The sequence below is a fragment of the Euleptes europaea genome, chromosome 3 (genome assembly GCF_029931775.1).
Source record: "Euleptes europaea isolate rEulEur1 chromosome 3, rEulEur1.hap1, whole genome shotgun sequence".
NCBI lineage: Eukaryota > Metazoa > Chordata > Lepidosauria > Squamata > Sphaerodactylidae > Euleptes > Euleptes europaea.
This window is the reverse complement of record NC_079314.1, coordinates 57,103,010-57,175,098: the sequence shown is the minus strand read 5'-3', so window position 1 is coordinate 57,175,098 and position 72,089 is coordinate 57,103,010. Positions and strand designations below refer to the sequence as shown.

Sequence of the window (72,089 nt, the reverse complement as noted above, 5' to 3'; positions counted from 1 at the left end):
ACTGTTCCTGGTTGGGAAAAGACTCAGAGGGGAAGGCAACAGCACCCCTCCCCACATCTCACAGTTCCCAGATCAATTGGGCTCTTCTTTATTTTTGAACAGTCCCTGCAGCTGCTGTGTGGCTGTGGGGAGACAAAGTTAGGTCTAGGGAATGTAAAAAAAAATATGTAATGTCAAGTATGGCCCTAAGATAAGGGTCCCTTGTCGAACCTGTGGCCTCTCTTGAAATTTTGACCACAGTTAGTGGGCACCACAACAAAGACGTTTGCCAAAGACTGATGGTGGGACCAATCACAAAATTGCTGCCATGTGGGCGGGGTCCAGTCAGAATACGTTGGGAGGTTCAACAAAATGTTAACGTCTTCCAAGCAAAGTATATTTCTGCGAGGAAGGCTGCTGTTTCCAATTGGGTGCTCCATACAGACACAAAGATGATGCCTCCCGAGCTCTTCTGAAGCACCTTCTGAAATGGAGGATAGCTAGGATTGTTTCCTTTCATTGGGGGAAGAGACACTGTGGGGAAGAAGCATGTTAGCGTCAGGAAACACATCAGTGAGTCCCATGACACCCATGGGTACCACATTGGGGACTACTGTTTTAAATGTATATAATCAATGCATTTGGGCACATAGTTCTGTAATCAAATGATGCAATTTTGGGGGGATGTCTACATGAAGCTTACCTGTCTGCATAGAGTGTGCAGAGAAATGTGCACGTAGAAGGCTGTCTTTGTGTAGTCAGGTTTCCTCAAGGGAAGGAGTGGAGAAAGATGCCTGGCAGGTTGATGGGGTGAGAGAAAGCTGAGGTGGAATCTGTGAAGGTGCTATCTTAAGGAGAAGATGACTGTTAATTTTTAAAAATAAATTTACAAAATTACAATCAATAATTCTAATACACAATACACAAATTCATTCAACTACACTCGAATAAAATTTCTTCTCATTTACATTGTCCTTTCTTTCTTGTAATCCTTCCTATCAACTGTCCCAGTTTGCCAAGCAAGTTCAGTGGTTCATTTTATACTGATTCAATGAGGAAATTCTTATTCCAAACATCAATTTAAAGACTCTAAAAGTCTCTGCATAATTCTTCCAATAAGTGATCTGGCTGCTACCAGAATATGCAAAACCAAATTCCATAGATTCTTAGGTAACTGTTCTGTGTTGTAGCCCAGAAGACACATCAATGGCATAAAAGAAATATTTTTCTTATAAAATCTCTTATCCTTTTTTGTACCATATTCTGGTAATTATTTATGACCCTGCAATCCTACCACATATGGAGATAAAAGCCAATATGTTTTCCACATCTCCAACACTAGCTTGTGGTATTTGGGAATATTTTTACTAACATATAAGGTGTATAGTACCATCTATAAATCACCTTTTACAGATACCATGGACTGCCAAAAAAACAAATCAGTGGGTTATAGATCAAATCAAGCCTGAACTGACCCTAGAAGCTAAAATGACCAAACTCAGGCTATCGTATTTTGGTCACATTAGGAGAAGGCAAGAGTCACCAGAAAAGAGAGCCATGCTAGGAAAAGTTCAGGGCAGCTGGAAAAGAGGAAGACCCAACAAGAGATGGATTGACTCAATAAAGGAAGCCACAGCCCTCAATTTGCAAGACCTGAGCAAGGCTGTTAAAGATAGGACATTTCGGAGGACATTGATTCATAGGGTCGCCATGAGTTGGAAGCGACTTGACGGCACTTCACACACACACACACACACACACACACACACATCACCTTTAGGCAATTTCCTTTGATTTCCACATTTTTAAAATAACCAATTGCTTCAAGATAATAAAAATCTTAGTTACAGTTTTCCAGAATTTTGGAAAGCAGATTTAGAACACGTATTGTCAGCTAAGGCATAAACAAGTATCGTTATGGAGAAGATGACTTATATGAGCTTTTTAGAAACTTGTCAGTGGAAGAGCTGCAATGTTCTGCCATGCGATTTTACTGAGGCTCACACTGTGGGAAAAACAGGTAGGTCCCCACTATCCCTGACTATCCCCACGTTGACAATGAATCAGCTGGTACATTTTCTATGTATCTTTATGCACTGTCTCTGGACATTTTCTGGAGTCATAGGAGCCAAAGCCAAAAAAGACCTATTTATCAAGAGACCTATGAGCAAGGACCTTTCCTTGAATATTAAATGGCTAGTCAGCCCCAACTAGGGAAGATTGCTATAGGTATCAGATGACTCTTCCGTAGAGATCATTGGGTGTTGTTTTAGTAACTGCTGAGAGTAGAGTTGCTAGGTCCCTCTTTGCCACCGGCTGGAGGTTTTTGGGGTGGGGCCTGAGGAGGGTGGGGTTTGGGAGGAGACTTCAATGCCATAAAGTCCAATTGCCAAAGTTTCTCCAGGTGAACTGATCTCTATTGGCTGGAGATCAGTTATAATAGCAGGAGATATCCAGCCACCATCTGGAAGTTGGCAACCCTAGCTGAGAGCCACAATGCACAATACATATTACAACCCATCTTGACTGAAGAAAGATAGGTTTAAAATGCTCTAAATAATTTTTTTTTAATTATGATGGCCAAAACTAGCCTCTTTTTGTCATGGCATACAACTATTCACAATATGAATTGGCAGAATCACGTGGCAAGTCTCAACATTCTCCCCTGCAGCTGCTCTAAATGTAGCATAAAAACTCAACAAGATGTTTGCCTTCCATGAATAGATACTATGGCACAGATAGTGATAACCTGCCAAAAAAGGAGGTCATTCGATAATAGCTACATGGTGAATGTGATAAGTGGACAACAGACAGAGTTCCATAGCAAAGGCTTTGTACAACATGCTTAGGTGACAGAATGGAGACCTGTAAGGAAATAGCAAAGGATGAGACGAGGTGAATTAATAGCATGAAGAACATGAAGGCTGTCTATGCCATTCTAGATCAATAATTGTAGAAAAGGTGGAGTTTACAATAGGGTTGCCAGGTCCCCGCTGACCACTGACAGGGGGTGGGAGAGGAGGACTGCTAGCTTCAGGTTGGGAAACTCCTAGAGTGGAACGGGTGACAGGAATGCTCCCGCTGCCGAAGAAGAGTGGTTTGACTCCTGAATTCTTCGAGAGTGCTTTTTTAAGACTCCAGGATATTCAGATGCTTGTCCCGCCGGCTTGAAGGGATTTACATCGCCGCAGACGTCTCTTTGGATTAAGGCTTCGCTCTCCCCTATCCAATACCATCTATGCAACTACTTTAAGGAATGAAAGCCTCACCCTCCGAAATCTGAGTGAGTGCCAAGAACCCCTTTGTTTTTCTTTGAAAATAAATAAATGAAACTTAAGCAACACATAGTGATGGAATCCTAGCCTCCCACCCTAAAAAATAATTCTATCGGACTTTGTTAAAACAATGGAATAAAACGGCAGGAAGCTTATCAACGCCATCTGGAGATAGACTAAACAAACAAGACTTTGAAATGACATACTAACCTACAATAACAACGTTGGGATATCTGGGAGAGAAGGAGGAAGTTTAATAAGTCCCTCCTCCAGTTAATGGCCTCCACGGTAGAGATCCTCGGCCACGTTGCAAGATAGAGGCACCCTGTATTTGGTGCGGGCAGAGAAAACTGGCTGCAAAGCAACATCGTAGGACTGGAAGTGTGTTTCTTGTGTGCAACAGGTAAACTCATCCTACCTCTCTGATCATAGAAAGGAAACAACAGAAGGTCCGCGGTACTTCCTATTTCCTGTCCAAGAAGCCGACCTAGAGCTTCCTCATACTCTATGGTCCCTTGATATCTTAAATTTGATTTTTACTTTGATTTGGAGTCCAAATTACAAGAAATTATGGCGAATTAGCTGGGAGACTATACTAGAATCAGTATACCTCAGGACTAAAAGACTGGAGACCTGCCTTTATATTGAGATTACTGCTAGATTATTTGTCTGTACAATTATGTTAAATTGAATGATGGAACTGAATGTGATTTAAGTAGAAAATAAAAAAATATATTAAAAAAAAAAGATTGTCAGCTCCGGCCTGGGAAATCCCTGGAGATTTGGGGGGGGGGTGCTTGGGGGGAGGGAATTTGGGTAGATTCTTCACCTAGAATCTATTGGGTACTACACAATCTATCCTCTAAAGTTGCCATTTTCTCCAAAGGAACTGCTCTGTGTTGTCTGGAGATCAGTTGTAATTCCAGGAGAACTCCAGGCTCCACCTGGAGGTTGGTAATCCTAATTCATCAAGGTTTTGGCATGTTTCCAATAATTTGAGTTTGGACATCAAGAAAATCTACTTTTTTGCTTCCCCAAAATACAGCCATTTATGCCCAACAGAAATGACAAGTTTACCAGCATTCACAATTTAGACATATTCCCTGATGCTTTACAGTGCTAAGGAACTGGTACTTGGTAGATTTGCTATAAGATTACGTTATAAGGAGCCACACTAGAATCATGCTTTATAAGGGGCAAGGAAAACCCTTGACACATTGTGTAATTGAGCTTTGAAGATATGATAGTTGAGGTTCCATATTCTGGCCGCCCACAGTGGTGATGTTGAACCACAAGAGAAAATGAGCTATGTCTTCCACTAAGCCACTACAGTAGCTTGTGTTTGGTTACTTCAGTGTTTCATTTGAGAGCCCTGGTGTTATACAGTGCAACCCTAAGCAGAATTACAACCTTTTAAGTCCACTGATGTCAATGAGTTCTTAGGACTGCAATGAAATCAACATGGTTAAATCCATTTCAAAAAACTAATCAGACAAACAAGGTGGCCACCACAATTTGCCAGCCTCTATATTTTTATGCAACCAATGAGTTTTTTTAGGGGGAGGGGGAGGTCACATTTACCATAGCAAGAGAGTATCCAGGATGTATTTCCCTGTAGGAAGGAGAAAAATATGAGCTTGGATCCTGTGGAATTTTTCCATGGGTGAGAGGATTTCCACCCACAGAGGGCAGCTTTCTTGCTTCTCTCCTCCTGCAGCAGTCTGAAATGTTCCCTGAAAGAATGCTCCTGGGCAATAGGGGACCCCCAGAAACAGGATTGGGGGGGATTTCAGGCTGCTATGAGAAGAGGGGGTGAGAAAATCACAATTTGTGAGCAGAAATTCTTGCACTCATGGGGAAACTCTGGTGGATTCAAGCCACAGTTTTGATTTTCAGTATTTAATCCACCTGCTGAATGTGCACAGAAAATATATTCTGGTTTTCTATACTTCATTACATGCGGTAAAATTAAAAAATGACAGCAAGGACCACACCAACTGGGACGGAACATTTTCTTTTGTGCAGTTATACAAGGAAGGCCTGGTCAGTGAAATCCCTCATCCTCTCCAGATCGTGTCAGTATCTCATTAGTTAGTACACCCAATAGGAGGGGCGGACTCTAATACAAATACTGGAGCTACTGTACTTTGTTCTGCCAAGTTTTTGTCTCCTGATTGGTTCCGTTCAGGTAAGTACCATTATTATCTTTATCAATAGAAAAGTAAAAAACAAAATCAAATTGGGGGTCTGCTTAGGGTTACAGTTTTTTTTTTAATTGTTTGTTAACAGAAATTCACACCCTGATTACTGTCTCTCTGCAATCACAGCTTTTTCGGTTCATCAGTCTACTAATCTACCTTTTAATATGGTTTGTAAAGTGCTACATCAGAGAAACCTGACCAGGCATAAACTTCACAGTTTCAGAATCTCCAGTAGATGACAATTAACTATTCAGATGAATAAGTGCATACTGAATTTTAAACACTGTAGAAGAGGAACAGGATTTATTATTATTATTATTATTTTGCTAATGTTTTAAACAATGGAATAGTAGATTTCTCCCCCACACCCTGTTTTTAAAAGCAGTTGCAGCATTAATGGGAAGAAGAGCTTTAAACACTATATGTGCCACATGCTACAAAGAGTCTTCAACGATTTTTTTCTATCAGAGATGTTGGAAAAGGGAATTCAAATGTAGGGAGAAGCTGGTAAGGAAAATGCCTAGTTCTACTTTTCTACTTAACATATGAATTAAAGCATTATTTAAAACAATATGCAAAATTCACAAGGAACTTTTTCCAGTGGAAGTGAATGGAAAAAAATTCCTTCCTCTGAGGCTTCATTTCTAAGGATTTATACTAAATATCGAACCTACTGATTTAGCTCTGAGCAAACACAATTATGATAGGCATACAGTTTTAAAACCTAGGATAATGGTTACAGCCAGTGTTGTGTATAGGGTTGTCAACCTCCAGGTACTAGCTGGAGATCTCCTGCTATTACAACTGATTTCCAGCCCACAGAGATCAGTTCACCTGGAGAAAATGGCCGCTTTGGCAATTGGACTTTATGGACTCCCCACACTCTGCCCTCCTCAGGCTCCACCCCCAAAACCTCCCGCCGGTGGCAAAGAGGGACCTGACAACACTAGTTGTGTAGTGGTCGAAGGGTTGGACTAGGATTTTGCTTGCTGATCTTGGGCTAGTCACATACTCTCAGTCTAACGGCTGTTGTGAAATTAAAATGGAGGAGAGGAGAATGATGTACGCCACTTTGGGTCCCCATTGGGGAGAAAGGCAGGGTATAAATAAAACAAATAAATAAAAGAAATATACTTCTTGTAGAAGCTAGTAGTAAAGTACTAATGGATTTTTTTTCTAAGGAACTGATTAGTCCCAGGAGAGGCTGAAGTCTACACTCAAGTAACAATTCAGATTTCCTATTACATGAAATTGTCCCATCTCCTTCTACCATTACCATTCATGATATCCTTACTGGATAGTGCCTGTGATAATACCCATAATGAGATGGTGCACAATTCCCCACATCCATAGCCATGCACAGCAAAGGTTCAGTGTTTTGGAAAGTTACAAAATGTTAAGAAGTTATTTCTAATAGAGATAATTATATTAATCTAGGTTTTATTATACTATACTGTATCATCTGATTGCATTACATCAATGCAAAATATTATTACAGTACTTTACACAAAGCCACAAGCTTTCAGGTTGCAAAGATGGAAATCCCTGACTCAGATTTCCCTCCCCCCAACCATTTAAACTCTAACTATAAAGGAATTCTAAATCTTTTTAGACCTTTCATGTTCCTTCAATATAAATATACACATGTGTACTAACTGATTGCTTATTTTGGTTTGCATAGGCTTCTTTTGAGACGGTGTACTTTTTGTTTTGAGTGTTCATATAGCCCCTTTAAAAAGCTGCTCTCATGAGTGGGGCTCTCCCCCCCCTTTCTCAGTTCCCTGATGGCTAGAGTTGCCAACCTCCAGGTGGAGCCTGGAGATCTCCTGGAATTACAACTGATCTCTATATGATGGAGATCAATTCCCTTGGAGAAAACAGCTGCTTTGGAGGGTGGACTTTATGGCACAATACCCTGCTGAGCTCCCTCCCATTTTCAAACTCCACCCTACCCAGACTCCACCCCAAAATCTCCAGGGATTTCCCAACCTGGAGGTGGCAACCCTACCTGATGACAGCTCCATGACCTTCAAGTTGCTCAAGCAGGGACACCCCAGTGGCTTCCCTGTCCCCTTCAACAAGAAGAGATGGGGCAAACAAACTGAGTTTTTTCTCATGCTGCTTCTTGCCATCTTTGGTGCTTTGAGTGAAAGGTGATAATACCAGGATGTTGACTCCTTTGCCGATTTGAGGGTCCTAGTGTCACCATCCTTTACAGCTAGTCCTATTTCTCCTTTTCCCAAAGCAATGGTCTCTCTCTCTCCTCTTTTTTTTTGGGGGGGGGCTGGGAAGTTCTCCTTCTCCAGCACTTGAACATATAGCTGTGAAGAGGACCAAAGAGGATCACCCCTCTTGCTGCAAGGCTATCAACTGGTTAGGGTTTGAGCTGGAAGAGAATAGTGATACAAGCAAATGGCTGAATTCTGACCTTCTTGTTTGATGATTTACATCAATTCCCTCCTCCTTCCTACAAAGCACCCCTCCGCATTCAAGCTACTCCCAAGAGTATGATTTCAGGAGATACAGCAGGCTGTGATAGGAGGGAGGAGAGGCAGGAATTTTTCTTCTGCAAGCACCACACCACAAGCACTAGAACAGGATCCAAAGATTTGCTTTCTTTTCAACAAAAATCCCCCTCTGTGGTAGTTAGAATGAGTTATAATACAAACCCATATCACATCTTTTGTATACATAAATTATGTGTTGCCTTTACAGAATGTTTATCCTGTTCTCACCAGGAAAGAAATAATTTAAAACATTATTTTCAAATGTCTTTAAAGATGCATGTTGAGTGTTTGCTTACCAGAGTAAAACAAAATAGTTCTTTTTCTTTATTCACAGAATAATTGATGGAGAAAAATTAGAGATGTTTTATAGTTCTGTTAGACCACATTAATTTCAAGCGGTAGTTCATTTTTTGAATGAAGGATCCCTCCAAAAATGCTCCAGTTGGGACCCAACCTTTTAACTCTTTCATTTGTAAGAGTCCTTTTTTGTATTTAGAATATGGAGCAGAAACATTTGGGCATGATTTTCGTTTGGGACACTCCTAGGAAAAAAGATGCCCATCCTTTGGATGTTTAACTAACCGTGACAATGTGGTATTGATGGAGAAATGCTGGAAAATTTGTACCAAGTTGATAATGAGGTGCCAAACTGAATCATTAGCACATATGCTCATTACAGACTTTGGGATTTACGCAAGGCAATTCACAAGATTCATCATGTCCAACTAAAAGGAAAAGAAACCAGCAATGATAGTAACAAAAGATACTTTGTTGTTCTTTTGGAGTGATTCATGATAATAAGCAATTTATTTTTCATATGATTTCAATGCCACTGGTTATGTTTACTGGTTACCCTAAAAAATGGGCTCTACTCTCTCTGTAACGTGGTTTGGAATGGTAAAATTGTACGTGTTGAAAAATCAGTGTTCATTCTTACATTCAAAACATCTTAGGGTTTAAAAACTGCAACGAATGCTTGGGGCATGATTTGCAGCACAACTGTGCCTGTTTTAAGTTGTATTTCTGAGCAACTGAAACCAACCGGGGGTGGGGGAGAGAGAGAGAAAGATAATAACAAAAAAAATAAATGTTATAGTGAAGGGTGAGAGTTTCAAAACAGATAAAAGGAAGTATGGCTACTAGTCAAAATGAATACTAGTCATGATGCATATCTATTCTCTCCAGTATCAGAGGAGCATGCCTATTATCTTAGGTGGTGTGGAACACAGGCAGGATGCTGCTGCTGCAGTCGTCTTGTTTGTGGGCTTCCTAGAGGCACCTGGTTGGCCACTGTGTGAACAGACTGCTGGACTTGATGGACCTTCCTCTGATCCAGCATGGCTTTTCTTATGTTCTTAAGGAGGCAAAGAAAATAAATGAGGTTTTTAAGAAGAAATATATTGCATATCTCTAGACTGGCTGGGACTTGGAAACAAATACTGTTTGTTTATTTTATTTTATCCCATGTTTCTCCCCAATGGGAATCCAAAGTAGCTTATCACAATGTTGCACCCTCCCACTCTGTATCCTCATACAACAATCCTGTGAGGCAGGTTAGACTGTGCTGGGCCCAAGTTCACCCAGTGAGCTTCCATGACAGAGTTGGCATTTGAACTTGATTTCCAGATCATAGTCTGACATACTAGTCACTACACCATGCCAGCTCTCTCTCTTCTGGTGAGGAAGACTTGCCAGTTGCCACCAAAGCAGGTGTGAGGGCAAAGACAATGAACAACATCAAGGGTTGTCTGGACAGGCCACCTGACCCCAGAAGAAGAAGAGTTGGTTTTTATATGCTGACTTTATCACTTGAGGAAGAATCAAACCGGCTTACAATCACCTTCCTTTTGCCTCCCCACAACAGACACCCTGTGAGGTACGTGGGGCTGAGAGAGTGAGACTAGCCCAAGGTCACCCAAACTAGCTTCATGTGTAGGAGTGGGGAAACAAATCCAGTTCAACAGATTAGCCTCCGCCTCTCATGTGGAGGAGTGGGGAATCAAACCAGGTTCTCCCAATCAGTGTCCACCGCTCCAAACCACAGCACTTAACCACTACACCACGCTGGCTCTCTCCCAACCACTCCCAGTGATACCATCTCCTTAGCATTTGACAACCACAACATCTACTGGGTATGGCCCAGATGCCGAGGTCTCATACCTGCTCCTGTGGGATTAGGTGGCCAGTGTTTTGCACACACAGCTTTGCCTTAGCACAGCTTTGGCAGATGTCATTCCTTGGCTAGTAGAAATCAGAGCTGTATATCTTATTCCTAATGCTCACTTGCTTAGGTGGCCTTGTGGCTTAGGGTTCAGTCATCTTGACTGACCGTTGGCTCTGGGTAACCACACCTTTGCCACAGCAATCATCTGCCTAGCTGTTTTGTTTCTACCACCAGCTGCCATTGTGGGTGGAAGCTCTATCCCTTTATGACCCCAAATGTGACAGGATTTCATGGAGTTTGGGGTGGCAGGATCTGCATGTAGTACTGAGCAACAGGGAATAGGTCTTAAGGGTGGTTACAGAGTGGCACGAGGAAGATACTTTCCTGTACCCACCAGTGAACCTGTGGCTTTATTGTTCTGGTCTGGTGCAGGGATGCTTCAAATTTCACCTCAAACATGAGCTGATTACCAGATTGGTTTAAGTCAGCACCCAATAACTTGAACATCCACTGAACAGGTTTGCACTGGATTTTTCTATAAACTGCACATGTGCAAGAATGCTGGCAAGGTAAACAGATTGGCAACCATTAATACGCTGATGATTGATTTATATGATTGGTGACAGGTTTAACTCTTTTAACAATTTCCTGCTAAGTCGAGCAGCAGTGCAGAAAGGATGGGGGTGGGAGAGCAGAGTTCCATTGAGATGGAAGGACGGGGTGAAGCAATCTGTCCAACATCCATGAAAAGGTCATAGAATAAACACTCCATCAAAAAACGGTTCCCTGTTTACAGTTGGCACACAGGGCATGAGCTGGACTTGCAGGTATTTGAACATCCCAAGTCTGGTATTTGAATGAGCACCATGTGTGACTCTAACAATTTTGTTTGTACTCTTGTGGGGTGAGTTTCTTGATGCACTGGGTCATATGACATGTTGCCCTGTTGTCATTTGTTGATTATGGGGGGGGGTCATGCTGTCATTGGCTGTTTACTGTGAGATACATGTGCAATTTCCCACTTGCTGGCTGTGCCTCCTGGGTGGCAAGGCACCTGTTCCATCAATGGAAAAGGAGTGGAATGGACCCTTTCATCAATGCTGTTCCACAGGACACAGCACTTTTAAAGCCTTATGAAGATACCCTTCTGTCTTTCTTCCTCTCTCTCTTAGTCCAAACTGATGCCAACAGGGAACTTCTGGTCAGGTAAGGCAAAGCAGGGATAACAGGAAAATCAAAATGCAACTGAGTAAGCAAGGTCAACCAAGTCAAGGTTTGGCACAACAAAGCAATTAGCCATTAGCACGGAGCCAAAGGAGAATTTAGGTTGTCCTCAGGTCACCGTGCCTTGGGCTTCACCTATTGGGGAAAAACTGTTGAGGACATCCTAATCATTCTGTTGTGCTCCACTAGAGATTACCTAAGGACTCCTGTTTATTGTTCTAGGAATTCTGTTCAAAATTTGAGGGGCTCAAATGTCATGGATCTCAAATTATAAAGCAGGCCTTTTATAGGGCTCAGACAATTTCTAGGCAAGGGATGTCTTTTTGAATCATAGAGTTGGAAGGGACCACCAGGGTCATCTAGTCCAATCCCCTGCACAATGCAGGAAATTCACATCTACCTCCTCCACACACCCCAGCGACCCCTACTCCATACCCCTCTCCTGAATTGCCTAAGGTCCATGCTCCCTCTCGTGAACTGCATAATCTCTCTAATCTAAATTTTCACATGTGTCTTGTTTACTGGGAAGAAGAGTTGGTTTTTATACCCCAGTTTTCTCTATCTTTAAGAAGTCCCAAATTAGCTTACCATCACCTTCCCTTTCGCTCCCCACAACAGGCACCTTGTGAGGTAGGTGGGGCTGAGAGAGTTCAGAGAGAACTGTGACTAGTCCTTAAAAGCCCTTCAAAGCCGCCCCCCTTCCCTGGACTCCCCGCCGCCGGCTTTGAAGGGCTCCGTGCTCCTTCAAAGCCACCCCGCCTTCCCTGGACTCCCCGCCACCCAGCTTTGAAGGGCTCCGCGCTCCTTCAAAGCCGCCCCCCCTTCCCTGGACTCCCCACCACTGGCTTTGAAGGGCTCCGCGCTCCTTCAAAGCCACCCCCTTCTTCCCTGGACTCCCTGTTGCCCAACTTTGAAGGGCTCCGCACTGCCTGCAGGCAGCATGGAGCCCTTCAAAGCCGCCGCCCCTTCCCTGGACTCCCTGTGGCCCCCCCTTGCCGAGCTGGGAGGAAACCTCAGTATTCAGGTTAAATTGCTGTGTTGGCACTTTGTGATAAATAAGTGGGTTTTGGGTTGCAGTTTGGGCACTCGGTCTCTAAAAGGTTCGCCATCACTGCTCTATAGCATTACATTTTAATTCCCAATATCAAGACATATGCCATTCTAGACATTATTAATGGGAACACAGATAGACAAACTTTGTTCACTATACTTCTTCAAGGCCTGATCAACTGTGATGTTGGTGGGGCAGAAGGACTTGCCCAAGGTACATAATACATGCCCATCATTTTGTTTAGACTGGCCCTCAACCATACACATGCATTCTTAGCATACCAAAGACCCATAGCCCAGGTGGGTGTTTGTGTTGACTTGCTAATATTGCTGTGTTGCAGGATTGCACAAATGGGGGAGCAGTTTTAATGAGATGCTGGCTGTTTGCAATATTGTGTTAGTAATGTGTTCTGTCCTGCCACTTGAATTTTTAAATCAGGCCAAAATAATGCTCCTGAGCTTTTATTAATATTATTTCTATCTATAATTATTGGTCTAAAATTGCTGTTATATTTTGATAGAACTGAGAGATACTTTTTTTGTGAAAAAATTTAGGACAGTGATGAAACTAAATGGATGTTGCATACATTTATCAGTGTTTGCATATAGTATTTTGAAATAGTTTCACATGCAGTTTTATTTATTTATGTAAAACATTTATACCCAACATAAGAACATGTGAAAAGCCATGCTGGATCAGACCAAGGCCCATCAAGTCCAGCAGTCTGTTCACACAGTGGCTAACCAGGTGCCTCTAGGAAGCCCACAAACAAGACGACTGCAGCAGCATTATCCTACCTGTGTTCCACAGCACCTAATATATTAGACATGCTCCTCTGATCCCGGAGAGAATAGGTATGCAGCATGACTAGTATCCATTTTGATTAGTAGCCATGAATACTCCTTTCCTCCATGAACATGTCCACTCCCCTCTTACAGCCTTACAAGTTGGCAGCCATCACTACATCCTGGGGCAGGGAGTTCCACAATTTAACTATGCGTTGTGTGAAGAAATACTTCCTTTTATCAGTTTTGAATGTCTCACTCTCCAGCTTCAGCAGATGACCCCATGTTTAGTATTATGAGAGATGGAGAAAAGCTTCTCCCTGTCCACTCTCTCCAAACCATGCATAATTTTATAGACCTCTATCATGTCTCCCCTTAACTGCCTTCTTTCCAAGCTAAGAGTTTTAACTGCTCCTCATAGGGCAGTTGCTCTAATCCCCTGATCCTTTTGGTTGCTCTTTTCTGCACTTTCTCAAGCTCTGCAATATCATTTTTTAAGGTGTGGTGACCAGGACTGTACACAGTATTCCAAGTGGTCTCACCTGAGATTTGTACAAGGGCAGTATGATATCAGCCGTTTTATTCTGTAATCCTTGTCTAATTATGGGCAGCATGGAATTTGCCTTTTTCACAGCAGCTGCACACTGGGTTGACATCTTCATTGAGCTATCCACTACCACCCCAAGTTTGCTTAGCAGGCTTTGGTGGGGGACCTTGTCAACCTTTCCTTGTGGTTAAAAACATTTCCAACTAAAACCCAAAATAAAATAACAAACCCCATATCTTCCCCTCCCTTCCCCCCTTAAAAGATGCCTGCCATTCAAACTTCCTCAAACAAGCAAGCACGCACTGTAACATAGGATTTGTGATCTTTAAGTTCTAAACATTGTATATTTATGGCAGTTAGCTGATCTTTACAATGCAGAATGGAATTGCTTATTATAAACTGAAATGTTGCTTTAACATGAAGGAGTTTAAGAAAGTTTCATGAGAATCCAAATGAAAAGGCTTAACCATGAGAGAGTTCTAAAGAAAATCACAATTAATGTAGTGTCTGGAGGGAAAAAAGCACACTGAAACTTCAGTACTGCACTTAGCGGGTTCACCAAAAGCAATGCAGATTTTGAAAAGGTTTTTGATATGAATCACTTATGTTTCCAGAATTTTATGAGTGTTGTTGGTCATAAATATTCATTGTTGTCAGAAACTCTGTACTAAGATCTGAAGTCCACTTTTTGTAGCAACACATATTAAGGGCTCTGGGTGATATATGTACCCATAAAATAACCCAGCACAAGTGAAACAAACAAAAAGTTCTGCCAGTTATAGTTATCATTTTCTTTGGCTAAGATTTTGTTCTCTCTCTCTCCCTCTCTGCATTGAGGAAGGTATCCCAAAATTATCAGGGAAACCAACATACTATGCGCCATCTGTGGATCAAATGGATAGCAATCAAGGTGTGGCTCATTATGGCTGATGGAGACCGTGCGTTGCCAACAAAAGCACCATTATTTCCCAACAAACCTTTTATAGTTCTCTGGAATGCACCAACTGAACGATGCCGTCTGCGCTACAAGGTGGATTTACATCTTGATGTTTTTGACATCATGTCAAATGCCAATGAGACTTTGAGTGGGTCTAGCGTGACAATATTTTACCACAACCGCTTGGGATACTATCCCTATTTTTCAGACGATGGGGACCCCATCAATGGAGGGTTACCACAAAATGAGAATCTTACCAAGCACCTCACCAAAGCCAGGGCTGATATTAGCCAAGTAATACCTCTGCGGAAGTTCCATGGACTTGCAGTCATTGACTGGGAAAACTGGAGGCCCCAGTGGGACAGAAATTGGGGTAATAAAACCATTTACCGAAATAAGACTCTTGAACTTGTCAGACAGCGCCATCCACGGTGGTCAGAGGACAAAATCATAAGAGTTGCTAGGAATGAATTTGAAAGAGCGGGGGAAAATTTTATGAGAAGAACCCTCCTTCTGGCTGAACATATAAGACCAAATGGGCTCTGGGGTTACTATCTGTACCCAGACTGTTATAATTATAAATACAAGGAGGATCCAGCTACATATACGGGTGAATGTCCAGCTATTGAAAAATCACGTAATGATGACCTGCTCTGGCTGTGGAAGGACAGTACAGCCCTGTATCCTTCCATATACTTGGAAGCCCTACTGAAGTCAAGCCCAAATGCTTTGAAATTTGTGCGGTATCGGGTTAAAGAAGCATTACGTATTGCATCTGAGGCTAGAACGGACTACAGCTTACCTGTTTTTGTTTACTCCAGGCCATTTTATGCCTATACACTTGATGTTTTGACAGAGGTAAGGGCACATCAATATACTGGAATCATACTGCGTCCTAGGACCTCCTCCTATGCTACGTTTCCTAGCTCTCTTGCCGGCCTATAGCCATACAGGGCATAGAGGACAGTGCCCTCTTTGAAATTTGCCATGCTCCCTCTCTGAATTCTCAGGTATTGTTTTTAAGAAATAAAGTCTCTAGCCTTTTCCCTTAAAGGCATATAAGGGGAAACGTGCAAGCAATTTCCCATCAGAATGCCTGGGAAGGAACAGGGAAGGGGAAGTAGCATGAGGGCTCTGAAGCCGAGCAAGTTAATCCCTTCCTGTCTGAATTCCTTCTCAACTGCTCTGTTCAATTATGTTTTCTCCTTGGGCCCTTTGCTTCTTTCTTGTTTGTTTCTCTCTGCTTTAATACTACCAATGACAAGTGAGAACACTGGGCAGAAAATCTGAATGAGATTTATATTATTTTTATTTTTGGTTTCAGAGGCCAGCCATGCTGGTCAGCAGCAGAAGAGCCAGATTTGAGTCCAGTAGCACCTTAGAGACTCACAAGATTTTCGGGGTATACATTTTTGAGAGTCAAAGCGTCCTATCTGATAAAGGGAGTTTTAACTACTGAAAGCTTATGCCTTGAAAACCTTGTTGGTTTCTAAGGTGCTACTGGACTTGAATCTAGCTCCTATGATTTTGGGGATGCTTCCTCTATCTGCAGTGAGAAAATTGCCTCGACAGTAGCTGTGGTGATGAGGAAGGGAGAAGGAACAGATTCGAATGCCCAGTTTTACTTAGCCTGGTACCTGTTTTAGTCAATAATTGCAAAAATTATCTCTAAGCATGTGCGGAATGTCTTTTACTCACCAATGAACAAACCATTGTCATGATTTTATCCTCACCTCCCCCCAAATTTAGTATAAGGGCTATAAGATTGAAGATACATAATGCTCAGGGAGGTTTAAACTCTGGAACTCTCTCAATGCAGAAAATAAACATGTTCCTGTAGAAGGCCAAAGAGACAAGAGGTCATAATATGCAGGCTATCTTAAGTCACTATACTTCTTGCTGCAGAAAATCAGCTCTGGGAGGGATCTAAATAAAAATGAGCCAAGAATGATACCAGCTTCAAATGCCCACAGTGCAAATGCTTTGTAGAGTGCTTTCCTATCACTACACAGTAACCAAAAATCCAAATAACTGGTATTAGGGGATGAATTTCTCAGTTGGAAGAGAGTGATTTGCTGGCAAGTATAAATCTGGAATCTCCCATTTTAGTCATTAAAGACCTGAATTATAGTTATCTTCCCTACCTCCAGCCTTTCCCAGCACAGTTGTTATGGTTGCACTGGGAAGTTAAAACAGCTTAGTGCTTGAAAAGGTCACTGGCCAGCCTTACCAATACTGGGGATTGGCTCACATGTTGCCTCGTTCTGTTGGTAGTGTTTAGGGCAGCCAGGTTTGCTGCTATAGCATCACCAGGCTCTCTTGCTGCTCTGAGGTGGCTAAACAGGGCCAAAATAATGCACTCTACATTGGGCTACCTTGAATACTGCAACTAGTTAGGGTTGCCATAGGCCCATTGGCGAAGAATTAAAAAAAACCCACAGTAAATGACGGCATGATGTCACATCTTGGTTTCCCTGGAAGTGACATCACACCTCCATAGGAATTGCCAAAAACTCTATGGTTTTACCACAGAACTTCCAGCAATACCTAAAGAAGTGTGATATCACTTCTGGGGGGGAAGTGATGTCACACCATCACTGACAGCTGCCTCTCCATGTAGTTGTCCCCTGGTCAACTGCTGGTTCAGAATGTGGCAGTCTTATTATTGTCAAGGGCTAGCTGACTGGACCATAGTTGCCAGTTTTTCTGAGTTCAGTTCAAAGGGCTGGTTGCAACATTTGAAGTCCTAGGACCTAAATATTTAACAATTTCTTCCCATTTGTACCCATGTGCCAATTAAAGTGTCCAGGTTGCCACCTACTGGCTGTCCCCTCCCCCTTAAAGTAACATGCCTAGCATCGACAACATCCCACCATAGCTATCTATCATAGCTCCCACTCTATGGAACAGGTTCCCTGAGGAGGTGGGGGTATATAGGAGGTACTGCATTTTATTTGCTAAGGTTTTTAGGAGGTGGTCAACTGCAGACATTTTTTTAGGGGGAGAGGGTTATTTGGGGTTTTATTGCATTTTGCATGTTTTAAATTTGAATACGTAAGCCACGTTGAGCCATGAAGTCCTATTTAATATCCAGGCCAAAATGTGGTGGCCACACAAATTAGTTGTTCAGCACACATTCTCAGAAAAGTGTCAGGGAATGAAGATGTTGGATGTACCATCAAAAGGCCTGGGGAAGAATCTTTGTGGAGTCTTCTGAATTCAATGAAGACTCACTCTTCTCATTGGATGTGAAGGAATAAGAACAGGAGTTCCTCAACAGTTGCTTTTGTTGACATATCATTGGATCTGACAGATGCTGAACTGGTGATGGTAAGCTGGTGTGAAGAATCTTTAGCTGGGACTGTGGAACAATGGAAATGAAGGTGCTGAGGTTACAGGTGGATTAGCTGAGGTCAGCAGCACCAAGCCAGTTGCAGTCTGGAGAATGGTACTCTGCTGCAGTGTCTCAAGGGTGAGTTCCGAGTGGTCTCACTTCTTGAGATTGTAGCTGATGGTATTGATGGTGAATTCATACATCATGATGGATTTATATAGCAGTCTTGAAAGAGGGCAGTCAAGCTCTAGAAGAGGTTATTGAACAATGATCCTCATCCTAGTTATCAGGTCTGTCTTCATCCTTTCACTGGTCAAGGTGGCAAGAGGGGTGTGAGTGGTGATGATCCCATAGACATAGATCCAAGCCATGGTCAGAACCCATCTGAATAATAATCTCAGGCTCTTGGAGAAGAATGTTGAGAAATAACTGAACATCTTGGGGACTGACCTCTTGGGGACGGGCCTCTTGAAGACTCTCAGATACTAAGTGGTAAAGTTATGCATACCTTGTGGCATGTATCTGTCCCTTTGAATATGAACCTACAAGCTGTACATCTGGAGATGGGTCTTGGTCTATAGAGGGCATCCTGGGCACTGGAATTAATTTCTGGAGCCTATCTAGTTCCAGTCGGAAAGGCAGTTGCCTTGGGTGGTCTCAGCATTGCCACCTCAGACAGGCACCTCAGTGGTCTCAGCATTGCCACCTCAGAACCTTCTGTCATGGTGAGCATCAAAGGAGAGTCAGTCAGTTGAGTGCTCACAGTTCAAGTCTCCTGATGTTCATGGGATTGATGTTTGCCCTTCTTCCTTGGGACCCAGGAGGAATGGGTCAGTGCTTCAGCTTCAAAGTCATTGGCTGATTATCATGGTTGCTTCCTGTATGTTTAACACACATTTCACCTTCAGATTGACTTTAAGTAACTTCAGAAAACTTGGAAGTGTGTCAGGAGAATGTACCACACTGTAGGTTCAGTTGGTATTGTATTGACATTTATTTAATTTATACCAAAACTTGAGAAATATAATTCTTTAAGAAACATGTACTTTCCTCTCAGCATAAAATAGACCTGGCCTTGGATCCATCAGAGAATTTCTACAAATGGAAGAGGGGCAGTATTTTTCCCCAGTTGCGTCTCCTGATGTAAACCTTTGTCTCCCCCCTCATATTATTCCTATATGTCCCCTGGGAGCAGTATTTCAGTAAGCATTGTGGAATGACACAGAAATCCCTTCTATTTGTAGAGATCCTCCAGTAGATCCAAGCCATAATAATCAGATAACACAAGAAGTATAATGCTTCACAGAAAGATACTGGGAGCTTCTTAACTCAAAAGAACACAACTATTGGTGTGGATCCTATGCCTATTCACAAGTTCTACAGAACACGAAACCTTCCTCCAGCCTAAGGAATCTTCCACTGGATAACTCTCCCACTGAGGAAGAGCCACTTAAGTTGGAGCATCACCCTCAGACCGATGGCCTGTGTGGGGAGGCTGGCTGAGGTGGCTTTCTCCGGCCTCGTCTCTGCCTTTGAAGTCTGGGGTGGCTGCCACTCCCGGACACACACATCTAAGTTACTTAAAGTTGTTATCTGTAGAATGTAATGTCCTTCGGGGGGTGTACCAGGAGAGGCGGTCTTAAAGGTACAAAGGTCACAGACCGTATAAGGCTTTAAAGTTCAAAACCAGCACCTTGAACCTGATTCGATACTCCAGCTGGAGCCAGTGCAGTTGTAGCATTTAGGCATCTAGCTAGCAAAAATGTATGATGTCTCTCTTCTTTTGATAAGGTTAATACATGTAGGCTTTGATTATTCCCTTTCTTTACCAATTTCCTTGCTGCCGTTACAAATACTTCAGAGTTAACAGAGATACAAGAGAACAGTGATAGAACTCGCAGAGAGGAACTGGGTAAAGGACCAATTAAACCATATGTTGATTACTAACAAGGTCATGGTTTGACTCTGGTACTGAGAAGTTCAGTTGCCAATAATGGTATCAGAAGTGTCATGACTGAGTGGGGCAGGGTGGTAGAATGGCTGAAGACTGAGCCATACCATCAATACCAGCAAAGCACACTCCTACAGAATTGCAATTAGATGATGTCTGTCTGGTGAATCTTGGCTGGCAAGAGCTGGATTCAGTCATCTAAACAGAACATGGTAGTGCTTGCAGCTGTCTGTGAAATACAAGCTGCCACCACACTGTAGGTACTTTTAAAGGTGGTCTATTCTGCCACAGACTACTGGTGTGGCAAATTACATGCTGGGAAGATAGGGAAGTAGGAAGATTAAAGAGGAAAAGACACATTCATAGGAAATGAATAAGGAAATTAAGAGTGTGAAGACATTTCACGAACAATCCAAAGACTGAAAATTTTGGACAATGCTGTCGAAAAGAACTGAGTGGAAAGGTGTGACTCTGCAAGCACAACAGCACCCTTCCTCTCAAGTAAGGAAGGGGCCATTCAAAAGTCTTAGCTCTAGAAAGCTCCAAATGGGGCTCTGCACATGCATGAGGGCTGTGGGGGTGCCTGTACAGAAATTACCAATACATCTAAAGATGTCTGCAGAATACATTAGGTCATTTGGATCAAACACATTTTGAAGGCTAACCATGGTTACATTTGGAATGACAGAAGCTAGAGTGAAATCCTCAGAGGCGGTGTGATCCCACAGTACAAATGAAATTAACAAACTACTACTAACATAGTGAGTACTAAAAGTTGGCAATAATTTAGAAAAATAAAATTGAATAAATAAAGTGAATCAATTATCTAGTGGTGGTTGTGGGAAGTGCCATCAAGTCACTGCTGATTTATGACTACCACGTAGGGTTTTCAAGACAAGAGACATTCAGAGGTGGTTTGCCTTTGCTTGTGTCTGTATAGAGACCTTGGACATCCTTGGTGGTCTCCCATCCACATACTAACCAGGGCTAACCCTGCTTAGCAGCTGAGTTCTGACAAGATCAGGCTAGCTATCCAGGTCAGAGCAATTATCTTGTATAGACGACCACCCATATACCATGATATTACATATGCATGGTATTGAACATCAGGAATGTTTTCAGTAGATCCATCCTGTGTGTGAGTGTGAATAGAAGCACATGGAACTACACTCATTCTGGCATGGAATTAAGTCCTTTTCATAGAATACAAAACTGCCTAGATTTTAGCCTTATCCTCATGTTAGCTACATTCCAGCTATTCTAGTGGATATCCCATCTTGACATAATAATTGGCAGGGGTACTTTCCTTGTACAGCAATAAGCAAGTTGCTCAGCTCCTTACTGTACAATAATGTAATCATTTGATTTTATACTCTAGAACTTTTCATGGTACTTTTGCTTAGGCTGGTGAAGGTGGTATGAAAGAGGCATCATTGGTGTGCGATTGTGTGCACTCATCCTACTAATATCTGTGGTAAAGAGGTTTTGCAGGGTTGTTGCATTGCTTTAAAATCCTGCCAAATGCATTTGATTGGAGGTAGAGAGTAGGGCAAAAGAAAGAAATGGGTATGTGAATCATGGGCTATGTTGCCTCTGCTCTGGCTTTTTGTTCATTGTGCATGATGCTGTATTATGCATGTTTGTTCTTTAATTTTCAGGAAGACTTGGTAAATACTATTGGTGAGAGTGCTGCACAGGGGGCAGCAGGAGTTGTCCTTTGGGGAAGCATGCAGTATTCCAGATCCAAAGTAAGTGAGTGTGGGTTAAAGCTAAGAAATCTTCATCAGCTACATGACACAACAGTTCTTAGAACACCCAAGACCTCGTAACAATGTCTCTTTCTTTATTTGGTTGAGACCAAACCATGAGAAGTTAGGATTCCTTCTTGAAACGATTAACGTCATGATATAAACAGATACAGAAACCAACTGCTTGTATAGTACACTTTCACACACCATTAGATAGAATAATCAGAAAAAAGATATACTATTTACGAGTTTGATGGCAATGTTGCCTTGTGTTAAAAAGCATTCCCATCTGAGTCAGAAATGGTGATGTAGGGGTAGGGTTGTGCAAAAAAAGAAAAGAAAATTTTTTGGTAACTTTTGGGTTTATTGGGCCCGATTTTTTTTTTTTGTAAACCCAGAATAAGCCGAATACCCATACCGGTAAATATCGGTATTTGGCTTATTTCCAGGTTTACCCAAAGATTTGGGTCCATTATAGTCTATGGGGAGTTTTTTAAGCTCCTGTGGGGGCATTTTTGGAGGTAAAGTCCCCAAATTTGCAGCATAGCTGCAAGGGACTCTTCTTAAATGGTCACCAAAGATTGATGAACTTTGGGACGGGGGGGGGGGAATCTTATGGACCCACAAAGAGGTTGCTCTCTTCCTCCTTGCATTTGCAAGCCCAGCTGTCCATCTGTTTTCAGGTTCAGAAGTTCAGCATTGCCGAGGATTGGCAGAAAAAGCTGATTGGCAGGCTGACGCCTCAAAGTCTGGGGGCTCCATTTGTATCTGGGGCACACAGCACGATGTCCATGCAAATTAGTTTCCAAATTGAGGAAAAAGGCTTAAATGCAAGAAAAATAAGGCACAGAAAGCATTTCTTTTGGTGGCCAATGACATCCTGTGAACAATCCTTATTATGGTCATCAAAAATCTGATTTCAAGAGATGGTCATGGTATGGGGAAATGAAGCCTCTACTCGGGTCAACCTTTAGTTTCAGAGCAATTTTTCAGGGGGAGTGGTGATATTGGAGCCAGCCGAAGTCTCGACCACAGGAGCTGTCTGAAAGAGATTGCTCATCCTCGTGGGTGAGGAAGCCTCTTTCAGAAGCCTGGTGGTGTGAACAGTTGTTGAAGCTGATATATCCCTCAAGATGGGACTTGTGAGCCCCATCTTTTAAACAACCCTTATGCTTTATCCAAATTAACCCATTGAATGGTGATGGATGGATGGTTGTGTGATGTGATAGTTGGTCAGACCAAGTTGGCTCTGATTACACAACCCCAACCTAAAAAGGGCCCCAACTATGGGGCCCTAACAAAACCAGTCAAAAAAAGATAGAAAAATGGGAGAAAGCACAGAGCCATGCCTCTGACCAAAGGCAAATAGCTGAACCTGAAAAAGCTGAATATTCAGCTTTTTTGCAAATCACCTATTCAGCTTTGGGGAGATCACCAGGTTTTGGCGTTTGGTAAACCCAAAACCAAAAATTACCGAAATGGCTAATTTTGGGTTTATTTTTGGTTTGGGTTTATCGATGTGCACAACCCTATGTAGGGGCAAAATTAGGAGGTACCTTGTTCAAATGTTCATGCACATCAACTTGATTACACTACATTCTGTTATGTGATAGTGGGCAGCAAAAAGTGTGAAGTAACTAGTGAAAGGCACTGTAAGGTGTTATCTGCGATGAAGACCCCATTTGCACATTTGAGTTATCACTAGATAATGCAGCAACAACACATGTAGTGAGTGCTTGATGGAGTTTCTTTACAGAACCATTACAGATTCATGGATGAGATGATCTAGAAGAGGAATGCAATGATTAGTTGTGAGTTTAGAACGACAAAGATGAGGAAGAACTGATGGGGTCCAGAAGGGAACATTTCAGATCATTTTTGGAATTAGCAACAAATGTCATTCACAAAGTATTCATACATCTAATGCTCTACCACATGTTCCTAAAAACTAGGGCTGCTGTGAATTTTGCCACAAACTTGTTCAACTGTCAAACTTACTGTGTTCAAAGGTAGCAACCAGATGTGAGCCAATTACTGAGTCTGGTTCATGCCAAGCACCCACAAATATATTTTGAACCAGATTGCATAGGGTTTCCTCAAAGCTATGCTTGTGCAAAGAAACTGCCAGTTGGGATGGAGTTGGAAATGTTTAGTCTGGAGAAGAGGAGGTTGAGGGGGAACATGATTGCTCTCTTTGAGTATTTGAAGGGCTGTCACTTAGAGGAGGGCAGGGAGCTGTTCCTATTGGCAGCAGAGGACAGGACTCTCAATAATGAGTTTAAATTGCAGGTGGAAAGGTACTGGCTGCAAAAAATTACATTAAGAACTGTTTGACAGTGGAATCAGCTACCTAGGGAGGTGGTGAGCTCCTCCTCACTGGCAGTCTTTAAGCAGAGGCTGGACAAACACTTGTCAGGGATGGTCTAGGCTGATCCTGCATTAAGCAGGGGATTGGACTATATGGCCTGTATGGCCCCTTCCAACTCTATGATTCTGTGATTCAAACTGATTGACAGGTATTAATGTTACTAAGAGGACTACTTGGCTGAACACCAAAACACAGCATTTATTGATGAACAAATTGTCAGTGATCTGTCTTTAAACAATTGCTTGTTGAGCAGAGCAGTTACTCAGCAAGGATTGGGGTGGGGGAGAATAATTAATTGAAATGGAATAATGTCACACATTCAAAATGAATACCTGCAATTCCAAAACAGCAATGCTTCTTAGGCCTAGCTATGTCTCTACAAATGTTACTGGGCTTAGAAGTTTTGCTGATTGTCACGGCCTAGAGGCCTTCCTGAAGCCAACTCCTGCTCTGAGCCCTTCCTGCTTTCAAACTTACCCAATCTTTCAGCAGGGATAGGGGTAGAGAGCTTCCAGGAATCACAATAATAACACTGCCTTAGTGTTGATATCTTACAGTCTGAAAACCATGGGAAATATGGATCCCAATTCAGTCCCAACAAACTGCTCTGCCTTTCTTAAAAGCTGGGAAGAATGAAAGGTGTTGGTTTCTAGCTTAGGGATGCCATCTCTGTACAGACAAAATTCTAGTACCTGGAAACCAAGTTTGGAGGGTTCAAGCAATAGATAAAGCCTAAAAGATTAGAGAGACAGAGTATATGCTTATAGGAGATCAGTAGTAAAAAGAGCCCACAGAGAACACTCTGTCTAGCTAAGGTGCAAACACACAGAATAGTTGCACCAGTCTCCAGCCTTGAAACAATATATCCACACATGATACCAGGTCAACACAGTGAGCAAGATTCAGAGCATTTTGATATGGCATTCTTGATCACTTTGATCAATTGTTTTGATAGTCATTGGGGCACAGTGCCAATTACTTTGTAACCAGCTTGTCATCTTTGTTTTCTTTTAGGCGAACTGTACAGTTATCAAAGATTACATAGATGGTACCTTGGGACATTATATCCTTAATGTGACCTCTGCAGCCAAGCTCTGCAGTAAAGTCCTCTGCAAGAAGAATGGGAGATGCGTTCGTAAAACTGACAAAACAAATGCCTATCTGCACTTGCCTTCAGGCAGTTTTAAAATGAGCCTCAGAACCTCTGGCCGGAGAAAAATGGCTGTGATAGGGAAACTGACAAGGGAGGATGCAAAGAAGATGAGACAGAGATTCAGGTGCCAGTGTTACAAGGGCTGGACGGGTGATTTTTGTGAGCTGCCTGTTTTCCGAAAAAGTAGCAAATATATTGCTGAGAAAAGTAAAGCAGATCTGTTCCCATATTCAAAGTTTTACTACCAAAATCTTGTTGAGAAATGGTATTCCAGTAAAAAAATAGCCAAAAGCCCGAAAACCTTTAATTAAATATGGACTAATGTTCTTGGGAACTTGATTTATACTAGGGCACTAATCAGCTGTAATACCAACAAGCTGAGTTTCTTACAATGACCAGAGCTGTGGAATAGTCTTGAATAACCTTGTTTACAGTACAATCCTATGTAGAGTTACTCCTGTTTAAGTCCATTGATTTCAGTTAACTTAGACTGGAAGAACTTTGCATAGGATTGCACTGTAAATGTCTCAAGAGCCACAGTTTGTTGGTACAGGCAATATCTGCTGCTAGAGCCCAGCCAGTAATTCTGATACATTTTTGAAATGTCATGAGCAGCATATCTGTCTGTGTGCACATCTTCCCACTCTGCTATTTTGACTGTTGGCATGCAGGTTCTATAAGCTCCTGTTCTTCACTTGTGAATTTTGCTTTTATGCATGGTGTTCCTCCAGCAACGGCAATTAGTCTGATCAGCAACCACTGTAGATGGGGTTACATCCTAGCACTCTACCGCAGTGGTCCCCAGCCTTGTTAAGCTTGCAGGCCCTTCTGAATTTTGAGAACAGATAGCAGGTGCTAAGCATACAATGACCTCCCTGACTGGGTCCCATCCCAAATCATTGGGAAGTATCATAAAATGTCAGGGAGTTCCGAACCAAGCTTCTTTCTGCAATGAAGGCAGCTGTTTGTGAACGGGTGCTCCATGCAGACACAAAGAACTTCTGAAGCACTTCCTGCACCAAGGAGACAGAAGAAAGCCAGGATTAGCTCTTTGCTTTGGGGAAGAAGGAATTAGGTACCCAAAAACATATCAGTGAGGACCATGGTGTCCATGGGCAACATGTTGGGGATTACTGCTCTACAGTCTTTTTTGAGGATCCCCCACTATTGGTGATATGTATGCAGTTTTGGGATGTCGTATTGTAATTGCATGATGAGATACTAGATCCTCATTCTAACAGCCCATGGAAAACATTTTGTTCATCTAAGGTGCAACTGCATGGAACGGCTGTGTAAGTTCTGCACTATCAAACCAATACATTCATACAGGACACCATGAGAACACAGATCATTCACAGAGGAGAGGTTCATCCATGGCTACTAGCCATGGCGAGTAAAGAGAACCTCCATATTCACAGGCAATAAACCTCTGAAACCCAGTGAGGAGACAAGATCAGGGGGAGGCCTTGGCCTTTTTGCCCTGTTTGTTTGGTCCTTCAGGGCAACTGGTGGGCTGTGTGTGAAACAAGAGGCTGGACTAGATGGATCACTGGTCTGATCCAGCAGGGCTGTTATTATGTCCTTAGAACAGTCTTACACCATCCAAATTCCAGCTATATTCTGAGGAGAAAGCAAGAGCTGCAATTGCACATCCAAAGCCAGTGGTCTTTCAGCAACATCATTACATGTTCAGCTTGCCAATTTGCAGAATATTGTTAAGGAACTAAGCATTTTCAAGACAATCCAGAAAGCATCCATCTGTTTTACAGGAGAGAATGATTGAGGCTGAACCATTTTTTATCTAAAAGACTAGCAGTGAATCTATAGCAGAGAATATCGGAATCTCATGTAGAGCAGATCATTCAAGAAAGTGAGACTTGTTGTATACTCATGCTATTCCCTTATGCATACTTATCCCATTATCTTCCTCTTTCACACTAGCTCTTCCACAGAAATCTCCAACCACTCGTTATTTCTGCCTCTCTTCCTCTCTTCTATACACACATAACCCCCTACTCCCTTCTGCTGCTGGCTTCCTCAGTCTTCCCACTCTGGACAGCAAAGTGCTACAGCTACTCTTGCAAGAGCAGAGGGCTATGGACTTGACAGGAGGGGAAGCCACCTCAACAGTAACATGCTTGCCAGCCAGCAGTTGGCCGCCACCACTACTGCTTATAGGATAAGCAGGCTGGAGTGAAGGTGGCTGGTGTTGTCTCTGCAAGTATGCTGGCCCCATAACAAAGCCCCACCAGACAGTTGCCTCTGTGGTGGTCTAGAGATTATCTAGCCATACTGTCCACAACTAAATCCTTTTATGTAAGTTTGTGAAACGTAAACCAGAAATTAGACTCACAAAAGACGGTGGGGTACCTATGCAGCTAAAGAAGCCCACAGGGTTGTGGAGCGTAGCCATAGCGCTGGAACAAATAGACACTGATACTTATTCTGCTTTCAAGAGAAAAGTTTCATAACTCCTTACCCTACAGTGCAGGGGTTTAGGATAGGAAATATACCCAATGAGATACTGAGCAGCAGGAAAGATAAGCCAATACCAGAATATGGTTTTAAGCTTTGACAAGATGAAAAAGTCCAAGAATAATAGAATTATAGAGTTGGATGGGACCACCAGGGTCATCTAGTCCAACCCCCTGCACAATGCAGGAAATTCCCAACTACCTTCCACCCCACTCTACTCCATGCCCAGAAGATGGCAAAAAAATCTTCCAGGATTCCTAGCCATCTGGGCTGGGGGAAAATTGCTTCCTGACCCCAAAGTGGCAATCAAAGTGGCAATCAGCATTACCCTGGGCATGTAAGAAAGGGCCATGAGGCACTGTTTCTATTATTTTGGGGAGTTTTAATCCCCCACTGTATAATTTTAAGATTTCCCTGTAAACCTGGGACTTCCTTCATGTTTGTAGAGAACCCCCCCCCCCTATCTGTCCCTGGATTTATTTTTCAGATATATTAATCCACGCTATGGCATGTTTTGGCATTAGGTGTATGAATACTCCCCATTACCAATTAACAAGCTTTTATTATTATATCTCTCTCTTTTTTTAACTTTTATACATTTTTTTAAATCAGTGGTTTCCTTCTTTGATTCTAATCCAATAGTAAGTTGCTGCTGGTAAGAGAGGTGTAATGTCTCCAAGCTTTTTCCCCTTAAAAGTGCAACTCCTAGGTTGACTCCACTGGGATTGCTACTTCATTGCTTTAAACCTTATGATGAATGTGGAGTTCATAGTGCTCGATTAAACATCCCAACCATCCCTTTAAAATTGTGGCATGGAGGGGGGGACTTGTTAAAAGCATGCTTCTGAAAACTGAGAAGCTCTCTCCTACTGACAATATTCATAATAGAATGGTAACAAATATTTTAAGGCAGTAAATGGCTAGTTTAAGCCAAGACACCAAAGCGGGTCTGACTTCAGTTAAATAAAGAGTCAGCAAAAGCCTCCCATTTTACTCTCTGCCCTGAGTCACCCTTGTAATGACATGCTTTGAGGAAAGCAAACCAAAAAAAGGCTCGACGTTCAACTTCTCTTCAGCGTGAGATAGCCTGGCATGACTGATGGCAAACCTGAAGGTACTCAGACTTGTTTTTTCATTTATTTATTTTTTTCAAAATTAGGGTTTGTTCTTTTCGGAGCTGAATGGGAAATCTTAGTTAATATGTGATTTATTCCTACTGCCTAGAGTTGACTTTGGGTTGTGAAAAATAATTTAAATTCATGTAGGGCTAGTTTTGCTCAATGTTTTGGTACTGAATATGTTTGTTCTTTTAATGCATAGCATAATGTGGGTTATACTCTTGGACTGTAACAAGATGCACTACAAGAATTCTCTTGGGTGTTATAGGTACCTGACAAGCTGTATATTATTTGGAATGAATGAGAGTGACCAAAGCTGGCTTTGATAAGTGATCCTTAAGCTTTTTGTAGCTGAGAGTAACTAATTTTTCCTATCACCTTGTCAAGAATTTTGTGTAATTAAAAAGTTTGCATACTGTATTGCCAGAAGGTTGATGCCTTTCCAAACTGCATCTCTTAAAGTCTGTCATGAGAATGTAATCATCAGTATGATGTTAATGCCACAATGTCTGTTGTTACCCTGGACTGTATGCTTTGGCTTCTAGGAATAAAAACTGTACTAGCAGAACCCATTTCCTGTGATAATACAAATGGAACTTAAATGCACAATGCAAACTTGTATGAGATTCACCTCTATATGCAATCTACAGGTCCCCTTCCCTGATTTATTTTACTACATTGTAACTCTACCTTTCCTTCCAAGAGTTCAGAGGGGTGTACATTTTCTGTGTCTTCTCATAACAGCCATTGGAAGTAGGCCAGTCTAACAGAGAGTGACTGCCCCTTCATGGCAAAGTGAGGGTTTGAACCCAGGTCCTCTTGCTTCTAGTCTTACACTCTAGCTATTGTGCCACACTGCTCCATTAAGCCATCTGCATTCCTGATTTTAAAGGTGAGTTGCCTGAAATACGTGGCATTTAAATCTACGAATGGCTGAAAATAGCCCTTCAGCTAAGTAGTGTATTTACTGATCAAGTTTTTATGCTGTTCTTCCTCAGAAGAACACAGGATTGTCCTACTTAAATCTCAGAACACCCCTGTGATATAGGTTAGTTCAGGCTTACCGTAGATCGGAACATTAAAATGGCCTGGGAGCAAGCAGAGGTGAGCAGCCACTATGGGACTGGCCGCTCAACAGGACCCACTCAGCTGGAACTTTGGCTGTGGTTAGGGTTGCTGGCTCTGGGTTGGGAAATGCCTGGAGATTGGGGTGTGTGTGTGGAGCCTGAGGAGGGTGGGGTTTGAGGAAAGAGGGCCTTCAATGGGGAATAATGCCTTTCTCCAGGTGAACTGATCTCTGTTGCTGGGAGATCAGTTGTAATCCCAGGAGATCTCCAGCCCCCACCTGGAGGTTGGCAACCGTAGCTGCGGCAGTGACGACAATGGATGCAGCTTTCCCACCGCATGCTCCTGTGCCACTTCCTGACAGTTCCAAGTAATGTTGCCCATGCAGCACTGCCAGAGCGCTCCTTGGTTTGTTCCTTGCTGCCTGTGATCCTGCAGGGCTGTGGTCCACCAGGAACCTTCCCAGGAAGTCAAAGGACCAGTCCCCCCACCCCCACCCTGGGGTTAGGCTGAGAGACAATGACTTTCCAAAGGAGTTTGTGACTGCATGGGGACTGTCTCCAGGTCTCTCCTTCCAGGCCCAACATCCTAGGCGCCAAACCAGATCAGCCATGCAATGGATGTATAAGTATACCTATATGGTAGCATATGAATTATATTGATTTATTTATTCAGAAATTTATACCCTGCTTTTCTCCCCAATGGGGACCAAAAGTGGCTTACAACATCATTCCCCACTTCTCCATTTTGTCCTCACAACAATTACCTCTGTCTAAGCTCCACTGCAATGTATGCAGTGGGTATTGCAAAGGATATTTGGTATAACATATTCATGTGAAAATCATGTAGCTGTGAACAGTGTGAGCTATGAAATCCTCAGTTCAACTAACAGATGAGCCTCTATTTTCTCCACCTTGTCCCACCCAAGGGGACTCACCAAGAATTACTTTGACAATGCATATTAAATGCCTTCAGACACTCTGAAGCCCCATAGTTCTAAGCAAAGCACTGACATGATTAATTAAGTTGCAATCCTATGCAAAGTTACTTCCCTGAAAGCCATAGGCTTAGACTGGAGTAACTCTGCATGAGATTGCACTGCTAGACTGTTCTCTGCAAATGCCCATCTTTCTACCATTGTTTGGAGAACCATCTGTTCTATCCTTTTGAAAAATTAGGGTAGACCGTTAAGAGCATATGCACAAAACAGGCTATATAACAACTAAGGAACCCTGAGATCTGTTGCTGAGGTAGAGAGATGGCTTGTCATTAGCAACTAACTATTGTGCCTTACCAAACCATCACTCCAAGGACTCATATAAAATGTGTAACAAAAATATATTAATTTTTGTTCCCACAGGGCCTTAGTTCAACCTTCTCTCTATTTTAGTGAGAGGCTAGTCTAAGAAATGAGTCCTGAGATGCTCAAGAGAAAGGAGGGCATATAAATATTTAAAATAATTAAATAAGGACTGAATAAAGATCTTCTGAATTAGGCAGATAACCTATCTATATCACTCAGCATGCAATGCTGCATTGCATAGCTGCAGGGAAATTCACTTGAAGTAACTGTTATGCTGCTGCAGTGGTAGAAGATTCGTTCACTTCAATAGGGCTTGCATTAAGCACTGTTTTGGAGGGCAATCCATGGGAATGTTATAGAGGCCATTTAGTCTGACCAGCTGTAGCCAGTGCCAATGATTTCTGAATGAGGTAAGGAGCCAAAGGAAATGTTTTAGCTTTCTTGGAATATGTTGCTCGGGATTAAACAGTATAAAATGACTACTGTACCTGTTGAATACATTGAGCAGTGGATACATTACCTGAATAATATGGGGTCAGTTACTCCACCACTTGCAAATTAGCTTCTCCCATGGCTCTCAAAACATTTCCCAGGCACTGAACACCTTTGCTTGGATGAAGAAATAAGATGGTAAAGAAAGAAAACTCACTGTGCCATCCTAAGTAAGAGTTACACCTGTCTAAACTCAATGGATTTAGGATAGCATTATCAGCCCCCTAAATGGATTAGAAATTGTTTTTTTTTAAAGGCTACTTGTATTAGAAATTGCATTTTGCAAATATGTATACTGAGCTACTCACAGGCTATGCTGACTGTATGAACTTCAACACCTTTTCTTGGTGGCCAAAGCCAAAACACATTCCTTTGCGTTACAGCAAAAATCATTTCCTGTCAATCCGTGCCAGGTTTGGATAGAGGGAGTACTGGCAAATACAGGTTATGCTAAAAATACCATTGAAATGATAGTTTAGCATACGCAGAACAAAAGTCTGGAAACAATTTGGGGTTTTGAAGGAAAAACACCCCCCCCCCACCAAAACTCTACAAGTAAGGCAATCCATTCTCAAGAGCAAGATTTTTACATGTAGCATTTGCTTAACCAGGGACTGGGTATAAGTTGAATGGGCATTCAGATGCCCATTCAAATACACATCAGAATGCAAATGTTGCCCATACTCAATGGATGGTATCCTACCTTAGGCTGGAGGAAGTTCCTTGAGCCTTCCTCCAACTTAAGTGGCTCTTCCATTAGAGAAAGAGCCTCAAATTGGAGGAAGGCTTCAAACTTTGCTTAGTGAAGTAGTAGGGTAAAAGGTGCTGTATTTATGGATGCATTTTTGGATGCTTCCCTATCCACTTTCTGGTTCAACTAGTCACATGCAGCCATGTATAATCATCACTTGACTGGGATTACAATCTGTCTCTTTTGACATAAACTAAAAATCAGCAGCTCTTTCTTAACTGAAATAAGTAGAAACTCTAATTTTTGGCTACTTCATGAAACCTATTTGCAAGGCATTTGGAGATAATAGTCTGGGTCAAAGCTTACACAACTGAAGCATTTCAGGGTCAGTGAGATGAAATTATACATTTGTTTGGTGCTTCTTTTTTATTATTGGTCAGGGTGGATTGGCCATTTCTTTACCAGGAAAAATCCTGTAGGGTCATGACTGAAGTGCCTGGTTGTCTTATAGAGTCCAATAAAGACAACAAGGAGGAGGTTAAAAGCAACAGTTCTTTATTTAGCTAAACACAGACCTGGGGTGAAATAACCCACAAATAAGATGCAGAGTTACTCACCAGAGAACAAAGGAAGCTCAGTATCATTTATGCATTTGGATGGGGCAGGCCCATAGCTGCTGACAAGCAGATTGATACACAAAAGCACCAATAGAAGTTAGGTGTCTACTCCACATTAATTAGCATAGCCTATAGATATTGCCCGAAGGCATCTCTAAGCAAGTGCTAGGTCTTGTGATCTTAGTAACCAGAAACCACATTCCTAAGGATGAACGTAATTCAAAGACACTGTTTTCTCTACTGGTGAAAGGCTGTACCAGGCAAGCAATGTAATCTGTTGGCCTCTTATAGTTGTGGATGCCAACGTTCCCAAAGCTTCCATGTGTGTGCGTATGAATGCATAGTGGTCTATACCAGCCCTTATATGTGGGCATTACAATATAAGCATCAGTTCTTTGAAAAGAGTGGCAATCCGTTAGTGAGGGAGATGAAACTGATTGCTGCATGGGAAAGAATGTTCTCTCCCTACTGTATCCCTTTTGTCTTTAGAAACCACCTCTTCTAAGGTCCCTGCACTCTGTGCAGTTCCTTACCTTTGGCGCCGTTGTTTTTATGGTGGGTGGCTGGAGCCACAAAGGAGTAGAATCTTCTGTCTTTGTAATATAAGCACCGGTCCTTTGAAAAGAGTGGCAACCTGCTTTGCCACTCTTTCCTCTCTGGGCTTCCCAAAATTGATTAGAAGCATCAGTGGGATGAAAATTCATGCCCATCCGTGGGTGGGGGAGATTAAACTGATTGCTGCATGAGACGGAATGTTCTCTCCCTAATGTATCCCTTTTGTCTTTCCATGCCACCTCTTCAAAGGTACCTGCACTCTGTGCTCTTCCTTACCTTTGGCTCCATTGATCAAAAGACAGCATCCCCCCCCCGATTTTGTGCAAGAAAGCTACAGACAGCTACTTAAATCTTACTGTCTGCCATTTAGTTGACTCAGATGATAAGCATTATATTGCACACGTTTTATACCGAAGACTAAATTGTTTAGAACACGAAATGCACCTAACTAGTCAGAAACAGATAACATTCTCTTTGATACGCTTTTGAGAGTGCCAATATTAGTTAACATTGTTTATCAGACCTGATTAACACACATGCATTATTTGTGTGTGTGTGTCTGGCAGAAGAGCCCTGCTCTGACCTGCAGTCCTTATTCCGCCTTGCCCTCTGATCCATCTGGGCACCAGTGGCCTTCCAAAGTTTCTGCCTGACATGTGCCACCCACCTGGCTTTCTCTAGGGTTTTCAACCTCCAAAACTCTGTTCCCTGCTAGATGGCACCTGTTTTTGGCCTCTGACGAAGAAATGACCAGTCCATAATTTTAATGGCAGGTTTATTGTAGCTGTGAGAGACAGAATAACAACAGGAAAACCCCCAGAAACCCAGAAGACAAAAGTCAGAGATTGATGTGCGTTATAATGAGTGAAATAAGTATTTGATCCCTTTGCAAAAGATGACTTAGTACTTGGTGGCAAAACGCTTGTCGGCAATTACAGAGGTCAGACGTTTCTTGTAAATGGCCACCAGGTTTGCACACATCTCAGGAGGTATTTTGTCCCACTCCTCTTTGCAGATCCTCTCCAAGTCAGTAAGATTTCGAGGCTGACGTGTAGCTACTCGAACCTTCAGCTCCTTCCACAGATTTTGGATGGGATTAAGGTCTGGAGACTGGCTAGGCCACTCCAGGACCTTAATGTGCTTCTTCTTGAGCCACTCCTTTGTTGCCTTGGCCGTATGTTTTGGGTCATTGTCATGCTGGAATACCCATCCTCGACCCATTTTCAATGCCCTGGCTGAGGGAAGGAGGTGCTCACCCAAGATTTGATGATACATGGTATACCTGGAAAGTAGGTCTACATACATTTGCATATAAAGCCTCATGCACAAAGGAAGTTGCTTTATTCTAAGTCAGTCCACTGGTCTATCTAGCTCATTACTGTCTGCTCTGATTAGCAGCAGTTCTCTAGGTTTCATATAGGGAAAAAGAGGTTTCCTAACTGTGATTGGCCTGGCCAGGAATTGCCTGAGGAGAGTCAGAGCAAGGTAAGAGGAAGCCCTACACTAGGGGAGAGCAGCCAAGAACCAAGGAATTCCACACAGGAGGTAGTCAGACAGGGCTCACCCTGGAGGCCTGTGGACTGGGTTTGGCCAGGTTCTAATTGGCTGGGATGAGGATGGAGGGTGCTTACAGCTGTGATGGGAAAAGAAGGGATTCTCTAGGGCTGTGACGTGATTGTGAGGAGAAGGAGGGACCTAAGACTAGGGTGCTGCTCCTTAAGAGGTGTCACCCTGAGAAGCCTGAGGTGGTCAGCAGTTAGGGAAGCAAGAGGGAATGAGTAGGGTCAAGGAAACTGAAGAAACTTCCCCAGCAAGTGAACCTGTTCCCATTGTTGGCACTGTACTCTAGAAGTTGACTAATAAAAAAAAAGTTGGATCTGTATCTCTGGGTTTGAGTTTCATTGTAGGCAGAAGGGCGGGGCTGTGAAGAAACAACCACCTTTTAGTCTGCTGCACCCTCCCAATTTGACACTAACATTCAACCCATGAAATCCTTCAACGGGAAATGCTGGGAATTGAACCTGGGAGCATGAATTGAATCCTGCATGAATTGAACATGGGAGCTTTCTCGACGGAGTCTTTGCCTTCTCCCAGTGCACCAAGCGCCTGCAAATAGCCACATTAGTATCCATTACAGAAAAGAAGCTTCTGTGCTGCCTTGTTGAACCACGGCCTTTCTTGTTATGAGAAATAATAGCTAGAGCAGGGGTCCCAACCCTCGGAGAGCTGGTGGATACTTCTGAATGTTGAGAACAAGTTGTGAGTGCCAGCATAAAATGGTGCCCAAAGAGGAGGCATGACCAACTGCAAAATGAATGCCGTAGGTACAGGGGCCCATCTCAGAATGTCAGGAGGTTCCAAGCCAAGCATCTTCTTTTGATGGAGACAGCTGCTTCCAAGTGGGTACAAATGTGGTGCCTCCTGCTTTCTTCTGAAGCATCTCCTTCTCCAAAGGGAAAGCCGAGAATAGCTCTTTGCTTTGCCTTCCTCTGCAGAGTCTTCCTGGGTGTTCTCCCATCCAAGCACCAACCCTGCTTAGCTTCCAAGATCTGACGAGATTGAGCTCTACCATACTGCCTTCTCTCCCAAAATGCTGTAACCCCCCCCAAATATATTTGACCTAGGCTAGGGGGGAAATGAATGTCTGCAGCACAGACAATAATGCCTCTGTCAGATTGCCTACAGATATCTGAAATGGCATTGTCTGATTACAACCTACATATATATGAAGAATCTGTATTAATTCATCCAATGTAGGGGGCAAGAGTGCCAATTATGGAGGGCAGTGGGGACAATCTTCTTCCCATGACATATGATTATTTTTTAGGATTACTGATACTCATTTATTGAAGAGATCTATAGTCCAATCCTAAGCACAGTTATAGCCTTCTAAGTCCATTGAAGTCAACAAGCTTTGAAAGGCATAGCTCTGCTTAGGATCATACCGCTGGAAACTTCCTCTGCACACATGTTGGAATGATTAGTACTTTCCCCCAAACTCAGTAGACTTGTATATTATTTCTTTCGTCCAGTGCCAACAGATTCTTTTCAAAGGACGACTTGTCATTTCCCCCCTGTGCATTAGCATGAAATGCGAAGACTAAGACAAATGTGATCCTTCCAGTTTTCCAACCTATTGCAATTATTTCGAGTAGTGAATAATGCATAAGGATTCTAGGAGCCTCATGCATGGAATGAAGTCCTGGGAGACAACAGCAAAAGAACCTCATGACACAGCAGTTGTGTTTATTGTATGCTAAGAGACAATGTAATACAGGGCGTCATCTTATTATGTTAGACTGAGAATTAGGTTTTAAATTATGTTGTGTTATTTTTATATTATATATTTTAACTGATGGAAGCCACCTTGAGTCCTGCTTGGTGATGAAAGGTGCAGGGTAAAAGCTGATTCAAACAAACAAATGTTCCCAGTTCATGTCGTCTTTCCAAATCAGATGATGAGAAAATCCATTTTCATCCTAACAAGGGAGATGTTGCTAACCATTCTATTCTGTGAACAACTAATGACCAGTAACTAAGAAATAGCCTCATTCCAAGGTAGTAATAGGAGTGTTTTGAAGGAAATAGGTATGTGGGATTTTTGTAGGTGAGATTCTGGAGGCATACTTTCAGGCAGCCCCTATTTTTTGCACTTCATGGTCCAGAAGATCTTGAGAACTCCCGTTCTAACATTGCAGAATCCATTTCTTTCCAAGGCTACTGACTTCCAGAGCAGCAGCTACAGTTTATAATATACAATTGGCCACTTGTAATAAAACCATGGAAATGGATAAAGGGAACTGAAAGCAGATGGGCTTGCACAGATAGCCCAAGATAAAGAAAGCCTATATTTGGACGGGGACACACACACACACACACACACACACACACACACACACACACACGGAGTTATAATGGGTGAAGTTTCCAAGTTATTGCCCAAATGAATCAGACCCCATAGTGCAATGCTGACATCATTTCAAAATGTTGAATTTCTTGCCGTGCTTAGGTCACTTCCTTTTGATGCTGACTTACCTTTACAACTGGAACTTGATCTATTTATAGCTCAGCTGATGTCATTGCTTGATTGTAGCTCTCCTCCACCCTCACACTATAACACAGGTAATCATCTCTAACCACTGTGGCAGTTCTGAAAATTGTTGTTTTCTCTTTCAAAATCAAGCATTTTAAACCACATAGATTTAAACAATGGCATTTCCATGCCAATTTGGCATGTGCTTGCTAAGTACGAACCCAAATTAACACAAAGCCATTCATCTAAGTCAAAACATTCTGTAACTTACCTTAAATAGCTTTTTGTTTTTTAAAAAGGGCCATGAACCAGACTCCTGGTGATGCTCAGTGGTGAAAGAGAGCACCTACAACTATTCTGAATAAGGTTGTTAGAAAGAAGGCTACTTTACTGAACGCACAATCCAGAAAAAGTTAAAGGACTGATCTGAAAGCTGAGATTTTGAGGACAATGTGTCAAAATTGTGAATCAAACTTGCAAGTTAAAAACTGTGGAAATATAATAAATGTAGTTTGGCTTGTAGCTTGCAAAAGTAAACCACGCAAGGTTCATTGGGATTTGTAACCTTAACTGCCATGTTGTTAAGAGCTTTTGCAGTCCCCATCATGTTTCCAAGTATATTTTTGTAACAATGAGATGTATTTTCTTTGTCATATTAAAGACATTATTTAGTTTATAACTGATGCCAAAATTATTTTGGGAGCTTCATGCAGCTGAAGATATGTAGATTGTACCATTACAGTCTTATTTATTGAGATATTTATACCCTGCTTTTTTCCTCAATGCAGATCCAAATGGCTTATTAGATCATTTCTCCTCCTCCATTTTATAACAGGCAAGGTAGGTTAATAGGGTTGCCAGATACCAGGCAATGGCGGGCAACTGCTTTCCAATTAAAGGGGCTGGCCACCACTCCTCAGCTGGCTGGTGGGCAGAAGCAGGCCAGCTGAAAGGGGGTGATTGTCACTTTCGGGATAAACCATAGAGTTTTTGGAGGAATGTGCTAGCGTGTCCTTGCCACTTCTGGGTTTACCCTGGAAGTGACATTATTGTGCTGATCATTCCCCCCCAGCCCCACCACAACAAAACGTCTGCCGGTGGCAAGGGGGGCCGGCCTGGCAACCCTATAGGTTAGGCTGAGGAAGAGTGGCTGGCTCAAGGTCACCCAGCGAGCTTCCATGGTAGAGTGGGAGGACTGACCATGGGACTTCTAGATCCTAGTCCTGTACTCTAACCACGACACTACACCAGTCTTAGATAAGTGTAAACATAACAGAAATGCCTCTTTTCTTTGAAAATTTAGTAAAATTATGGTGTTTGTGTGAGAGAGAGAAAGAGAGAGAAATTTTTCACATGATCCTACTGAAAACTGAAATATTGTTATCTGTCACCCAGCAGATCCACTTTTCAACATGGTTACAGATTTCATTTATCTGGTCTTCTGCCTTGAAGCCCACTCAGCTACCGGTGTTCCAAAGGAAGCCTTTTATAGCTGCCTGGAATGCACCGACTGATCATTGTTCCATGAGATATAATGTTACCATTGACCTCAGAATGTTCCAAATAATTGGAAGCCCATTTGCCAGAGCAAGAGGACAGAATGTGACTATCTTTTATGTCAACAGGCTGGGATATTACCCTTGGTACACTCCCGAGGATGTCCCTGTTAATGGTGGCCTACCTCAGAATTTCAGCTTGCAAGCCCATCTGGAGAAAGCCAGCCGTGACATTAGCTACTACATTCCTGATAAAGATTTCACCGGATTAGCCATCATCGACTGGGAGCACTGGAGGCCACAGTGGGATCGCAACTGGAGCAGAAAAGATATTTACCGGCGACAGTCCAGAAAACTCATTTCTGAGATGCAAGTGAATATTTCGGCAAACATTGTTGAATATTTGGCAAAACTTTCCTTTGAACAAAGTGCGAAGGCTTTCATGAAGGAGACCCTTGAGCTTGGGATTAAGAGAAGGCCTAAGGGCCTATGGGGGTACTACTTGTACCCTGACTGCCACAATTATAATTTCTATGACCAGAACTATACGGGCTCCTGTCCAGAGAGTGAGGTTTTGAGGAATAACGAACTCTCCTGGCTCTGGAATAGCAGTGCTGCTCTGTATCCTTCCATCGGTGTGAAAAAATCCCTTGGCAACAGTGAAAATATACTGCGTTTTTCACAGTTTAGGGTGAATGAGTCTATGAGAATTGCCTCCATGACATCCCATGATTATGCTCTCCCGGTATTTGTATATACCCGACTGGACTATAAAGATGAGCCTTTATTATTTCTGTCTGAGGTAAGCCATTTGGGATGCTGCTGCTCTAGAGTTGGTGTACAGCAACAAGGTATGAGTCTGGAAGACCTCAGTTCAAGCCCAGAACTCATAAGGTTGATTTAGGCAATCTGCTGTCTTTCAGACTCAGTGGCTCATCTACTGATATTAATGGCCTACCTTACAGGGCCACTGTGAGGCTTATTCACAAAATATCTATATAAGATTTGGAACCTATGTATGGAATATGGAGTATTGCCAAGTTTGTGTCCATTCCTCAACCCCTTCTAACCCTTGCTAAGGCCATTCCTAGTATCATGGAAGCCATGTGGGTGGGGGTGGAATGAGGAGGGACAAGGGGGTGGAATTGTTCCTCCTCCCTTTTCTGAAAGTGTACCTGGGCTGAGGGGAGTGGGTAATTTCATCCCCTTGTTCCTCCTAAGGATGCTAGCCTTCAGGTGGGACCTGGGGATCCCCCAGAATCACAGCTCATTTCCAGACCACAAAGATCAGTTCCCCAGGAGGAAATGGCTGCTTTGGAGGGTGGAGTCTCTGGCATTATACCTCACTGACGTCCCTGTCCTCCCCAGGCTTGATCTCCAAATCTCCAGGAGTTTCCCAACCTGGATCTGGCAACACAACCCCCCATCCCCCACTGGTGGTGGTGGGGCTGCTGGCAACCCTACTTCCTCCCCTCTGGACTGCATGGCTCTTCCTCTGCAACATTCCCATAACCCCAGGAATGATGGTTCTGCGGGGAGAGTGAGAAGGATCTGCAGAAACAAAAAAGGATTGTGTTAAAACTCTGTGCTTTCACCCATGCCAGAGTTGTGCCAGAAAGAACAAGGGGGCTAACACATGGTTTCACCAATCAAAACCATATTACCATTGAGATTCTAGCCTAGTTCCCTCCTAACCTACTTTGGCCTCCCAACTTCGTGATGAGTTATTTTCCTCCTGACATTAGTGGGATGTGTGGCAAAAGGTCCATAATAGAGGAATAATGTTATTCTCTGTTTTCACTACAGCAAGATCTTGTTAGTACTATTGGAGAAAGTGCTGCATTAGGAGCGGCAGGGATCGTTATTTGGGGAGACATGAATTTAACTTCATCGGAGGTAAGCCAATGCCTTCGTTCTAACTTGGGACATTATTCAAGGAACTAGACAGAATTTATATTGCATGCTCTTCATTTCTATTTTGTTTACATTTTTACTTGCAGTTTAATTCATTCTCAGCTAGTATAATAAGATCACAGTGATACAGTTTGTTCATGGCCTACACTACGCTGTCTGAGTAAGGGGGGGGGGAACCTGTGTGTGTGGTCCAATGGAAGTCAGACCATTGCCTCTGGAGGTTTTAGATCATTAGGCCCAGCTAGTTAGATCTGCATGAAATCAGATGAATCTGAACATGTCATTATCTTGAGGTCAAGATTATTGCTGCTCACTTGGTATTGATGCACCATAAATGGCTTCATTTAATAGCCATTCTCTTCTGAATTGTACTTCTGTAGGAGGAGCAAAAGCTTTCTGAAAGAACTCTCAGTGTTCTCAACAGATTATGAGGATCAGGATTTGAAGGCACAACTGATAAAGTGAAATATTAGTTTGTTGTGTAGCTTTGACTACAACTGTCAGAGGCCTGCTAAAAACTCCCTTATTAAATGAGGAAGGATGGGGGAGAAACTGCCCTCGAAATTAGGGTTGTTAGGTCCCTCTTCATTACCGGCAGGAGGTTTTTGGGGTGGAGCCTGGGGAGGGTTGGGGGGGGAGGGACTTCAATGCCATAGAGTATAATGGCCAAAGCAGCCATTTTCTCTAGGTGAACTGATCTCTATCAGCTGGAGATCAGTTGTAATAGCAGGAGATCTCCAGCTAGTACCTGGAGGTTGGTAACCCTTCTCTAAATGGTAGACTCTATGGCTGCCTTTCTAAAGACACTTTCTTGAGAAATAGCATGAGGCAGATTTCTGAGTAGTTATGCTAAGATTGCTCCCTACCTCTTTAAGGATAAGGTACTTATTCCTAGAATTTCAAGTTTAATATTTATCAGATTGACCAAAACAAAACAAACAAAAAACCTCAGGCCAAAGTTATATTCTTCTAACCTGCCAGGACCCCCCGGTTACAAACCTAGTTCTTTTTGTCAAGAGTTTCTATCCCTTACAGTGCCATTCTAAGGAGAGTTACACACTCATAAGCCCATTGATTTAAATTGATTTAGAATAATGTAACTTTCACATTGTTAATCACCACTGCTTTGCTCTACTGAATAGCCTCCTTAAGCCATACCTTTGTTCCTTGAATGGCTTTACTTACTCTTGTCTAGGGCTGTTGAAAAAAAATCGGTATAGTTCGGATTCGGCAAAATTCAGCCCGTTTTGATTCGGGCCGTGCTGAAGTCCGAACTCCCCCACTTCGGATCCCCGAAATTCAGGAGAGATCCGGAGTTTGGGGGAAAATTGCCCCCCCCCGCGCCTTCAGGGGAGTCCCCAGAAGGTGCACGGGGGGCGTGGAATAGATATGTGCCTCCCGGCCGGGAGGCACAGATCTGTTTAAAGGCCCCCCCGTGTGCCTTCAGGGAAGCCCCCTGAAGGCATGCGGGGGGGGATTTCCCCCCGAACTCTGGATCTCGCCCGAATTTCGGGGATCCAAAGCGGGGGAGTTCGGACTTCGGCACGGCTGGGGGTAAAGGGAAGATGACTGGGGAAGGCACTGGCAAACCACCCCGTAAAACAAAGTCTGCCTAGTAAACATCGGGATGTGACATCACCCCATGGGTCAGGAATGACCCGGTGCTTGCACAGGGGACTTTTACCTTTACCTTTTTTTTAACCTTATTACAGCAGTAAACTTGAACATATGTATTTGAGTAAAGACACCTAATCAGGTGCAAGTATCTTCCAGTTCAGATTTTGCTAGCTTCAGTCAGAAGTTCCCTTGAACTTACATCTAAAGGTGATTTAAGATCAATAAAAACTAGACATCATTTTAGGGAATTTTAGATGCTGCAGCTTTTTTCAACTATGTGTAACAAGATGTGCCTTCCACAATCAGTTTTTCAATCCATCTCATATAGCAGCACCATTTTTCTTTCCATCGAATTAGCCTACTGGTAGAGTAAATTTCAAGCACATTTGACAATGTAACATAACAAAGGAACCAACAGCTGGACAAAAAAAAACACACCTTTCAATGGTACTTAAATGCCAATCAGGAAGGTGTCAGGTACTTATTTATTTACATATTTCACTTATACCCCAACTTTCTTCCCAATGGGGACCCAAAGCTGCTTATATCCTCTTCTCCTTCATTTTACCCTCCCAACAACCCTGTGAGGTAGGTTTGGTAGAGTGTGTGTGACTGGGGCAAGGTCACCAAGTGGGCATCCATGAGATAATGGGGATTTGAAACCTCCTGGGGAAGAGAGTTCCCCAGGTGTGGCACCACAGCAGCTCTCCTCTGGCTACCTTCTTTCGACTGTGCTCCAAGCCACAGAAAAAGGGCCTGTGGAATAGATCCTAATACACAGGCAGGATCATTTTCTTAGCAGTCATATAGATGCCGTTTGCTGTTATTATTATTTTTTTATTTAGAACGTTTGCCTGCAGCTTCTCCAGACTTCTTTGTAGTGGCTCACAATAAAAGGAAGATCAAGCCAATGAAGGATCATGCCAATTAAAACAAACAAACAAACAAACAGGAACAAAAAGTCAGGGCATAAAAACACATAAAGCAAACAGAACAGTCTAAAATGATATTGATAAAACAGTCCTCCAGCTTGGAGTAGCCATACAATAACTAAAAATGATGAAACTTTTCATTTATAAGCTCTGGGGGAAAGAACTGTTTGGCCTTCATGCCTAGTAGGGGACCTATTTGGGTGGACAGGGGGCATAGAAATGTTTTAAATGAATAAAAATAAATACAAGAAAAGAAAGCTGCCAGGCAGACTTCAAGGGGGGGGGGGGAAGGGTATTTTAAAGACAAGATGCCACCACTGACGAAGTCCTGTCTGCTAGCCACGCTCTGCGGGTGGGGGCACAGACAGACAAGGTTTGAGAAGAGGACTTAACAAGTGCTATGCGTTCAAACAATGGAATGTCTTGTTGTATCTTCTCTTTGAAAGGTCAACTGTACAAAGGTGAAACAATTCATTGATTCTGAGCTGGGTTTCTACATCATCAACGTAACCAGAGCGGTGGAGGTGTGCAGCAGGCATCTGTGTCAGAATAATGGGCGATGTGTACGAAGAAATTGGAAAGCTTTGGACTACCTTCATTTAAACCCCAGCAGCTTTCAAATCAAAGCCTCAAAACACCAGGGGTTTACTGTGAGAGGGAAACCTTCGCACTCAGACCTTCAAATCATGTCAGCAAAATTCACCTGCCATTGTTATCAAGGTTTTAAAGGAGCTGATTGCAGAGAAGGTAAAACTTCAGGCAAGCAACAAGGAAATTCAGCCACTTTACTGTCAACTGGAATAGTAGTTATGATGAAATTGGTTTCCTTGAACTATTTACTTCCTGAGATTTCAGGCTTGACTTAATCACTGAGTGCTTTATCATATCAGCAGATTTGGAGGCAGAAGACCGAGGGAATTTCAGAACCATCAAGTCATGCAGCCAGATCTTTTGCCTCTTTAGTTCAACTAAGTGTGTGTAGGGTAGGAGCTTTAGAAAACAAGAGACTTAAAATCAATTCATCAAAGAAATTTGGCCAAGGAGAGGAATTGCCTGTTAATGGTTATCGGAACAAGAAGATTCTGAAAATGTAGGTGCTTCTGGATGGTGGCTTCTCACTGTTCTATTAATATGGCAGGAGGATGAGAACCGGTGCCTTGGTTCTTTCTTTCCTACCCCTACTCTGCATCCCCTGTGCTCTCTTGGCGGAGCAGTGAGAGAGAAAAAAAGGGGGGACGATGTCACAACATTTAGGAACCTCCCCAAAATCTCTATGGTCTTTAACATAGAGATTGGGGGGATTCCTAGAGAGTCTAGGACACTGTGACATATATTTATTTATTTAAAACATTTATTAGCTGCCTTTCCACCTTGCAGAAATCAAGGTGGCTTACAAAACAAAATAAAACAATTATAAAAAATGTGTGCATGTGCAAAGTGCTGTCAAGTCACAGCCAACTTATGGCAACCCCTTATGGGGTTTTCAAGTTAAGAGACTAATAGAGGTGATTTGCCATTGCCTTCCTCTGCATAGCAACCCTGGCATTTCTTGGTGTTCTCCCATCCAAATAGTAACCAGGGCTGACATTACTTAGCTTCAATGATCTGATGAGATTGAGCTAGCCTGAGCCATCTAGGTCAGGGCAAAACACACACACACAAAAGACCACAATTTAAAATTTCCAATTAGGATTGCCAATAAATAAAAACTAAATTAGTCAAATACAGTCCTAAATAAAACTATCCTCACCTGCCTCCTGAAGTTCAAAAGTGAGGAAGCCACACACAATTCTTTGAGAAGGTTGTTCCATAATCGTGAGGCTGCTACCAAAAAGGCCCTCTCTTGTGTGCCAACCAGACAAGCTTCTTTGATTGGTGGGACAATAAGGAGGGCCTCTTCCTGGGAGAACATATGGGAGAAGATGGTCTTTCAGATACCCTGGTCCCAAGCCATACAGTGCTTTAAAGAACAAAATCAACACCTTGAATTGGGCCTGGGAGCAGATTGGTAGCCAGTGTAATTGCTGTAGTATTGGGGTCACGAACTCCTAGGAACTGGCCCTGACCAACAGTCTAGCAGCAGCATTCTGCACTAGCTACAGCTTCCAAACACTCTTCAGGGGTAGTCCCAAGTAGAGCACCTTGCAATAGTCCAGTGTAGATATAACTAAGGCATGGATCACTGTGGCTAATTCTGACTGAACCAGGAATAGGTGCAGCTAATGCACCAGATGAAGCTGGGCAGCAGTACTCCAAACCACTGCAGCCACCTGGTTTTCTAAGGTGGTTGCTGTGTCAAGTAGTACTCCCAAGCTGCAGACCTAGTTTTTCATGGGGAATATAACCCTATCCACAACAGGAGAGATCTGAAGTCCCCAGTCTGCCTTTCTACTAACCCGGGGAACCTCCATCTCGTCAGGATTAAGTTTCAGATTGTTCACCCTTGTCCAGCCCATTACCGACTCCAAACATTGGTTCAGAACATCAGTAGCCTCCTCGGAATTAGGTAGAAAAAATAGGTAGAGCTGGGTATCATCTGCAGCCCATACCTCCTGATTACCTCTCCCAGTGGCTTCATATAGATATTAAATAACATGTGGGATAAGATAGAACCCTGCAAAAGCCCATGGGGCCATGGGACAGAGCAGGGATCCCCCAACACTAACTTTCTAGACTGACTTCCTAGATAGGACTTAAACCACCATAACATGGTGCTACTTAGCTCCAGTGCTGAGGTAGTTCAATAGGACAGTATGGTCGATAGTGACAAAGGCCCCTGGGAGATCCAGCAGAACTAGCAGGATCACATTCTATTTATTTATTCTTTATTTAAAATATTTATTAGCTGCCTTTCTCCCTTGCAGAACTCAAGGCAGCCTACAATAGAAATAAAATTATTACAAAAACACAATAAAATAATATAAATGAGACAATAAAAACACATTAAAAGTCATAATTTTTTTTAAAAAACCACTGCAATTAGGACTGCCAATAGATAAAAACAACACCAGTCAGACGCAGTCCTAAATAAAACTGTCTTCAGCTTTTCCCCTATCTAGTTCTCATTTAGAGGATATCACTTCTGGGTGCTTGCTTGGAAGTGCCATCAAGGCATCAGCACCACTCCCCCTCTCAGGCTCTACCCCCAAATACTCCTAGGGATTGCTGGAAACCGTAATTGCTACCCTCTGTTGTACAGCCTCCAAGGACTAGAGAGGGGGCGGCGGCGGGGAAAGCGACCCTGGCCCTCTCCAGGGCCAGGATCGCACGGGAGAGGGGGGGCGGCGAGGAAAGCGACCCTGGCCCTCTCTGGGGCTAGGATCGCATGGGAGAGGGGGGGCAGTGGGGAAAGCGAGCCTGGCCCTCTCCGGGGCCAGGATCGCTTGGGAGGGGGGCGGTGGGGGGGCAGGCAGCGCAGCGCAGTTTAAAGCCCCCGCCGCCCAGCTGGGCAGTCCCTTGGGCTTTGAATCGCACCACGTTGCCTGCAAGCAGCGCCGCGCGGTTCAAAGCCCGCCCCTTCCCTGGACTGCCGAGTGCCGCGCGGTTCAAAGCCCCCGCCCCCCAGCTGGGCGGCGGGCACGTAGGTTCGCCAACACGGCCATAGAACAACAGCCATGTGGAAGGTGGTTGAAAGCACTTCTGGGTGGTGATCATGAGTGTAATGTATAGAACAGCCTCCCATGTGGACTGGCTGCAGAGAGTCTCTACTAGTGGCTGCTAGTAATATCTGGTAGCATCAGGGGAACTCCAGGTGAAAGGTATAGGAAGCCAAGCTACAGTTTTTCACCAAACAGTGAAGCAGGCTACATGCTAAAGCTGGCTCCACATGGCAGGTGGTAACATGGTGACCAGCTCTTGACCTGCGATTTGTGGACTTTTGAATAAAAACAAATATAATGCTAATCACCTGCTCATGGGGAGGGGCAATCTTCAGACTATGTGCTACCTGCCCCATCTAAGCAAGCCCTATTTAATTTACTTCCACACAGACATGCTTAGGAATGCTGAGCTCACTGTGCATGTATATCTATGTACTTGTGGTCAGGATCTATGGCATACATATAATAAACATTACAAGAGATTACACTCCTCTCCCTCATAAAAGTGACCTCCTAAACTGCTCCAAGGCTGCATCTCACAGTGAGCAGGTCCTAAAAGGCTATAGATTTGCATCTGAAGTACACATGACCATCCATATTTCAAGGCATGCTTCTACTTTATTGAGAGCAAGACAAACAAAGCTATTATCTCCTGCCTGTTTAAGAAAGCTAACTTACACAACAGGAATCAAACATTACTCATTTTGCAAGCCTATGGATTTACATGTGCATGGGAATACTCAAGGTTAAATTCATTTTACAAGTTATATTGTGTGTATGTGTATAGTGCCGTCAAGTTGCAGCCGACTTCTGCGATCCCAACAAGGGGCTTTTAAGGCAAGTGAGAAAGAGAGGTGGTTTGCCATTGCCTTCCTCTGCACAGCCTTCCGTGGAAGTTTTCCTTCGAAGTACTGACCCTGCTTAGCTTCCAGGATCTGACAAGATCAGGCTATACCATGTCGCTTTCCTTCCTTGCAAATTATATTGCAAGTAAGCAATTCAAGATAAGAACACAAAACACTTAGAATATATTAAATACATTAAGACTTAATGAATTAGCTCAAAGTGTGTGTGTGTGTGTGTATGTGTGTGTGTATAAGTAGAGTTGCCAGGTCCCTCTTCACCACTGGCGGGAGGTTTTGGGGGAGGAGCCTGAGGAGGGTAGGTTTGGGGATGGGAAGGAGTTCAATGCCATGGAGTCCAATTGCCAAAGCGGCCATTTTCTCCAGGTGAACTGATCTCTATTGGCTGGAGATCAGTTGTAATAGCAGGAGATCTCCAGCTAGTACCTGGAGGTTGGCAACCCTATATATAAGTCAGGAATATAAAACTGGGCAGAGTCCAGTCAATGTGATATGCTTTTAAAAGGGATCTGAGCAGAGGTATTTAAGCATGCTTTGAATCCTCCCACTGAAATCAACAGGATTTAAAAGTGCCCCAATCACGTCTTTATATTTTAATTTTGTATAGCGATGCTGTGATCCTTGCAGATAACATGCTCAAAAGCATGAACTCACAGCACCCTTCTCTCAAGCAAAATACCCCATAGGCTTGGATTATTTATTTTCAATTTAAAAGAAGTCATATTTGGAGTGTACCTGATGGCTAGGGTTACCAACCTCCAGGTAGTAGCTGGAGATCTCCTTTTATTTCAACTGATCTCCAGCTGATAGAGATCAGTTCACTTGGAGAAAATGGCTTCTTTGCCAATTACACTCTATGGCATTGAAGTCCACCTCCTCCACAAACCCCACCCTCCCCAGGCTCCACCCCAAAAACCTCCTGCTGGGGGACTTGGCAACCCTACTGATGGCGTTTCAATTGCATGGGCCATGGGCTCATAGCTGCTGCTGGCGGAATCTCAGAACTTAGCCTTGGCATACTCGAGAGCAAATAAAAATTGCTTGTTCTTTGAAGATGCTGACTGTTGTCATGCGGAAGGAAGCGCCTCCTCTGCTTACTTTCTTCCATGCATTCTCATAATAGTACCCCGAGCAGAAAAAACAGCAAACGATAGGATTTGAAGGCAAGTAATTCTTATACATTTGATAAGGAATCCTTAATTTGTAAGACAGAAGAGTTCTTCCAATTGTATTGGAGAAAAAGTGTACCTCAGCACATTAAAGTTTAAGAAACAATTGCCATATGAACGTGTCCAAAAACAGCGGCCACTAGAGGGCAGCAAAGAGATGAAATGTAAAGATTTTTCACAATTAGGAGTGGAAAGTGACTTGCATCGGTGTGTATCTTTCAATTTTTTCAAGCGCCTGGGTGATTTTGCACAGACTTTTGTATTAGGAAGCCTTACTACCATTTCATAGAATCATAGAGTTGGAAGGGACCACCAGGGTCATCAAGTCCAACCCCCTGCACAATGCAGGGAAATTCACAACTACCTCATCCCCCAAAAGAAATGCTCTTTATTAAACAAAAATGATGTGTTTGATGTACTTGCTGCCCTATTCCTGCAGCATAATTTGGTGGTGGGACTTCTACAATGTTACTTTAACTGAGCATTGCAAAAACAAGCTCTCTCTGAATCTAGAAAATTACTAGCCAGTCTTGGACTACCAATGTGGGGGAGGGGACAGACTAGTGGTCAGTTCCAGGTCAGTTCCAGGTTCCCTTTGGTCTTCACGGGGAGATAGACAAGGGAAGTATGTTCCTGTTGATTCTCCTGGATCACTTAGAAATTTGATATGGTTGATGATAGTATCATATTGGATACTGGCTGGGAATAGTCCCTATTTTTCAGGGTGCCAAGTCTGAGTTGGGAAATTCCTGGGCATTTGAGGGTGGAACCTGGGAGGACAATGTTTGGGGAGAGGAGGAACCATAGCGGGTTATAATTGTTGGAATATCTATCGTACTGATATTCCGAGATATTTAACAGAGTGCATTAAGCTCAGCAAACAGCAGAAGCTTACTCATGTGTGTGTGTGTGTGAAAATAAAGAGAACATCAGTCGTTTGCTCTAATAAAACTAAAGTACATTTATTGTAGAAATACACTTTGGATAGGAAAGGACAAACAGGGTCCCCTATCCTAATCTACCTTGCTAAATCTCTAGATATAAAAAGGTACCTGCCTTTCACTCCATCTTGGGGTGAGAAGGCCTAAGCACCGGAGTGCTGGGCCCTAGGGCTTGCTTGGATGAAGGACAAAAGGGAAGAGAGAGAGAGGGGAAGTTTCCCTGACAATATATCTCTCAACATCAAAGGGGACAGGAAATGAGGGTGAGGTGTAACAGGAGACGACCCCCCTCCATCCTCTCTATCTATTTGACTCTCTGGTCAATTCCCCCCCCCCTCTATGTGGAGGCAAGTGACACCGTTAGGAAGGGCAGATTTTCCAACAACAATGCCATAGAATTCACCTTCCAAATAAGAAATTTTCTCCAGGGGAACTGATCGATGTTGTTTGGAAATCAGTCGTAATTCCAGGAGATCTCCAGCCCCCACCTGGAGGTTGGCAACCCTAGAAAAAGCAAGACAGAGATTTCATTTTATATAATAATGACAATTAAAAAAATGGAAATCTGTGTTTTAAAAGAACAGCCTTGCACACTTATCTGACTTTTTCAAATGGGTTGGCTCCAAGCCTTACGCAAGGGGAGGGGTGCGGCTATAATAAGAGGAGGGACTCTGCAGGAATTATCTGATTCTTATGCGAGAGTGAGGCAGTCTTTGATGAGCCCCCCCTTCCTGCAGCCCCTTGAACTGCATGGTCTACTGAAGATTGCTGCACAGAACAACAGCCATTTGTGTGTGTGGGGGGGGGGGGGTGAAGGACTCTTGAACACCTCATGCTCTGGCTGCAAGCAGGAAGCCAGTTGTTCATTGAGCTTTCTGGTGGTTCGGGAGCAGCTCGAGCTTGTGGGTTGAGTGACTTTCCCTGTGCTCAAACCAGTATAGTGTATTCAGCAGCATTTCATACTAGGGCCTGGTGACATGAGACATTGTCCTAGCTGTCGTCGCTTCCCCCCCCCCCCCCCCGCATCTTTTAAACAAAGAGTGAGCAAACCGGACAATCAACCAGTGCTTACAAATAAACACTTTCCCCCTTTAACATCTTACCATCCGGTGTGTTGTCTAGGTCTGTGTTATCGTCAAGGTTATTCCGTGCATGTCCATTTGCCTGCTGCCTCATTGATGTACCTGATCTGACCATTAATGACCCTGGGGGAGAATCAGTGGCCCTTTTTGTGCAGATGCAAATGTAGCTGCAAGGCAGCTGTACTGCCACAGCTATCGCACAGCTGCACAATGGCACAAGTCGGATAGCAGCGAGGCAAGGAGGTCCGAGGCTAGGCTCATGAGTGAGGGTGACTGTTAAAAATGGTACGTTCCCCTGCCGCACATGCTTGCGCCTAACTTTGTGACACCTTTAATCTTTCAGGGGAGCACAAAGCACTGCTGGTGGAATGGGAAGCTGACAAAAATTGTTCCTGTGAATTTGCTCCCTTCACAGGAACAAGGGCTTGAACCCCATATCCCTTAAATTAAAAGATCTATGCCAGAACAACCAACTCTACATCACATATTTTAGAGTGAACGACAGCAGAAACTGCATTGGGATGCATGTTTATTTAGCGATCATGGGAGACTAGATTTTCCCTCAACTTGGTGGAATGGACAAGAAGGGATTTAAAACTTCCTGCTTAATTTTATGTTTTCCTATTTTACCAGGCAGCTGGTTAATATTTATTAGCTGTGTGTTACTTATCAGAAGTACAGCTGTGAAATGTACAACCCCCAGTACCCATGATCAAGAGAAACCAGGTTAATCCAGCCCAAGTTAAGCACTTGTAGGTCTCATATCAATTGGAAAGTTACTGACACAGTCCCCCAGATCAGTGGAACTTAATGTTGCTTATCTTTGGGTCTTGTCCAAAGTCACTTTTAAATAGATTTCCCTACATTAGCACTAAATAGATGGCATTCTACTTTTCTGTATAGTTTATTTTCAAGCAAAACTGCATCGTCTACCATTCTGATTGCTTGCTTACTGATGTTTAACATTTCAGGGACTCTATGGAGGAAAAACAGGCTAGGAGTTAAGAGAATTTTCAACAATGTCACAAAAGCTACAGTTAGGGTTGCCAACCTCCAGGTACTAGCTGGCGATGTCCTGCTATTGCAACTGATCTCCAGCCGATTAGTTCACCTGGAGAAAATGCCCGCTTTGGCAATTGGACTCTATGGCATTGAAGTCCCTTCCCTCCCCAAACCCCGCCCTTCTCAGGCTCTACCTCAAAAACCTCCCACCGGTGGCAAAGAGGGACCTGGCAACCCTAGCTACCGTCCTTAGGATTCTTTGGAGCAAGCTATGACAATTCATCTTGTAGAAGATAAGTGTGTTTGCAGTGTAGAAATGCCCTACATATCTAGTCCTGTGGCACATATTGTGGATCATGACTGAATCAGGTAATTGAACAGTTGCCCCAAAATAGCAGAGTTGTACTATTCTGAGGGTGTGCTTTTTACTTGAAAATGCATCTTGCTAAACTCAGTAGGGCTTCCTTCCAAGTGAACACGTAAAGTCTTGCCACAAAGGGCATATGAGGATGCTGCTAATATGATAGAACTCACATATTTTTGCATTTATTTATTATGGGTTAAAGCCAATGGTTCTTTTTCATTAAGTGAGTAATCCTCCACTGAAAGAAGACTCCAGTTGGCAGAAAAAGTCCTCGGAAGAAGTCCTGGAGGAAGGTCTGTTCTTCCAGTGGAAGATTACTCACTAATGGAAATTAACCATTACATCTAACCATTTGATTTTACAAGTGCATCCCTTCCCCACACTTTGCTTCATTCTCTTTCATCCCCTCTCTAACAATCTTCCCCCTCTTTCTCCTTCTCCTTTTATCAGTCAACCTACTCTGCAATCTCTTTTGCCCCACCCCTTCTCCGTCAATATCCCCCTTCCCTTCTCTGTCAATCTCTCCCTTACCCCTTCTCCATTTATTCCCCTCTTTCTCCCCTCCCCTTCTCTGACTACCCCCTCTCTTTCTTCCCCCCTCCCCTTATCTGACAATTTATCCCCTCTTTTGCCCCACCCCTTCTCCATCAATCACCCTTCCCCTTTGATGTTAATTTACTCCCCTCTCTATTTCTCCCCCTTTCTCCCCTCCCCTGATCTGTCAACCTACCCCCTCTCTTTTGCCCCCAACCCTTCTCTGTCAATCTCCCCTCTTCCTTCCCTATTCTCCTTCATGTCAATATCTCCCCCCCACCCCCAATCTCTCTTTCTCATCCTCATTACTTTACCTTCCCAGCCCGGGCAGCTGTGGTGTCTGGAAGTTGCTCTGAGCACGGCATGGCTTCCTTGTCACTGAGCCCCACACAGCTCCAGGTCTCTGGGCCCAGCCACAGCATTGTCTAGGAGCTGCTTTGGACCTGGAGCTGCTCCTGGAAGCCAACACAGCAGCCAGGCCTGAAGGGCCTCCTGGATGCTGATACATAGGATTGCCAGATCTCTCTTCGCCACTTGTAGGAGGTTTTTAGGGCAGAGCATGAGGAGGGTGAGGTTTGGGGAGGGGAGGGACTTCAATGCCATAGAATCCAATTGCCAAAACACCCATTTTCTCCAGTTGAACTGATCTCTATTGGCTGGAGATCAGTTGTAACAGCAGGAGATCTCCAGCTACTACCTGGAGGTTGCATCCATACTGATACAGCAGCCGGACCCAGAGAGCTTCCAGGACACCAGTGCTGCAACAGGGCCCAGATAGCCTCCCAGACGCCAATGCGGCTGGGTCCAGAGAGCCTCCTGGTGTCCTCCCGTGCTAGGGTTAACAACCTCCAGGTACTAGCTGGAGATCTTTCGCTATTACAACTTATCTCCAGCTGATAGAGATCAGTTCACTTGGAGAAAATGGCCACTTTTGCAATTGGACTCTGGCATTGAACTCCCTCCCCTACCCAAACCCTGTCCTCCTCAGGCTCTGGCCCAAAAATCTCCCACCGGTGGCGAAGAGGGACCTAGCAACCCTATCCAGTGCCCACCGGAAAGAAAAAGATAAGTGTACAAACATCAAAACATGATCAAACAATGCTTTTTTTGGGGGGGGGGGTTCAACTCCCCAATATGTATTTTAAGATATCACTTTTCCCTGCAAACCTCTGGAGTCCCTCACGTTTGCAGGAAAATCTGCTTAGTATCAGTGTTGCCCCAATCCACGTATTTAGATATCAGCAGCTGGGGGCCAAACAATTTTTTCATTGCAAACACATGTTTCAGGCAACCAAGCAGATTATTGTATACATGGACCTCACCAGATGGCCAATATAGAAATCAAATAGATTACATAATTGGAAGCAGAAGGTGGAGAAGTGGTGTTCTCTTTGTAAAACCTCGCCCTCCTCAGGCTCCACACCCAAATGTCCAGGAATTTTCCAATCCAGAGTTGTCTACCCTAGGGTCATGAAACCCTGGGAACGATCATTCTGGAGATCAGAAGGGCTGCGGGACTGGAGAGGACTTCTAGAAAATTCTGCGTTCCATGCATAGGCTGGGTAGGGTACTGTCCATTGTTTTGCTTTGTGCTGCATTATAGCCTGTGTGTTTCCTGTGCTGGGAGGTCTCCTGGTTCCCTCATGGCTACTAATCATTAGGACTATTGCACAGTCACAAAAGTGATAAAACACCCTTCATGGTTTCTTCAGAAAAGCTGATTCATCCCTATGTCCTGTGGTATTGTTCCTACCATGCCACGGAAAAAGAGTACATGGTGAAAAGCTGTAACTCTGTATTAGTATTAAGAAATAAAATTCAAAAAACAGGGCAGCAGAATTACCACAGAGATAGCACACTGAACATGATTTGTTTGCAAGTGAGCTTTGTTCTTACATGCTGCCTTACATCTGGTGATCGCAAAGCATGTTTCAGAAACAGAAAGGTCTTATTAACCTTTTTTTTTAATCAGAAAAGCACAGAGGGAATATGGGCCATACTTTCAAATGCAAACACATGAAGAGAATTGTTTTCAAGCGCTCATGATCTGTCTCACAGTGGCAGGACTGACGCTTCAGGCAGTTTGAACCCATTGTCAGTTTGATAGAATCCAGAAAGGCCAAAAAGAGGTTTTTACTTCAGAGTTTGCTTTGGTAAATGCTACTTACTGTAGAAAGGAAGGAAAATGCAGTGAAGGCCTACCTCCCATTCTGACAACCCTCAACATGGTGTAAACCATTTATCAAAATGAGCACAGAATTTTGAACACATTTAATTTTACTACATTGAACCTCTTTTTTTTTAAGAACCGTGTATGACAAAGCAGAAATTAAAACAAATGAATCTTTTTACACCCCGGCAGCTACCCAGAAGGATAGCCTGCACTGCTTTCCCCAAATGATGGATACTTCTAGTGACAGATAATGGCAAAGGGAAGGAAAAAAGATAGAAGAGGACAGTGCCTCAGGGGAAGGTACAATGACCTTTCTTGCCACTAACCCCTGCTGGATTAGCATTTGCTATCGCTGTTAAAGAAACAAAGGCAAAAAATGCTGCATTTATGCTCAGGCCACCAGGAGCAAGTATGGTTCTTTTCAATTAGCTTGCGAGCTCCTTGATGCCTTCTGAAGCCACGGACAGTCTTGCGGCTGCTCCCAATCCAATATAATGTTTACAGGGGTCATGCCAAGGTAAATGCCCTTTCCTTTGAGTTTCACAGACCTGTGCCTGGACAATCTTCTTCACCAGGAGGCATCCATAAGAGCTACATAGGGTAGTCAGGTTCCGCCACCAGCAGGGGATGGGGGACAGGGTTGCCAGATCCAGGTTGGAAAATTCCTGGAGATTTGTGGATGGAGACTGGGAGGACAGGGATTTCAGTGGGATACAATGCTATAGAGTTAGGGTTGCCAACCTCCAGGTGGTGGCTGTAGATCTGCTATTACAACTGATCTCCAGGCGACAGAGATCACTTCGCCTGGAGAGAACAGCCACTTTGGAAATTGGCCTCTATGACACTGACGTCCCTCCCCTCTCCAAATCCTGCCCTCCTCAGGCTCCACCCAGGTATTTTCCAACCCAGAGCTGGCAACCCTGTATAGAGTCCACCCTGCAAAGCACCCCTTTTCTCCAGGGGAACTGATCTCTGTAGTCTGGAGAGGAGCTGTAATTCCAGGGAATCCCCAGGTCCCCAGGAGGGGGATAATTACTTAAAGGGTGATATCACTTCTGCTGGATGACCTGAAAGTAGGGTTGCCAGTTCTGAGCTGGGAAATACCAGGAGATTTGAGGGGAGAGTAGAGCCTGGGGTGGGCAGGGTTTGGGGAGCGGAGGGACCTCACTGGGTATAATGCCATAGAGTCCATCCTCCAAAGCAACCATTTTCTCCAGGAGAACTGATCTTCACCTGGAGATCAATTGTAATAGTGTGATCTTTCCAGGTGCCACCTGGAGGTTGGCAACCCTACCTGGAAGTGATGTCACTGCCCCCCTAAACTTTAGAAATTCCTAGAGCATTGCAGACACAGTAAATGGAAGTCATGTCCCGAGAGCAGGGGAGAGCTGGCGGGAATGGAAGGTAAGCCTAGTAACCGGTCAGGATTTTTTTTTTCTGAGGGGAAAGAGATCATGGGGGCCCTTGCTGTATTGGTTTCATGTGACCATCATTTATCTGCAAATGCTGATGCGTATGCCCAGGTATAATTTCTGGGTCCACAGATAAACAGTGCATTGCTAAGCAGCGTTGTACTCAGAATGAGGAATGGCTTTAAACAATTTCAGTATGAACAGGAACTAAGACACCCTGTACCCCATTTCTGAGTCTTGTTTCTAGAAAACTAGGCAAGTTATCTTAGTACAAGTTTACAAATTGCCAGTTGCAGACACATGTAAAATATAAGGGAATTCCTCTTAATCATAAATTTTATCAATACAACTCTAAATTTATCTTAGGCTTGGATTTATCTTAGATTTATTCACCAACAGGAGAATAAAGTAGAAATGAGAAGATGGAATTCTGAGATAGCAGAATGGACTGTACCACTTCAGATTGCATAGTGCATTGACTCCCAACAGGAAAGTGTGGGTCCAATGAGCAATGAACCTCAGGTAAAACTCCCATGCATAGACAACCTTTGCTGTCAAGTCACAGCCAACTTATAGCAACTCTGCAGGGTTTTCAAGGCAAGAGACAACAGAGGTGGTTTGCCATTGCCTGCTTGTGCATAGCAACCCTGGATTTCCTTGGTGGTCTTCCATCCAAGTACTAATCTGAGCTGACCTTGCTTAGCTGTTGAGATCTGATGAGATTGGGCTAGCTTGGGCTAACCATGTCAGAGTATTCTTACGTATAGCAGTGGCTATATATAACAGAGATGTAAGCTCTGCTTGCTAGGCAGTGCTTGTAGAGCGCAATCCTAAGCAGGTTTACTTTGAATCCTACTTAGGTCTGTTCAATGGGATTTACTCCTAATAAAATGTTCCCAGGATTGTACTGGTAGTCTGGTAGAGCAAGAAACAGGGAATAGAACGGGGGAGATTTGGCCTGTGTCTAGGGTTGCCAGTAGGGTTGCCAGACGTCCACTGGGGATGGGTGATACCCTGTATTGCCCCCCTGCCCCGGCACTGTTCAGCTGGCCGGTGGAAGTCTTACCAGGCACAAAATGAGGCCTAGGCCTTGACATTGTTGGTGCATTGACGTCATTTTCGGAAGTGATGTCATCACATCACTGGCTGCTTGGGAGATGCTCTGGTATTTGGGCAAAACTCTATGGTAAAAACAGCTTCTACAGTTTTTGCCCAAATACCAGAGTGTCTCCCATGATGTCAGCAACATGATGACATCACTCCTGGAAGCTCTGTCAACGTGCTGGCAGTGTCAAGGCATACGTCTCAATTTGCACCTGGTAAAAACCCTTCCCCCTTCCCACGCTGGATGCTTGGGGATATGGGGCAATCTTAGTTGCCAGCATATTGCTGGCAACCAACACGAAATTTACTTGGAGGACGGGCTCACTGATTATATCACTGCCCCTGCTGTAGCATCACTTCTAGGTCACAGTGGAAGTGATGTGAGTGCATCATTGCCGCGGCTGATTCCCCCCGTTTGCTCCCCAAAGGCCCGGCAAGTGGCAGCAGGGGAAGAGGGCTGCTTGTGGGAGGACCCCTGTCAAACTGGGACACCTGGCAGCCTTACCTGGGTCTAGTCAATTTAATTACAATTAGGCCTACCAGGTCCGTAGCTCCATCGTTGGGAGCTTTTCAGCAGCGCGGGACACACGAACTCACCTGTCGTGATGCGCGCATGCATCCCGCGCGATGCACCTATGTCACTTCCAGGTTTACTCGGAAGCAACGCGGATGCTCTATCAAGCTCTGCCAAAACTCTATGGTTTCCATAGAGTTTCTGCAGAGGTTGCTAGAGCGTTCGCATCGCTTCCGTGTAAACCTGGAAGTGACGTAGGTGCGTTGTCTAGGCGCACGTGCACGCGTTGCCTGCCAGCCCTCAGCTTGTCGGCAGGCAGCCCAAGTGCCACCACCGGGCACTTGGCAACCCTACCTACAGTGGAAAGTTACACTTTTCTAAATTCATTTGGCATGGAAGGCTGTAACTCTTCGAGTGGACTGTAAGTGATGCTGCAGTTGTTTTGCCTATTTTAGATATACAGTAAACTTTGCTTGGCACTTCAATTGTAGACAGTTTCTTGATGCAGCCTCAACTTTTCCTTGAGGTTGTGTCTTGGTCACATTAAAGAGGGGTGGCTGGAGTTCAATGATGCTAGGAACTGACTTTTAAAATAATGTAAAAACGGTCTGTTTGTTGAAGTCCGCTGTGCTCATTTTCTTTGGGTTATATACCACTGGGTTTCCAGGCAAAAAGCATTTAATTAAAAAAAAAGGGTGGAGGATTCTTAAAATGTTTTTTTTCCTTGCTGGGTAACCTTCAGAAGCGATAATTGAAAACGAGTTGGAAGGCATCTCTTTAAAAAGTACGAGTAGGTGGTAGATGCTCATTTTGCAGGAAATATAGAAGCTGATAAAGTATTTATAACTTAACATAATGAAAAGACTGCTTTCTTAACTACTGTTATGTCAAAGAGAACTATATGTCTTCAAAGTATTGTGCATTTGCACTCACTGTTCAGTTATTTCTTTCTGTGGAAACAGTAGTATAATGTTACCTAACTTTATCTATTTACCATATGTCCATCCTCCTAGCAGTTCAGTGTAGCATACATCAGTCTTCCCTCCTCCATTTTACCCTCACAACAACCATGTAAGGTAGGTTAGGCTGAGAGAATGGGACTGGCCCAAGGTCATCCAGCAAGCTTCCGTGGCAGAGTGAGGATTTGAACCTGGGTCTCCCAGATCCTAGTCCAACACCTTAACAACTACACCACACTGGCTGTTGTGCATGGAAAATTTGTACATTGCCCTATCCACTCAAAATGGTGACCTTGTGTATCAGGAGCATTGTGGGTAGCATGCACTTCTAATGGTGGATGCCCAGCACATGTGGTTTCAATGTCTGCAAAGGGCTTCTCTCATTCTCATATTTCATTCTCTATGGGCCCTTCTGTATGTCGTTTGGCAGAAAACCTTTTGACCCTGTATGCAGCTTTTCCTGTTTTTAATATGCAGAGGTCTAGCCTAGGAAGACGTTTCTTCATCTCCAGAACACAAAATGACTTGCCACCTTCATAACTTTCCAAATAATTTCCTGCTGGTGCACGCTCTTTCCCTACTAGTTGGAATAATGATAGAAGCAGATATTACTTACATGTCTTATTTGTGCTTCAGAGAGTCATTCAAATGTTTTTCCAGCAAACTTTTCATAAACAGAATCTCCAGCTGGGTTTGAAAGAATAATTGCCTACTTTCCCTAGGTGGTCACTCCTTTCCATCATTCCCTTTGAAACTATTTCATAGTTATTTGCATGTAATTTGTCCCCTCTGTACCAATCCACAGAGCAGAGCTTTTGCATTACATCTCCTGGAAATGTTTGCATTGTGAAATCTAAGTCAGTATTTTGAGCTGGAAATGTAGGCTCTTTTGTCATGCTTGGGATAGAAAAATGCAGGAGGAATTCTGATGGAGCAAATAGGTGCAAGGACCTCAAAATCTCATGTTTCCCCCCTTGAATACCTACCCACCATTGCAAGGAAGGGCAGCATTTACTTAGTGTACCTTAGAGAGTGTAAAAATCATTCTGTGGAAATGAAGCTTGAAATACCAACTCCAGAACCCCTTCTGAAATGTAGGTAGAACTTGTAGGTTACCTTGACCTCTTATTACCTCCATTCTTCAGCCTGTTTCCAAATTAAAATCCATCAGGTATTTTCCTTTTATACGGTTTGGCTCAAAATGTCACAGGGCATCTCTGTGGCATATGCAATGTAAATGAGCTCTGCTATGCAACTCATCTGCAATTTTGTGTTTGCTGTTCATCTGCTCTAACCTTTGTTCACTGGGCCTTGGAGCGCTTATATAGCAGCCCTTTACTCAGTGAAGCTAAAGTTAAGTACCACTGAAGCCAGTAGTTAGTTATGACCAATATAAGTCCCATAGACCCGGAGGGAACTTAAGTGTAACTAACATCGTTGGATGGAGCCTTCAGTTTGTGTATCGGTTTACAGTAATCGCCCTCCAACCATGGTAGCTGGAATTTTTAGAACTCTCTTATATAAAACAATTCAGTAGAAGGCAGTAGAAACTTAAGCACTTTATCTAATACAATAAAAGTATATTGAATCAAATTAAAACACTTTCTAAAACTTACAGAAGACCATCAGAGGGTTTCCTGAAAGGTTAAGGTCACTGAAAGGATAAGGTCATATATCACTTTGAAAAAATGAGAAGCCTTCAACTCCATCAGAAAGTCAGAGAAACACACAGCAATGGATTAGTCACTAAATTCATGAAACTAAACTCATACAAGGAGCACTTACTATTGAGCACCAACCAAGATCTTTGCAAAGTGGAAAGAAGGCAGCTAAAGGGAGACATGATAGAGGTCTATAAAATTATGCATGGTTTGGAGAGAGTGGGCAGGGAGAAGTTTTCCTCCCTCTCCCATAATACTCGAACACGGGGTCATCTGCTGAAGCTGGAGGGTGAGAGATTCAAAACAGATAAAAGGAAGTATTTTTTCACACAACGCATAGTTAAATTGTGGCCCAGGATGTGGTGATGGCTGCCAGCTTGGAGGGCTTTAAGAGGGGAGTGGACATATTCATGGAGGAAAGGGGTATTCATGGCTATTAGTTAGAATGGATATTAGTCATGCTGCATACCTATTCTCTCTAGTATCAGAGGAGCATGCCTATTATTTTGGGTGCGGTGGAACATAGGCAGGATAGTGCTGCAGCAGTCGTCTTGTTTGTGGCTTCCTAGAGGCACCTGGTTGGCCACTGTGTGGGAACAGACTGCTGGACTTGATGGGCCTTGGTCTGATCCAGCAGGGCCTTTCTTATGTTCTTATGTTCTTAAAGTGCTTTGGGATCTTGGCCTGACACTGTTCCTCTAATGGCAAGTGTGGATTCAACATTTAGGTTCCCCCCACCCAAGGGGGTGGTGATTGGAGATAATTTTGGGAAGGGATAGGTGTGTATTCCAGATACTTCAGCCTTGGCACATTGCCTTATTTTTTTCTCACTCTGCAAGAATATTGGCAGAGTTGCTTCAGGGAAATGGAAGAAGTTAAGCGACAGCTCATGGCCTGCTGCAATTTGACATGTTCTCCAATACTCTTCACACTTAGAACTTTTCTTGGGCATATCTCCAAAATATGAACCGTCTCATAATTAAGGGAATGAGTAGCCATTCCAAAATAGTATGGAGGACTGAAAACAAATGGTACTGAGGTTTCACCCTGAAATAGTAACCCAAAGTAAGGTAATTGGTTGCACATGCACAACCTTCGATACAGACTGGCTGAATAGCATGTATCCAGTGATGAAGTTCTGAAGACTTAGTGGCATACTGAACAGTAAAAATTTGAATTGAATGGACTTAGTGGCACTTGAATTTTTAAAAGAAGGAGCAGTGATTTACACTGATTCCCACTTCCACTGCAAATCCCTACTTCTCCCCCAAATTTTTTACAGAGGATCTGATGACCCTCAAAAACAAAATGGGCATGGGTCAGTAAACCTCAGCAGGGGGACATAGGAAACTCACACTCTGCAAAGTCCATGGATAGTTAGGTATACCCAACTTTATTTATGACTTCCCCCTGTTATGCATTAAGTCATTAGATTTTAACATACAATATTGGTTTTGTTATAATCTAGTGACCTCATATAGGAGGCTGCCAATATACAGGCCAGTCAAACATAAACAGTCACTAATTGCTTTAGGAGGTTATCAGAAGAGATGCTTTGGAAAATGCTCTTTGTTTTAAAAGCTAACTGGTGAGAGATCCACTGGACAGAGAGTTACACAAGAAGAAGAATATTAGATGCTGGCTAGATGTTGGCAAGACAAAACAAGAGGCAGTGCAGGAAATGACAAATCTTGATGGAAAAAGTAGTTTCTCAAGGAACCAATTTGGGTATTATTCTTGATCCTCTTTTTTTTTAGCAAACTAGTCAACAGAAAGCCATATTGTGTACATATGGAAAGTCACAGGGTATATTCGTTTCAAGGCTGTTGTGAGGTTTGTGTTATTCTTGTGCTATTCTGGAACCAGGAGCAGCCTTTCCAACAGACAGCCTTATTCTACTCTAGTTAGTATGGTTCAGTTAGGTGCTGTCCTCTTCTGTCTTGTCACCAGAATGGGCAAACCCCTCTTTCTTGGCCTAACATAACAAGCAGAGAGAAGCTGGTCCCAGAATCAAAATGGAGGAGAATGGGAAGAGAGAAGACAAATTGATTGAAGGCTTGTTAGTGACAACACAGTAAGTGAACTGTGGGGAGGGGGGGAATATCCAAACATTTAGAATCAAGGGCAGTAATATCATGTCTGGCACAAAGTTATATGCTTAGCAGGGATGAACTTGGCCCATCCCTTTCAAAAATAAATGCCACCATAAAAGCAATGGCCTGGTGATACAGGCAATCCTTTTGTGGCTAGTGAAAAGGTCTCATCCATCAGAACAGTGCACTGACCTTTCTTTTGCCGAAATAGCTTCTATATTAATTTAATATTATAATATTATTATAATTGATGAGACTAGGGCCACGAAAACGCCCAGCCTGGCCACTTCCATGGCATTTTTGAGATTCATTTATCTTCCATCTTGGCCTGATTCATTAATCATGCACTTCCACTCTGGAACTCTAGGCAGTGTGAAAAACATTGGGACTATCCAACCTGAAAGATGCTTTTGATTGAACAATGATGATACCATTAGCTTATATGATAATTATGTTTCTGTAGGAGGCAATGGTTAGCGCTTTCCATCAAGGCTTAGCTAGATGTAACTGTATTTAGGATTGCACTGTTAGACTAGGAAAATGGTATGGGCAAAATAGTAATTCTGACCCCACTGCAGCATCACATACCCACTTAATTTTTTCTCCCTTACCCCACCCTGTGGTTGCTTAATAGGGTTGCCAGGTCCCACTTTGCCACCAGTGGGAGGTTTTTGGGTGGAGCCTGAGGAGGGCAGGGTTTGGGGAGGGGAGGGACGTCAATGCCATAGAGTCCAATTGCCAAAGTGGCCATTTTCTCCAGGTGAACTGACCTCTGTTGGCTGGAGATCAGTGGTAATAGCAGGAGATCTCCAGCTAGTACCTGGAGGTTGGCAACCCTATTGCTTAATGTTAAACAGTGGGAACAAATCCACTTCAAATATTTTTATCTTAACTAGGATGTAGACTGGGGATGCCAGTGCTTTGTTATGATCTCCCACCATCAGATCTAGTATTGCCCACCAGTCCTGGAAGTGATTGGACAAGAAGTTTCAGGAGGCAGGCTCCTCTCCTCCTGCATCGTGCTGCAGGTGAAACAGTAAGAATACAGAATCAGGAAATATATTTATTTCAATTTGATGATGGGAGGCACTTTGTTGTAAGGAAAGAAGCACTATCAAAACAATGATAATCTGTTCAGTGGGTGGGAAATGAGGAGACAGGGATTCTGAAACTAACGGGACTCGTTTTCTCCAACTCCTTCTTCCTCAGTCGAACAAATGATCAGCTTTGTCCAAAGTGATCTACTGATTATACCTTAGACTATACTGCCAGGATGCACAAGACAGCATTGAATGCTGAATTTCATTCTCCCACTGAAAGTTTCCAGAGAAGCTTTTGGGATTCTTTGGGTCAAGGCAACCACCTTAAAATTCTTCCTTTATAAGATACTGTAATATTTAATTTAATTGGTTGATTGGCCAATTAATCAGGTAAAAGACAGACAGTGAATGAAGAATGGCCATTGGTGGGTTTCTAATATCCCTAATAAATTACAATTATTGATCACCTGTCATGATCCAGAAAACTCCAATGCATATTCAGGAGAGATTATAAAATGTACTTATGGCATCAAAGAAGCACACAGTCAAAAGTAAAGCTCTCTTGCTTATAATATACTCTTCATTGTGGCAAAATGCCAATTTTATAATAGAACTGTATACAAATGAGAGAGTATAAGTTAATAATTTGATTATTTTCCCATGGCTTTCATAACAGGATGCCTCTTCAAGTTTTCTCCCCACTAATAGCAGAAAGAAGGGGTTGCAAGGAAGATTTCAACCAGGAAGATTTCATGTTTTTATTAATTAAATTTTATTAACATTGCAGACTAAATCAATTTCCATCAATACAGGAACATTAAAAAAAGCATAATAAAAGTCATAAATTTTTAAAGGGGAGACATCACAAGGTGGATGTCTAACTTGTCTCCTACTACTGAGCTAGGCATTCAAATTGCAATAAAATCACAGGGGGACAAAAGCCCATCTAATCCAGCACCTTGGCACAAGGCAACATGAGTTGTCCCAAAGACTCAGACACCACTGCAACAAGCTGTCACCTACATAGACAAAGGGGACAGGAGCTCTACACAAAAGTAAAGCCTATGATTTGTTTATAGTTTGAAAAGCCAAGTTCTCTTCCTGTCAGTGGAAGATTTCAATTTTTTTGTCTCTACTGTTTTGATCAGAAAATCCCCATTTCAATTTCATTTTCTTGTGCAAATGAAACTGATGATTCTTTTAAAATTTTCACTCCATTTTCTGTTTTTTGTGCCATGTTTCCCCTGTAAAATGTATACATTTTCAACATAATTTGTTCATCAATTCATCAGCATTATATAGTTAAATGGGTACATTGTGCATATGCATATAATATAAATTACATATAGAATCCATACAACTTGGGAACCAAATGAAAATGAAACTACAACACTAACCAATAAAAGCAGAGAACCAAAGTCATGGATGAAAGTAGAAATTAATATAAAAATAGAAACTGGGAATATCCAGTCACCCCTCCCCACTGCTCAGTTTAGACCACATTCTTCCATCACTCCTGATTTTCTTTCTTAAGGTTGTGTCTCAGCTGTTTCAATAGTTAAAAAGCAATTAGAGGTGCAAGTTCTCCCTTTGTACATTATTTCAGAAGGATGAATAGCAGATGTGCTAGTTAGTCACCCAACTATCTTTCCACTTCTGTGTGGCATCCAAAAAAGTTTGTGGCATTCCATTTTAAAGGCTATAAAAACATTATTTTGATTACGTTCTATAATTTACTGTCTGATTACGCCATTCGTATACAATTGGGGCTGAGAGGAGGGTCATCCCTTAAAGCAGGGCTTTTTTTTGTGACAGCACTCACCAATACTGAGTGCAGGCACCTTTTACGGGCTCCCTCAAGTCAGCGTGGTGTAGTGGTTAAGAGCGGTGGACTCTAATCTAGAGAACCGGGTTTGATTCCCCACTGCTCCACATGAACTGCAGACTCTAATATGGTGAACCGGGTTGGTTTTCCCACTCCTACACATGCCGCCTGCTGGGTGACCTTGGGCTAGGCACAGTTCTCTGAACTCTCTCAGCCCCACCTACCTCACAAGGTGTCTGTTGTGGGGAGGGGAAGGAAAGGCTATTGTATGTTGGTTTGATTCTCCTTAAAAGGCAGACAAAGTCGGCATATAAAAACCAACCCAAATAATACAATTAGTTAAAAATTACATACTATATAAACTATTAAAAACCTTATTAATTTTAAAATTCTAGTTGGCACCCTTAACATTAAATAACAATGACTGGGATAACCTGTCAGTGGGGGGAGGGGAGAAAGGGAAGGAAAGCAGGAAAAAAATGCCAAAAACAACTGAGGAAATATGGAAGTAAAGGAAGGGGTAGGGAGGCCAGCTAAGATGTAACCGTCGCTGCTTCAACCATAGGCCTGGTGGATCATCTCAGTCTTGAAGGCCCTGCAGAACTGAGCCAGGTCCCGCAGTGTCTGGGTCTCACTTGATAGAGAGTTCCACCAGGCTGAGACCAGAGCTGAGAAATCTCTGGCTCTGGTTGAGGACAGCCGGATGCTTCCAAGGTCCACCAGTAGGTTATTACTAGCTGAGCATAACATTCTTGGGGGGGGGGGGTGTATCAGGAGAGGCAGTCCTGCAGGTACGATGGTCACAGACCATTTAGGGCTTTAAAGGTTAATATCAAAATCTTGAACCTGATTTGGTACTCAACTTGGAGCTCTGGTTGTATGTGCACTCTCCATGGGGTCTGAAGCAATTATGATGGCTTTTTTAAAGCAGGGAACAGGCAGCATGATTTTTGGCAGGATTCTGGTGCACAACCCAATATTTCACCCATATGTGGTCCAGAAACAAATAAAAATCTATTTAAATCACAGTCAGAATCCAATAGCTATAGAAAAGGGAAGACAAAAAAAGTAATCACCGATCAAGAGAAAGGACTCAAACAGTTAATACTGCAAAAGCTGTAACTATAATATCACACTAGTATGTGATTCCCAGTACTTCTGAAGAGGAAGTGATAAGGGCCCATGCAAAATATAAATGTGTGTAGCTGCTCAATCCGAAAGCCTCTTATCTGTCTTTCTTTGCAAAAAGGCCCTGGTAAAAACCAGATCCAATCCCCTATACTGCACCAATTAGGTTATACACACTTCTGCTTTATTCTCTACTCACTGTCTTGCAGCAGGTTTATCAAAATCAACTGTAGATGTCTACCACAAGTTGATAAGGTATCCATCACCAAGAGGAGCAATTTTAGGCTTAGAAGGAGTTTACTTCTTACAGCTTGTACTTCACTTTCAAGCACACATTTTGCAGAACTGGGAAAATTTAAAAAATCAGTAGGATACACCAGTGATTTACTTACAGTAGAAGCAATACTGAGGATTTAGTTTTACCATGTCATACCACCACTGTCATATAGAGATGTGTCAAAAGAGCCGGCAATGGAAGAACGGATTTAGTGATGTTATCACTGCATTCCTGTTTATGCCACAGGATTGGTGGTCCCTTTCATACATGGGTGCAATATTCTGATTGGTGGGTGGTGGAGGAGTTGTTAGGACAATGATGGGAGGAGCCATTAGTATGCGGCCTCCCCCACCCCCCGTCTTCTGCTTTAGACAGTGCTTGCTAGTAAAGGACAAGTTACCAACTAGTGACTATCCAGCGTAGTGGTATCCAGTTTAGCTGGACAATAAAGCTGGCCTGCCCATGCCTTAAATGTAAAGCAATAGCTATTTCTGTAGACTCAGGGGCACTTAAATTGATCGGTATAAACTTCTAGCTAGATAACCCTAATTAGCATTAATATATTCCAGAATTATTGAATTTTTGACAAAAACAAGAGCTGCATTATTGCTCAGCTCACTTAGACCCAGACTCAGAAGAAGAGGCTGAAAAGCACAACGTTCATTAGACTCTTTGTCATTAAGCTTGGCCACGGGCAATCCTTTTAAAATGGGAGCTATCGGGTCAAAATAATCTATTGACTTTAACACATAAATCCATTACTGTAAGGCCCAAGGGAAGGGCAGGGAAGCTTCCCAACAATCAGATGAGAAAATCAAAGTAAAACTGGCCTAGCAAAGTCTTGGCTTCTTGGTTACATGCTAACTATGGAAATTTGAATTAGAACACCATTTAAGGTGGCATATGTTGTTCTCTCTTCCTCCACTTTACCTTGTGAGGTAGTTTAGGCTGAGAGAGTGTGACAGGTCAAAGGTTACCCAACAAGCTTTGTGGCACAGGGAGGATTTGAAACTGGGTTTCCCAGATCCTACTTTTTAAAATCACTACACTGAACTGGCTCTATACACCAAGGTTGTTTAAAGAGGAACGGTTCTGGGTCAAAAGCTTAAGCATGGAACAGGCCAACCTGTTCTCTGTTCTCCCCTTCTTACCTTCAACTGCTCCCATCTCCTTCAGCTGCCACCAATGACTGACAACTCCACATTTTCCAAATGTTGACAGTGAAATACATACTATGCCATTTGCACCCTTCACCAACTCCCTGCAGTCTTGGTACAGAGATGGCACCACGTTCCTCTGAATGTGCATAATGTTGAGAGCCAGTGGGGTGTAGTGGTTAAGAGCTGTGGTTTGGAGCGGTGGACTCTAATCTGGAGATCTGGGTTTGATTCCCCACTCTTCCACATGAAGCTAGTTGGAGGACCTTGGGTTAGTCACAGTTCTCTCTGAACTCTCTCAGCCCCACCAACCTCACAAAGTGTCTGTTGTGGGGAGAGGAAGGGAAGGCGATTGTAAGCCAGTTTGGTTCTTCCTTAACTGGTAGAGAAAGTTGGCATATAAAAACCATCTCTTCTTCTTGGCATTTTGTACTTGGGGAAGGCATTCAGAGTCATCTTCAGTACTGAGAAAGTCAGGCTATCTAGCACAATTAGCCCACCAATATGTCTAGTGATCCTCATTACTGCTGTCTGATGTTTTCTGCATGGCAGTTTTACATGTTCCTACCTGCCTCCTTTGTTATCCTTTGACACTGCTGTTCAGCAGTATATGTGTATTGGGGGGGGGTACACATACCTGGGCAAACATCAGGACTGAATAATGCTGGAACATAAGAACATAAGAAAGGCCCTACTGGATCAGACCAAGGTCCATCTAGTCCAGCAGTCTGTTCACACAGTGGCCAACCAGGTGCCTCTAGGAAGCCACAAACAAGACGACTGCAGACAAGATGAACCTATGGTGATGCTGCAGACCAGATATGCAGAAGCCAGAAACGGAACCTGAGCCCTTCTGCATGCAAAGCAGATGTTTTACCACTCAGCCATGGCCACACCCTTTGATAACTGGAAAGTTCCTATGTGAGTTTCCTGTCTCTTGATTTCTCCTTAGTTTATCCTCCACCCTTTGAGTCTGAATTGTGTTTCAAATCTGTTTAAAATGGTTTGCAAATATCTGTAAAACAGCCAGGCATCTGGAAAAGGAATGGAAATGAACAGTATTTTATTTCCATATTTTTTGTTTTAAAGCAAATCAAGGTTTTGCCACTTTATTTTTTCATTTGCTTGAAAATGAATGCACATCCTTAATATTTGCAGTCATTGCAAGCTGTTCTTATATTCTGTCTATGGGAGCAGAATATAAACTATAAATAAACAGCTAATCCTGTATTTGAAGAGATTAGTAGCAGCCATTGAAACATCATAGTGCTTATATTCCCTTTTGTTAGCATCCAGAAATTGCCCTTGAACCCCTGATACAGCCACACTTCTGAGTATGACCCTTTCTTCACAAGGATTCTTCACGGTGGTATCACCCGCACTGAACAACACTTGCTAACATCAGCACTGCTATTTTTTTAAACCCAAACCATTCAGGAGACAGATTTTCTGAGAAGCCTAAATTATGACAAAATGCTACCTTTCTGCAGAATCTGAACTAGCCCTGACTGATTGATATGCAGGCAAGCATGATTTACCCAGAAGTAGAGAATAAATTGAGCCTTTCAATCTTAATGCTTATGTTGCGAGGAAGACTAAACATTTTTCAGGCAACATGAGCATCAGCTGTGAATATGAGACAACTGGTAAATAAAGGTTGAAATAGCAGACCTATTTTCTTTTCTCCTGGAAGGTATGAGAAAAACATGGAAAGTTTACAGAATGCTTTTTAGAGCATCTAAGTGCCCTGTAACAGTAAATATCACAGCACTCTTTTCCCAAGTTTGTTTCATGCATAATTAATTCTTGGCTAAAAAGAAGCATTAAGACAACGGTGAGAACGAAGAGCTCAGAGGGAAAGTGGGGTGCCAATGAAGAAGAAAACATTGTCATGTTCCAGCTGCATTTATTTGACAAGTAAAGTTAACATTTTTAATTTTGACAACATAATTAAGTTGTTGAAGCATGGGAAACAGTTAGAAAATTCACAGTCTCAGTTGTACATAAGCTTACATGAATAGTCTACAGTTCGACTGCAGTTACATACCACTGTGATCCAAGGATGCCATTTTTGTATGGGGAAGAGAATTATTTTCATTTGAAGGTTCCTCTGTAAAAGCTGAAGAATCAAAGTTTCTAAATTGAAGAATAGGCCAATTTCCTATGAGTGGGAACTGTGGCAGAGAAATCAAAGGAACCTCTAGCTGTGCATTATATATATGGGACAACCAGATCTTTTTTGGTATGTAAAAATGCTCTACCCTGATCTGGATGACCAGGCTAACCAATCTCATCAGATTTTGGAAGCTAAGCAGTGTTGGCCCTGGTCACTACTTAGATGGGAGATCACCAAGGAAGTCCAGGGTTACCATGCAGAGGTAGGCAATGGCAAACCACTTCTGTTCGTCTCTTGTCTTGGAAACCCTAGGGGATCACTATAAGCTAGCAGCAACTTGATGGCACTTTCCACAACTACCACCACCAGAAATGCCCTCTGTCCTAGAATCCACCTTGATATTTTATAATTTGGGTCTGCATTCTACATATGCTCCAGAAGCTTCAATGCTAGTAAAAACTGGCTAAAGGAAAACTACAGGAGATGACGTATAGAACACTCCAGCTCTTATGATTGTTACTGGCTCTGGCTGAAGTAAGAACAAAAGGTTTAACATTGAACACCATGCTGGAATGTCACACCTAAAGGGGACAGAGACTGGGACAACCAAAAGGCTAGATAGTAATTTCTCCCTCCTGGGGCAGAAAGATCAGGACTGAGCCCATAGGATCTCAAAGGGGATACTCTCAAAAAGGAGAGTATAAATTATCAGGGCATGAGGAAGAAGCTCAGTCTTACTGTTTTGCTTGTGGCCAAAGGACCACACAAGCAACAAAGGACTAATGTGATGTGGAAGATGCAGCACCTGGGTGAAGCCTCTAATGTCAACGCCAACACAGAGTGCTAGATGTTCAAATCCATTTACTGAGAGATACTCTTACAGATTTGTTGGTGGCAATGTTTACTACCCAGAGAGAAGTTTGATAACTCCCTGGAAAGGGTTACTATCACCAAGTGGAGACTTGTGATGACTCTGGCACTTTCTCAGCCTCCCAGGACCTGAGGGAATGGAGCTTTTGAGTCCATTCCTTCACACATGGAATGAACATTTTTAAATTGATGATGTACATAATAAGGTATAAACTGGATATCCAAGCCATTAATATATGATCAGTGGACAGGAAGGAAAGTCAGGCATATTTGAGGAGGTCTTGGCTTCTTCTTCTTCTGGGACTTACCTTGAGGGAAAATTAAACTACAGCTAAGGATGAGATAAATCAAAGCCCTTTGAACAAGGTTGTACAAATCCCACAGCCCCACATACATACCCACAGTACCATTTGGAATCAAAAGATTGTAAGGAACGGCTATGTTCTGCTAATACATGATTCCCACTAATGTCAAGGTAAGATGGTCTATGGAATCAACCAAACAGCTTTGAAATATTTTGTGCTATCATAGTCCTTCCTAATGAAAGCTTTCCTGGTAGTCTGCCTCTGCATAGCCGGAAGGCCGTGGTTCAGTGCTCCTTCCCCTAACAATAATTAGAAAACTAAAAGGATCCTTCCAAGTTGATGATTTCTCAGGTGAATTTGGACAGACTA

General features: G+C 43.0%; 2 protein-coding genes across 2 annotated transcripts; both read left to right on the top strand.

Moving 5' to 3' along the window:
* Positions 1-14,592: 14,592 nt before the first annotated feature.
* LOC130474792 (hyaluronidase-1-like) lies at positions 14,593-25,535 on the top strand. Its single transcript, XM_056846490.1, has 3 exons — positions 14,593-15,528; positions 21,614-21,703; positions 25,086-25,535. The coding sequence occupies exons 1-3, from the start codon at positions 14,608-14,610 to the stop codon at positions 25,533-25,535; spliced, it is 1,461 nt and encodes a 486-aa protein (XP_056702468.1). The 5' UTR covers positions 14,593-14,607.
* A 13,391-nt stretch (positions 25,536-38,926) lies between these two features.
* LOC130474790 (hyaluronidase-4-like) lies at positions 38,927-44,398 on the top strand. The gene is made up of 3 exons (XM_056846489.1): positions 38,927-39,871; positions 40,876-40,965; positions 43,979-44,398. Exons 1-3 carry the CDS (start codon positions 38,927-38,929, stop codon positions 44,396-44,398), a joined length of 1,455 nt encoding a protein of 484 aa, XP_056702467.1.
* Positions 44,399-72,089: the final 27,691 nt, after the last annotated feature.

Excerpts from the sequence above, each read along its gene's own strand:
- LOC130474792 (XM_056846490.1), top strand. The coding sequence starts at position 14,608 with ATGCGCCATCTGTGGATCAAATGGATAGCAATCAAGGTGTGGCTCATT. Across the intron at positions 15,529-21,613 it reads CACTTGATGTTTTGACAGAG|GAAGACTTGGTAAATACTAT; the intron begins GTAAGGGCACAT and ends TTTAATTTTCAG. Across the intron at positions 21,704-25,085 it reads TGCAGTATTCCAGATCCAAA|GCGAACTGTACAGTTATCAA; the intron begins GTAAGTGAGTGT and ends GTTTTCTTTTAG.
- LOC130474790 (XM_056846489.1), top strand. The coding sequence starts at position 38,927 with ATGATCCTACTGAAAACTGAAATATTGTTATCTGTCACCCAGCAGATC. Across the intron at positions 39,872-40,875 it reads CTTTATTATTTCTGTCTGAG|CAAGATCTTGTTAGTACTAT; the intron begins GTAAGCCATTTG and ends TTTTCACTACAG. Across the intron at positions 40,966-43,978 it reads TGAATTTAACTTCATCGGAG|GTCAACTGTACAAAGGTGAA; the intron begins GTAAGCCAATGC and ends TCTCTTTGAAAG.